Source organism: Cetorhinus maximus, chromosome 6 (genome assembly GCF_964194155.1).
Source record: "Cetorhinus maximus chromosome 6, sCetMax3.hap1.1, whole genome shotgun sequence".
Lineage (NCBI taxonomy): Eukaryota > Metazoa > Chordata > Chondrichthyes > Lamniformes > Cetorhinidae > Cetorhinus > Cetorhinus maximus.
The window spans coordinates 50,007,846-50,079,934 of record NC_135884.1 but is presented as its reverse complement, the minus strand read 5'-3'; positions in this window follow the sequence as shown (position 1 = coordinate 50,079,934).

Sequence of the window (72,089 nt, the reverse complement as noted above, 5' to 3'; positions counted from 1 at the left end):
TTTCAATTTGGTAGGCAGATTTACTTTTCTTCATTCTCAGAATAATATTCAAACTCTGCTGAATGCAGCGCCAGTTTTGGCAATTCTTGCATGTGCCTTGTCATCAGTATTGCTTGAGAGAGAGAGTGTGAGTTCTTTAGTACCTGGATGTCATGTGCCAAATGCTGTCTTGGCAAGGGCATTAGCACAGGTGTTAGGTATGTGCAGCAGAAGTATGTAAAGTAGACAGAGTGTGACATCAGTCAGCCTACTGTCTTGACCCCAGTGCTACCATTTTTGAGCTTGCCATTCAAGGTAAAGCTCTCTTAAACACACAGCTGGACATGTGTTCAGCAACAAGAATGACACCTCACCAGCATTATTTAAAAGGATGATCATCAACTTGCAGGTTAGTTGCTAATTGATTTCCACTGGCTGGTCCTGAGTTATCAGAAGTGTTTAGTGCAGCGCTTCCCAAACTATTTTCCAACATGATCCCATTTAACACTTGAAAATGAATGCAACCCAGATGCTAACAAAAACAAAACTGCAATAAAGCAGTATAGTAACATTCAGTATAAAGTTTGCATATTATAGATCAATATAATACCAGTCTGTTACTGCATCTGAGCCACTCCAGCTCATGGACCTTGGCCAGGAAGCAGCAGAAGTGCAGGTTGAGGGGCTTAAAATGACTGATGTTGGAGCTCAGGTTTTCCACAGCACCAGGATGATGGGGTTGGACAAGCTGCCGGAGGCAAAGCCATTGGGTTCATGCTTGGGGCCGGGCTTTGAGACATAGTGAAGCGGCCATGAGCAGGAGTCCATGGCCTGGAGAAAGAGGCTGAGAGACGAGCAGGGCAAGGCAGGGCTGGATGCATATGAGGCTCGGTGCTGGTGAGGGACGCAGAAATAGAAGAGAGGGTGCTCATGACCCGATTCACTGTTTCTGTGACTCCAATTGGGGCTGCAACCCACAGTTTTGGAAACCACTGCTTTAATGGTTTGTATTCGTATTAAAGTTGGCAAAGTCCACATGGTGTAGGCCTCGATTCTCAATTCAAAAGTTCTGTTCATACCACTTGCCCCCTGCCATTGGTGCTGTAGTATCAATCCCATGCAACATGACAGGAAGGTTAAGCATAGTTGACACAAAGGAGTACAAGCAGATCCCAGAGGGATGGAGGACGAAGGGAAGGACACCCAGCGGGAAGCCTTATCAACTCACCATCTTCCGGGAGCACTTCCCCTACCTCCATCTCAGTCAAGAGCAGTATGTGCATCATCAGTTCTTTATGAAGAATTCTGCTACTTCTTGCAACCAGAACTGTACCTCAGAGCAGAACAAGAACAATGCTGCCAAGGTGACCATGGCCCTGAATATCTTTGCATTGGGATCCTTCTGTTGGTGCATGTGACATATGTAACATCTCCCAGCTCGCCATCCACTGCTGCATCAGAGAAATGACATAAACTTCTTATGCCAGGAGACGGGAGTTCATTGTCTTTACTCTGGAGCACTGATTACTGGGTTGCTGTGATACCCTTAAAGCCCATTTGATCACTAGTATCCACACCAATGATGGCAGCAGCCTGATGGCACAAAACTGTGCTTGCATGGCAACAAACAGATTTCAGACCGTAGTCTGAGCTTCCACTATAGCACTCAGATGTTGGGTGGCTTCTGCTTGAGCTGCAGTGGAAGCGAAGACATCGGATGCTGCATCAATTTCAGGTCCACAACTGTTCTCCTGGGGTTGACCACCACTTCCACGTTGGAAAAGATGGATTCCAAGCTCTGCATGTTCCTTGACAGTGACAGTTGGCTTTCTGCTAGGTCTGTCAATGCACCAAGCATTTCTACGTGCTCTCCCATCAGCTTTTTTCTGTACACCACCCCATTGGTACCTCAAATGAGCCCTCTGCAGCAGAACATGTATACGATCTCATGTTCCAGAGGACAGGCACTGATGCTATCCTTTCCCATTACCCTGGCTGCAACTCACTCCAAAGGTCCAAAGTAAAGGACAGGAGTGTATAGCCTACAGAAAAGGTATTGGAACATCTGCACAAGAATAATTTTATATACCCACAATAAGGGATGAACAGTTGAGAGGGATGAAGCAGGCTATCTCTGTGATTAATATCTCTATTTATCTAACTTGTATAATGTGCTAGATCAATGGTTCAACATTGCTACCAAACCACAAAGCAGGCATTTCTCAAGGTCGTAGTAGTATACAACTAAATTGCCACTCCAACTTACAATGTGAGAGATGTTGATGGTAAAATAAAATGCATGTCATCACGGCAGGTCCAATGTACTAAACTTCATTTTTAAAATCTAATGTACTTATTCAAATTTTGAATGAAACCAAATTAAAGTCACACACTTGGATCAGATAACTGCAATAGTATGCATGTCAACATGTATTCCACTTTTGAAGGACAGTTGTAAGACTTGTGCCATTGTTGTTCCTGGGTCCTGTCTCTTCCACTTTTGGTATTCAACAAATTCATGAAAATAATCTTCCACTATTCAAACACTAGGGGCTGGAGAGAAAATTACAGGAGAATGTGAAAAAAAAAGAAATGTGTGTGGACAGGAATTCCTTGCTTAGGAATCACAATTGGCAATGTAGAAGTAATGATAAATGGAGTTGTTTTGGATGTGACTCATTTTGAATTTACTGGAGGGATGACCTTGAAGGAAGCTGTGACTGATTGCTATTATCAGGTTACCTTCTACTACTTTGGGTTAGGATGCAAACACAGTACTTCAAGCTCTATACAACAAAAATTAGAATTTGTGTCATTTGAGCATTAAATTCTGATTAAAAGCAAATGGGAATATGAGCAACATAGTCAGGGCAGTAGTATTCATGGTATTTTGAGATCTTACTGTTTTATTTTGGTTAAAGGGATAATACATTTATCTAACATTGTTGGCAAACATTTTTTCAATTTACAATTATCACAGTATGTTAGTGTAAGTTGTGCTGAAGTATATTACTCTGTCATTTGTTGTCATAAAAAGATATGGGAAGGCTCTCTCCACTCACCAAAGAAAATAAACAACTTTTGCCAAGCCTATTTTTTCCTCAAGATACCGATGCCCTGTTAATGCTGTATTGTTAAAAATGGGGCACAAAGGTTAATCTCCGTGAGTATTTTGTCCCACCATTGATGTCTTTAGAGGTTGATGTTTTTAGGCGTAAAATGTATTTATGTATCTTCTTGCATTGACAGCTGTATGCTTTATTAATTCTACATAGTTTACGAAGTATAACAAAACTCTAAAGCCCAGAAACACCTGCCCCTCCCAACTTTGAAGTAACCTACTTTGGCAACTCAAACACTGAGGAGGTCACATGGTACAGTACATTTTGTCCAGGCTGACAATCCTTCCAAGCTGCAGGCAACATTAGCTTGAGCTGTCCCTCCACATTAATGTCACATTAGCATGGTTTTCTGAACATAACAAATTGAATAATTTGAGCATAGCCAGATAACACTTTCATCAGATCACTGCGTATTTTAAACTGCACAGTTCTTACCTATTTTTGCAATTATCTTTTGATTTTTTACATGATAAGAAATATACTCAAAAGTAAAACTATATATTTAGAGAGAGACACACTAATATATCCATCAAGAAGCTTACAGAGGTATTTTCAGTAACTGCGTAGCAGCAAAGTGCATTATGGTGGATTATTTCCAACTGAAGACAGGGTGATTGACAGGAGTGCAATCTTTTTAAAATTATAACTAAACGGTACAGTAGATTATCCCAGCAAATTATCCAATGGGTAGTAAAAGAGGTTGATGTCTATTCCTAAATTCCTATTTGTGGAGCCCAGTCCCAGAAGAAGTAATGTAGTTATTGCTCAGTAATGTAGATCATTCGTTTACATTCCCGAGAGGTACATATTTCAATAATATATTAAGTTACTACAAGTAAATTGACAATTTGGGAGATTTCCGATTCATTAACATACAATTTTGGCTTCAATGAGGATAATGTCAACAAATTCAAATGCACAGCTCTGAAATAAGGGCATCATTATAGTTATCAAAAGGAAGTAGTGCTAGATTGAACAGAAATGTGTTGGATAACATAGCTGATGTTATACCATAAAACAATAATTTAGGAACAGCCTGCAAAGGCTGGAGGTAAATACATTTTTGAGTTAAGATTTAGTGCATAGTGCATTCACATTCAGTTTAAGATCTGGAATATTTTAAATCTGACCCATAAAACATAATTAAATTACAGATTCTTTGCTGCTACACTAATAGTGGGAATCTGCAGCAAATCATAATGGTGTGCCAACAGCTTCAGCGGTTTGAAGGCATAATGACGTTGTGCACTTGCAGAAAAGCAATTAATAGAATGGATTTCCAGACTGTATGTAGCCCACGAGTAACTAATGAATGTTGCATACTAATTGCAGTAATGCTTACATTTGTTATTTTAAATTACACTTAGACTTCTTTTGATATTTCAATGCCCTCGTGGTCTCTATCCTCTTGTGGAATAATTTGACATGAAGGCTTCAAATATATGACATTGTATCATTCCCATTTAGCAGAACTTTAAAAAATTTAAAAATAAGAGAAAAATGACAGGACATTAGGGAATACAATAGAGTTGAAACTATGATTTATTTTTTTAAAAAACCTCAACTTGGAAATCACTTGAACCATTTGACCGCTTCAGCACTCATTTGAAATTCCTTCTTATCCTCTGTTAACAGCAGCATTATCCCAATTTAACACATCTCTTAAAATGACAGAAACAGGAATTTGATAGAAGCATCTGAAGTATAGTATTAGAAATTATAGGCCTTCCTTAGATATTCTCTTAAATATAGCTGCGGCCCAAGTAGTTTATGTTCAAGATGTGTCAATGCTGCCCGATGTGTAATTATACGGTAGCCTCAGGCTGAGTGCAACCATATGGCTTCTTGTGATTTGAACAAAAGATGGGGTTACTTTGGCTTTGTGCAATGGTTTAAAATGCTTAGTAGTAAGTCAGCAGCTCGTTTTGCATCGAAATTATAAGCAGTTTGGAGAATGTGGATTTGAATAATGTTTTTGGTATTTAGATATTTCTAGAACAAAGTGACAACATTTCAAATTCAGGATGACATAGATAATAGGAAAGTCAAGCAATTTTTTGATAAAAATATGATAAGCATGAGGTACTGATTACCAACAAAGATGGTGGAACAAAACACTATGACTGGTTTCAAAAAGGCAATAGAAAAGCTCCTGTCCATAAATACAATTTAGGATTATCAGATTTAGCTATGTATAGTATGGTTGGATAAGTAGGCTAGATGTATCAATAGCTTTATTGAAATTGGTTATACATTACTATGACCATCATATGACCAACTGTATTGGGGGAGGAGTAAGGAGAATTTATTTTAAGCTTAAATCTTTACAGATTTGTACATGTGTAGTTCAGATTATTTTCATTGCGCAAGTTAAACAATCTGCTTGGATCAATATTACCCATGCCTGGCTCTTTACTCTCTTTGTAACTTTTCCAATGAAAATAGATTGAGTGGTGAACCTCATCTTTATAACTTAGAGCTTTAAGCCCTAGGTTCATGCCTGTTACTCCTTTCCAAGCCCCACAGTGTTTTGTCTGAAATGTCATATGATATTCTACAGTCAGAAAATTGAAGCAAGTTGCTTTACCCTGATATAAAACTTAGAATTAAGTCAAAATATTCTGCTTTAATTAGTAATGACACTTCAATGATGGAGTGTATCGCCCCTACCTTCAGTGTATGGACAGCAATTCATGCTTGTTGATTGCCGGTTATGTACTGTTGCCTCTGGTTGTGCACTACTTTGTCCTGCAAGAGAGATTGAAGTGTGTCAGTGAATGCGATGCAATCTGTTTCAGTGATGTTCCTGTCATAGTTGAATAGGTGCAGTTTGTACATGATAGGAGGTGTAAAGCTTGAGCAGTGCTAAGTGTGTGAGGGTGAGGTGAAGCTACAAATGTGAACTTTAAGTCATGGTTGGTAGGTGAGAGAAGAGACTATGGGAGAATAGAGCAGTGTGTGGCTAGTGGTTCATTTGTAAGGATCTGGTATTTGTGGCAGAATCTTCTGTTCCATGAGCGGGGGCAGGGCCCCCTAATTTAGATTCTCAGGTCGGCGGGCACACAGCTGAGTCAGCTGCGTGCCCACAGACCTGTCAATGGCCTTTAAAAGCCATTAAAAAACTAATTGAGACCATTAATGGACCTGCCCGTCCAACCTTAAACCTTCGCGGGCTTCTGAAAAAGCATGAAACCTCATCCACGGACGGGATAAGGTTTCATGAGTGATTAAAAAATCTCAGAATATTTCAAAACAAAAGTTATGGACATGTCCCAACTCATGTGTCACATGAGGGGACATGGCAGCAAAATTTTTCTCTCATCTTTATTTGAAGTTTTAAATCTGCCTCAGAGAGACCTGTGCGCTTTTTCACGCGCATGCGGGTAAGATCGCACTCCCGACTCAGGGAATCCTCCCACCCCGCCTGTACAGGGAGCGCATAGAGTTTCCTGGCGGACATCACACCAACGTAAAATGGGGGTGCCGATCGGGAACCCACCCAGGGAACCCACCCACCCATGCCCGTTCCCGCACATCTCCCCCAATGGGGGGAAAATGTTGGCCTTGAAGTCACGTTCACTGACCACTGGTGAATTCATTGAAGTTCTTCCAGCACTGCATCCAGGTCCTCGGGGCTCCACTGCTTGCATTGACAACAATGACCATCTGTTCCCATTCTGCTCTGTCTGTTTGGCAGGCCTTCTGATCCCCTGTGAATAAAGGACCACTCTCCTCCTCTCCAGGTTCTACACCAGAGCCTCCAGTGTTGCGTCAGAGAACCTGGGAGTACGTTCTCCATCCTTGCATCATGTTCACTCTTCTTGCAGGTCAGACACTCTTCCCCAGCCATAACGAGAACCGAGTGCAGACAAAATGCACCTCTCTTTCAAGAGGTGCAGGTTGGCTTTCGGTAGTGCAGACTAGCTTTAAGTGACACTAACATGACACAAACCTGGGTGCCCTGCTGAGCTGTGCAGCCACTCAGCAGCACATTTAGTGCTGGGATGCACATTATTATCATTTTAATTAGCATGTAGCATGAAGGTTATGCTCTCAAGCCATATTCAATTTTTCTCCCAAACAACTTCTTTATAAGAAAAATAGAGCTTTGAAAATTGAACCTTATGTAGAATAAAAGCAAGATTGAAGTAATATAAATAAGGGAGTGAAAAAAATGAAAAAACACTACAGCAAATAAACATTTTCAAAAAAGTAACTTCTTAAAATTATTTTTCAGTTTATAGTTTAGGTAATGTTACGGACAGGGGAGAAAAGGTAGGATGGGTCCCCCTTTTCGTATCTCTCGACTGACCAAAGCCAGGTGTGTTTTAAAAAAAGAAAGTTTTAACCCCGGGCGCTGTGATTGTTAAGAACAGACAATGACAAATTGTCTCTTAGATTTTAAAAATGGACAAATGCCACTGCACATCTGAAATATATTCATAACAATGCATGTAGATAGACGCACACACAATTTAAGAAAAGGTGATTACAAAACAAGTAGCATGCGCTTAGATCTGAAAAGTCTAAAAATTCACCGTCACCATTGCTTCTCTTGAGATGAAGGCTTGAAATGTTGCAGACCTATGATTCCTTTTTGGCCCACTGAAGAAATAAAGGTTGGAGATTTATGAAGACAGGTTTGCAGTAGCTTGCTTCTTGCAGTAGCAGGTTTCTCTGGCGTCATTTCAGCTCAGGTGCAGTCAAACCCCTGCAGCAAAAACCTGGTTTGCTTCCTCAAATAGGTAGGTAAAGGCCAGCCTGAATTCTCTGCCTTTTGATAGATCTCAAGCAGGGTTCTCTTCCTTTGCTGGTCTAAATCTGTTTTCTCTCCTTTCTGCTCCAAAAATGTGTGTTATGAAAAGTTTCTTATCATAAACCTGGTTTTGTCATGCGACCATAGTATCTATTTTTCAATTGTCCTCACAAATGGTTTCTGATGACTTGGCCATTGACACACAATGGTGCTTGAGTTTTATCCATTTACATATCCTTGTGATAGAATTTTTTTTCTCCACACCCATTCTTTGGAATTCCACACCAAAGCTGAGAAGTCTGCAAGTCCATTGTGAACTAGTTTCTGAAATTATTTGAATAAGGGCTGCCATTAATTCAACAGAAAAGATCTGTTGCCTTTTAATGCCTTCTCTTTGAAATGTCCTGAAAGGTCATTTGCATTTTACTGTCTTTTCCAGTCATACAGGCTAGCTTCCAGGGTGTAGTTCCATGTATATTAACAGAAAAGGAAAAAATGTCACCTGATCTTTCAACTCCATTTTGTTTCAAAAATAGAGGATCCATTCTCCATTTTGTTTTAAGGTAAAATGTTAATTTCAAATAAATCTGTGAGTCCATATTGTGTAAGCGTGACAGTAATAGAATAGGAAAAAAATGACTCCTGACTTTCTCCCTCTAAAATGTTAGTGTTTGTTTCAGTGTTACAAAAGCTAGAAAGGAACAGAGGGAAATGTCCCGACTCCAGAAAAACATGCAGAATCTGCTCCGGCTGCAGTCGATGGGGGTCGATGTCAAGGAGGAGCTCCAAGAGGTGAAGAGCCAGGAAGCCTCGCACTTTGCCTCGGAGGCCTCCAAGATCATCTTCCGTTCCAGAGTCCGCTCCGTGGAGCAGGATGAGACGTGCTCACGTTTCTTCTTCCAAAAGGTACACAGAGAGAGCTCTGTGATCAGCAGCCTGAAGGAAGAAGACGGCTCAGTAAAGTCATCACGGTCCGACATTTTGAGGATCAGCAAATCTTTTTATGCCGGATTGTATGACCTGAAGCCCACGGACAGCACGGCCTCCCAGTCCTTCCTGTCCTCCATCACGGAGGTCTTAGACGACAGTACGCGGGAGAGCCTGGACAAACCGCTAACTCCTGATGAACTGACTAAGGCCCTTGAGTCCTTCGAGAAGAGTAAAACTCCCGGAAGCGACGGCTTGCCGGCGGAGTTGTATTCGGCTCTGTGGGACTTGATCGGCCCTGACCTGCTAGAAGTGTACGAGAGTATGCTCCTGGCCGGTAGTATGTCAGAATCCATGAGGAAAGGCATCATCACCCTCATCTACAAGCACAAGGGGGAAAGGGAGGAAATTAGAAATTGGCGACCCATTTCACTGTTGAATGTGGACTATAAGATTCTGTCCAAGGTCATCGCCAATCGGGTCAAATCCGCTCTGGAATTGGTGATTCACCCTGACCAGACCTGCTCTGTGCCAGGCAGGAAGATCTCTGACAGCCTGGCGCTGCTCAGGGATACGATTGCCTATGTACAGGACAGGGGTGTGGATACCTGCCTCATCAGCTTGGATCAGGAGAAGGCCTTTGACAGAATATCGCACACCTACATGGGGGATGTGCTCTCCAAAATGGGGTTTGGGGAGGGAATTTGAAATTGGATCCAACTGCTCTACACTAACATCAGTAGCGCAGTCTCAATCAATGGGTGGGAAACAGATAGCTTTCCGATTAAATCTGGAGTCAGGCAGGGCTGTCCTCTCTCGCCTGTTCTTTTCGTGTGTTGCATAGAACCCTTTGCCGAGTCCATCAGGAAGGATCCGGGCATAAGAGGAGTGACGATCCCAGGCAGTGGAGGCACTCAGGTAAAAGCCTCCCTGTACATGGACGACGTCGCCGTCTTCTGCTCGGATCCGCTGTCGGTGTGCAGACTGATGCACATCTGCGACCAGTTCGAACTGGCCTCGGGAGCCAAGGTAAATCGTGGGAAGAGCGAGGCCATGTTCTTTGGGAACTGGGCTGACCGATCCTTTGTCCCCTTCACTGTCAGGGCTGACGGCCTGAAGGTGCTAGGGATATGGTTCGGAGGGACCAGGGCATGCGTTAGAAACTGGAAGGAGCGAGTGGCTATGGTGAAAAGGAAACTGGGCATGTGGGAGCGACGCTCCCTCTCCATTGCGGGTAAGAACCTGGTCATCAGGTGTGAGGCACTCTCGCTGTTGCTGTACGTGGCGCAGGTCTGGCCCATTCCAGACTCCTGCGCGATGGCGATCACTCGAGCCATCTTCCGCTTTATCTGGAGGTCAAAAATGGATCGTGTCCGCAGGGACGCGATGTACAAGCCTCTAGATAAAGGGGGAAAAAACGTGCCCAACATCGCCCTCATACTGATGGCCACCTTTGTGTGTGGCTGCATCAAGCGGTGCGTAGACCCTCAGTACGCAAACACCAAGTGTCACTACGTGCTGAGGTTCTACCTGTCCCCGGTGTTGCGAAGGATGGGTCTGGCCACGCTGCCGCGGAACGCTCCAAGTAGTTGGACCGTGCCGTACCACCTGTCCCTGGTGGAAAAATTTATGCAGAAAAACACCTTTGACCACAAGTCCATCAGGCAGTGGTCAGCACGTAACGTCCTAGAGGCCCTGAGGGAAAAGGAGAGGGTGGACCCTGTGGGATGGTTCCCCGAGCAGACTGTCAAAGTCATTTGGCAGAATGCCTCATCGCCAGAACTTTCCAACAAGCACCAAGACGTAGCTTGGCTGGTGGTGAGAAAGGCCCTCCCCGTCAGATCCTTCCTACACGCCAGGAGTCTCACCCCCTCTGCACGTTGCCCTCGAGGTGGCTGTGGTGGGGAAGAGACCGTTGTTCACCTCCTTGTGGATTGTGCCTTTGCAAAGAAAGTCTGGAGAGAGATGCAGTGGTTGCTATCAAGGTTCATCCCAAGCAGTTCTGTGACACAGGACTCTGTGCTCTACGGGCTGTTCCCAGGGACACACACAGAGACAAACATCAACTGCAGCTGGAGGATCATCAACTCGGTGAAAGACGCGCTTTGGTCTGCCCGAAACTTGTTGGTCTTCCAGCACAAAGAGTTGTCCCCGACCGATTGTTGCGGACTGGCACAATCCAAAGTCCAGGACTACGTGCTGAAGGACGCACTAAAGCTTGGGGCAGCTGCCGCAAAGGCGCAATGGGGAAGGGTCGCTGTCTAAGACCTTTCTGCCACAGCGCACCGAGAGACTGGGAACTGTTTAGAGCCCCTCGGGCTGTACAGCTCAAAATGAAAGGCTGTAAATGATTGTAATATTGTTTGTACTGATGCACCTGGTGATACATTTTGTAAAAGTTTAACCTGGATTGTACCCTTGTAATGGTGTTTTTGAAATGGTTTGGAATGTGATTGAAGATATTTTATGAATAAAGTATATTTTTGCAAAAAAAAAGTGGTTCACAGTCATCAACTCGGTGAAAGACGCGCTTTGGTCTGCCCGAAACTTGTTGGTCTTCCAGCACAAAGATTTGTCCCCGACCGAGTGTTGCGGACTGGCACAATCCAAAGTCCAGGACTACGTGCTGAGGGACACACTAAAGCTTGAGGCAGCTGCCGCAAAGGCGCAATGGGGAAGGGTCGCTGTCTAAGACCTTTCTGCCACAGTGCACCGAGGGACTGGGAACTGTTTAAACCCCCTCGGGCTGTACAGCTCAAAATGAAAGGCTGTAAATGATTGGTAACTTTGTTTGTACTGATGCACCTGGTGATACATTTTGTAAAAGTTTAACCGGTTTGTACCCTTGTTATGGTGTTTTTGAAATGGTTTGGAATGTGATTGAAGATATTTTATGAATAAAGTATATTTTTGCAAAAAAAAAAGTGGTTCACAGTATCACTAAATAAATTAATGAAACATTAGAGTGTCTGAAAATATTTAACACTTTGCAATTTTGTTAATAGTGACCATAAAATAAGTAGGGAGATGGCTGATGAATTAAACACGTATTTTGCTTCCTTCTTCACCACAGAGGACACAAATAACATTCTGGAAATTGCTGTAAATCAGGAAATGGAAAGAGGGAGGAACTCAGGAAAATTACAATCACCAGGGAAGTGGCATTGAGCAAATGGTTGGGGCTGTGGGCTGACAAATCCCCAGGTCCAGATGGATTTCACCCTAAGGCCTTGAAAGAAGTGGCTAGTGAGATAGTTGATGCACTGGTTCTAATTTTCCAAAACCCAAGCTTTGGGAAAGGTTCTATTATATTAGAAAATAGCAAATATAACTCCTTAATTCAAAAAGGGAGGGAGACAGAAAGCAGGAAACTATAGCTTAACATCTGTCATAGGGAAAATGTTAGAAGCTATTATTAAAGATGTTATAGCAGAGCAATTAGAAAAATTCAAGGCAATTCAGGCAGAGTCAACATGGTTTTGTAAAAGAGAAATCATGTTTAACCAATTCATTGGAGTTTTTTGAAGGCGTCATATGTGCTGAGGATAAAGGGGAACCAGTGGATATACTGTACTTAGATTTCCAGGAGGTATTTGATAAAGCGCCACATCAAAGGTTATTGCAGAAAATATAAGTTCATTGTAAAGGGGGTAACATATTGACATGGGTAGAAGATTGGCTAACTAACAGGAAGCAGAGAGTTGGCATAAATGGGTCTTTTTCTGGTTGACAGGATATGACGAGTGGTGTGCCACAGGTACCAGTGCTAGGGCCTCAACTTTATACAATTTATACAAATGACTTGGATGAAGGGACCAAAGGAATGGTTGCTAAATTTGCTGACGACACAAAGGTAGGTAGGAAAGTAAATTGTGAAGAGGACGTAAGGAGGCTACAAAGTGACAGATAGGTTAAGTGAGTGGGCAAAGATCTGGCAAATGGAGTATGATGTGGGCAAATGTGAAATCATTCATTCTGGCAGGAATTAGTAATTAGGAAAGCTAATAGAATGTTCTCACTTATTGTGAGGGGAATTGATCACAAAAGTAGGGAGGTTATGCTCCAGTTGTAAAGGGCATTGGTGAGACTACAACTGGAGTATTGTGTACAGTACTGGTCTCCTTATTTAAAGAAAGATGTAAATGCATTTGAAGCAGTTCAGAGAAGGATTACTAGATTAATACCAGGAATGGACAGGTTGTCTTATGAGGAAAGGTTGGACGGGTTAGGCTTGTAACCACTGGAATTAAGAAGAGTAAGAGGCAACTTAATTGAAACCTTTAAGACCCTGAAGGGTCTTGACAGGGTGGAGGTGGAGCGGATGTTTCCTCTTGTGGGAGGATCTAGAACTAGGGGTCACTATTTAAAAGTAAGGAGTTGTTCATTTGAGACAGAGACGAGGAGAAATTTTTTCCCTTGGAGCGTTGTGAGTATTTGGAACTCTCTTCTTCAAAAGGCAGTGGAAGCAGAGTCTTTGAATATTTTTAAGGCAGAGCTAGATAGATTCTTCATTAACAAGGGGGGTGAAAGGTTATCAAGGGTAGGCAGGAATGTGGGGTTGAGGTTACAATCAGATCAGATCGAGGGGCCAAGTGGCCTGCTCTTGCTCCTAATTCATATGTATGTATAATTGCAGCAATATATCATTATATGTTATTAGATTTATTATTGGTATATTTATAAAAGATCAAGAGGTAAATTTTCAAATTACAATCTGGGTATAAATCTGGTGTTGTAGGTACAATGACCAGAAACTTCCAGACTTGTAAAATTCTTAGATATTTGAACTACTTCTGAGTCACTACCCACCTGCAGGTGAGCAGTTAGCAGGCCATCTCCATGTTCACTGTCCAATTCAGGAGGGATGGGTGGGAGACTGGGTCAGCAACTCCACTGACAATGATATATTTAAAAGTATATATTATTCTTCATGAAAACATTACTTCTCCAAGAGCAGAGGGAAAGCCAACAAAGCAGATTTGTGAAACATTGATGGTCATTTTTGAGGGAGGGGGGGTCAATCATTTTTGAGGGCGGGGGCACACTGCACTAGGATATATTTGAAGCTCAATGCAAACTGGAGGAACAGCACCTCATCTTCCGATTAGGCACTTTACAGCCTTCCGGACTTAATATTGAGTTCAATAATTTCAGATCATGAACCCTCTCCTCCATCCCCACCCCTTTCCGATCCCCCTTTTTCCAATAATTTATAATTTTTTTTACAAATATATTTTTCTTTTCCCTCCTATTTTTAAATTTATTTCGATCTATTGTTTCATTTCCACCTTTCAGCCCATTTCAATCCCTTCCCCCCACCCCCACTAGGGCCATCTGCCACTTGCTCATCCTGCTTTCTACCCTTAATGTTCCCATTAGCACACCCTTTAGATAATATCACCACCGTCAACACCCCTTTGTCCTTTTGTCTATGACATCTCTGGCAGCCTCTTCTTGGCCTCCACCTATCACTGGCCCCTATCGAGCTCTACCTGTCCCACCCACCCCCTTCTACCAGCTTATATTTCATCTCATTTCTATATGTCTTAGTTCTGATGAAGAGTCATACGGACTCGAAACGTCAACTGTATCCCTCTCCGCAGATGCTGTCAGACCTGCTGAGTTTTTCCAGGTATTTTTGTTTTTGTTATATATTTAAAGGGCCTAGTACAGTGTGCCCCCACCCCCAAAAATGATTGACCCCCCCCCCTCAAAAATGACCATCAATGTTTCACAAATCTGCTTTGTTGGCTTTCTCACTGCTCTTGGAGAAGTAATGTTTTCATGAAGAATAATTTGTTTAGAGCCCTTGTGGCCTGTCTTGGACTTCCAGCTGATTTATGCTGAAGTTGGTTCAAGTTGGAATATCAGGACTGAGGGGAAAAGTGTGCATTATTTTCTCCTGGTATTCACAAGGAATGGAATCATTTATTACATTATCTTGGACTAATCCTTAGATTCTATTTTGTTTACACCTCTTCACCTATCTTTTTACTGTTGCACTATAATTTGCTGTTCTGTTTTTATCCCCAGTTATAGATTTTACACGTCCTTCTTTGATCCTTTCATCATGTTTCTAGGTATTCTGTATTCATCCCAGTGAACTCTGCCCCTTTCCTCACTACAAGATTACTTATATGTGTTATTCTTCCTTATTTTCTTTTTGGTTCTGATTAATTTGTTAATCCATGTAGCCCCGACCTGATTCTTGTCATTTTGCTCCTTATTAATCTTATTGATCCCGTCAACGATGACTGCCACTTGTGGTTTCGTCTCTTTGGAGCTCATGAGCTCCTAACACAGCATGGAACCTGTACGGCATTCGTAAAATGTCGTTATACTGGTGACAAAGGGACTAATTCAAAATACCCTAATTGGGTACCTGCTGTTGTTGCTCAGAGCCTGCTTCAGGGAAAAGTGCATGGAGGCGAGAACATGTCGGGGGCATTTCTTTCTGGTTTTCCCTGCTTCCGTGCCCCCAGAGCCGCCTCCAGGCAGCTGGAAGAATTCAGGCCAATGAATGCGAAAATCGAGTGGTTTCTATAATTGGCAAGCGATCCATAAAGCGAGTTTTACAGTTATATGGCAATTAGAAAATCTACCCCCCAGGTGTTCAAGAAGAAATGAAGGAGAGAATGACAAATATCAGTGTTCTCTCAAATGGTTGTACCAGGTATTATTGATTAAGACCCAACAACCTAATCTGATATTATCATTTGATTATTTCATCATCATTTTTTGAAAAAACAGAATTACTCAGGCATGGCTTTCTTTGATAGTTCATCAGTAAGAAGTAGTGTGGGGAATTAAATTGTGAAATTGCAATGTATACATCAAATTTATATACATCATGACAAAGCTGACAGTTTGTGACAGTGAAACTAATTTATAATTTAATTCTAAACTATGTTGGGGTTTTCTGAACCAGACTGTTGCTGTTCTATGATCTATAAGGTTTCTCTAGTATAACAAACAGTCCAATTTTGTGCAATTTAATTAGTCCATGTGCGAGAATGAGCTTATAAAGGCCAAGCAGATGAATGAACTTGTCAGTATTACTCTGTACTGCACCTCTATATTAAATATTTTATATGCTATCCTTAAATGATACATAATTTACTTGATGGGGGCCTTAACACTTAATTCTCTTTCTTTCCCCTTCAGAGGAATCATTTGGGATGTGAATATGGCTTTCTGTGCCCATGGCACTGTCATTGCCAAATAGAGCCTCCAGCTCTGATGCCACCCCAACCTGCCATTAGGAGGCCACCTCCACTGAGCTGCCTGACTCACCACTCAATGGGAGGCCACTCCAATGCTGGGAAGATGCTGCCAAAGTCCTTCCTTTCCCCATAGGTGTCACTTTCTGGAAAATCCTTAGAATTCCATAATTCAACAACGTATTGACCATTTAGGGATGCGTGGGTGGGTTATCTCTCCCTGGGCTGTTTAGAATAATAAGCATATATTTGTTAAAGATAAATACAATATATGAACAATTATTTGATGATGGGCTTACCTTATGAAGAAAGGCTGAACAGGTTGGGCCTATACCCATTGGAGTTTAGAAGAATGAGAGGTGATCTTATTGAAACATAAGATCCTGAGGGAATTTGATAGAGTAGATATCAGGAGGATGTTTCCACTTGTGAGAGAGACTAGAATGAGGGGACACAGTTTAAGAATAAGAGGTTTACTGTTTAAGACAGAGATGAGGAGAATTTTTTTCTCTCAAAGAGTCATTAGTATGTGGAATTCTATTAGGCAGAAAGCAGTGGAGGCTGGGTCATTGAATTTATTCAGGGCAGAGTTAGACAGATTTTTGATAGACAAGGGAGTCAAGAGTTATGAGGGACAGACAGCCAAGTGCAGTTGAGACACAACCAGATCAGCCATGATCTTATTGAATGGTGGAGGAAGCTCAAAGTGCTGAATGCGGCCGATTCTGCTCCTAAGTCTTATGTTCCTATGTTCCTATAATCTGGGTACTGTCACGACTCACTGGGGATAGTGGGATAGTATCAAGCCCCACGGTTCCCCGAGCCGTGACAAATGTGAGAAGTTTAATCAGACCACCAGATTGCCCCAATTCTAGTTAACTGTTTAATTTAGGTTAAAAGAATATGGGCACCAGGTTTGTAAAATTAATAAGTAAGTAACTGTTTATTGAACAAATAGTCTGTAACCAGTGGCAAAAGAAAGAAATAGGAACTGCTAACTTTTAACTCTATAACTTAAACTCTACCCCTTCTTAAACCCCTATACACAAACACACACACACACACAAACACACAGACATATTTATGACGTACAAATCGTGGATTTTAAGGGTGAGATAAAACAGTTCAATAGCACCAATCTGGAGTTCAGGATTAGATGGTTGACTTTGCTTTCTTCCAAATTCCTTGCAGGTTGTTGTGGCTGACACGAGGTGGTCTCCCAGCCCTTGCAGTCTGTGGTTCTCTGGTTGAATCTTGCTTTTAATGTCTCTACTGATGATTTTTCCCCCTTTCCTCCTGACAAGTGTCTCTCAAAGAAAGCAAGATACAGCGATGCGGGGAATAGTCAGCTAGCTAGTATGGCAGGATTACTGGAGTCTTACAAAATACAGAAGAGAGAGGTTTCAGGTCTTTCCTCTTTTCAGGCTAGGAGCTGATCCACTGCACTATCCACAAACAGAACCTGGCCACTTGGTCAGGAGCCAATCAAAACTCCGTCGTTAGGCAGTTCCCTCTTAAACCAGGGGCAGAATTTTCCCATTGGTATGCAGGGGCGGGATAAGAAGGCTCCCTGGGGTCACGAGTGTGCACAGTCAAGTATTGATTTTTCAAAGTTTTTGAAACTTGCCTGTGTGATCTGCAGTACTTCAAAACGCATACCAGCTGCTTTTTCTGGACTCTTAGCCTTCAGGTCAGCACTCTGCAGTGAGGACTCTTTTCTGGGCCTGCAGATTTCTGGAAGCCTTTCCTTAGCCTGGGAATGGGAGCTGAACTGTCCACTGGAGGCAGCTCCTCTGAGGAGGAAGGGAGGGCTAGAAGGGGAGGAGGCCAGGAGTCTACATTCAGCCTTCAGGGGAGCCACCTTTGAGAGGACAGGTGCAGGCACAAGGGGCGCAGGGCCAAGAGGTAGTCCCAAAGTGGAAGGGGCTGCAGAAGACACCACTATCCTGCTGCCAGGGTATACAGATGGCGAAGCAGCTACCTCAATATGTGAGGTGCAGTGCCGAAGGAGGCTCCGTCTCTCAAGGGAGACAGTCAACTATATCTGTCAGGTGATAGGGCCTGAGATCTCCGCTAACTGTGTGGGTGGACACCCCATGCTAGTGGCTCTGAAGGTCACTACTGCCCCCAACTTCTATGCATCTGGCTCCTTCCAGGGGTCGGTGGGTGATCTTTGCGGTGTCTCCTAATCAGCTGTCCACACTTGTGTCAAGCAGGTTACAGACGCTCTGTTTAGGCATGCATTGACCTTAATCTACTACTGTTGGGACCAGGCAAGCCAGACTCAGTGAGCCAGAGGCTTCTTGGCCATTGCTGGCTTCCCCCGCGTCCAGGGTGCTATAGACTGCACACATGTGGCCATCAAGGCGCCAGCAGGTGAGCCCGGTTCCTTCGTCAACGGGAAGGGCTTCCACTCCATGAACGTGCAGATAGTGTGTGATCACAGGGTGCTGATTCTACAAGTCTGTGCAACGTACCCAGGCAGCTCCCACGACGCCTACATCCTCAGACACTCCCAGGTGCTGGGGCTCTTCAGTGCTCCAGCTCGGCTGGATGGTTGGCTGGTGGGTGACAAGGGCTATCCCCTCAGAAGGTGGCTCATGACTCCTCTCCACCATCCAAGAACAGAAGCTAAGCAGTGGCACAATAGGAGCCATGGCACCACAAGAGCTGTGGTGGAGAGAACCATCGGCTTTCTCAAGATGCGCTTCCATTGCTTGCACCGTTCAGGGGGCACACTGCAATACCCCCCAGATCATGTGTTGCTGATAGTGGTTGCATGCTGCACTCTCCACAATCTTGCACTGGAAGGGGGGGACGCAGTGGACGATGAAAACATCAACTCGGTGGCTGTGGCTGCACAAGATGAGTCCAGCAGTGAGTCCGAGGATGAGCAGGCACAGGGAAATGCTGAGGGGTAGACGCTGACCCGCGCATACTGCAGGGAGGCAGGGACACCCAAGAGGCTTTAATCCAATGAACCTTCAGCTAGCACACCACAGATGGACCTCCAGGACAAGCCTGGGCTGTAGGCTCCATATTCGAGACCGAAGTGCAAAATCTGCCAGGTTAGGAACAGTAACTAAGGGCCTTGTTAATAAAGCTGAATTTCCAACAAAGCACTCATTACAGTTTTGGAAACCATACACATGCAGAAGAAAAGAGGCACCCTCAGCCATGGTGACATATCTGAATTTAATATGCCAAGCAAACAAATTTATGCAAAAAAAAAGACAATAATGTTGCAAATCAAAACAAATCATAACGACCTCATCTTGAACCAACACAAAAGCACCAGTGATAAACCCGTGGTGTGCCTAAGGTGCCTTATGTTTACATTTCCGGGTGCCATGTCTAGGTGCCGCCCCATCGCTCAGAGTGGCATCTGAGACAGCCTGCTGACTCTGCTGTCCTGTTGGGCTCGATGACTTTGGCAGTCGTCCTCTGGCGCGTGGAGCCAGTGCTGGACTTCCCAGCCTGCCTGTTTTCCTGATAAACGCTCCCCATTGTGCACTCACCTCAGTAATCCTGGTGAGTTGCTGATAGCTTGGGAAATAAATCTGCTGGGTGTTTAAGCCAGAATCCTTGGTTAAAACAGAACTTGCTTCTTGTAATTATTATAATATTTAAATGACTTACACAACAGCTGCATGAGGCTTTGCTGCATGCCTTTTTAAAAATTCTTTCATGGGATGTGGATGTTACTGGTCAAGTCAGTAATTGTTGCCCATTCCTAATTTCCCTGAACTGACTGGCTTGCTAGGCCATTTCAGAGGGCAGCTAAGAGTCAACTGCATTATTGTGGGTCTAGAGTCACATGTAGGCCAGATCAGCAGTTTTCCCTCCCTACAGGGTATTGGTGAACCAGATGGGTTTTTACAACAATTGTTTCATGGTCACCATTACTGAGATTAGCTTTATATTCCAGATCTATTAACTGAATTCAAATTCTACCAGCTGCTATGGTGGGATTTGAACCTATGCCCCCAGGACATTAGCCTGGGTTTCTAGATTACCAGTTCAGCAACATTACCACAACACCACCATCTCCCCTTCAAACCTTCCCGGGTGAAACCTGGAAGGGAGCAGATGATAACATCACATTTTGGGAATTTAATTCCCTGCATGCATCCAAACCTGCTTCCCCTTGCCTCGGGGCATTCTCCAGATGGAGCTTACGGCAGTGCTAAGGATGAGAACTTCAGTCTTCCCAATGTTTAATTGGAAGAAATTATCGCTTATCCAAGACTAGATGTTGGGAAAGCAGTCTGACCGCACAGGGGCAGTGGAGGGTTCAAGAGAGGTGGTGGAGAGTTGGAAGTCATCATGTAGAGACTGACCCCATACCTATGGATGAAATTCCCAAGGCATGGATGTAGGTCAGGGAGAGGAAAGAGTCAGGGAGAGACCCTGGAGTGAATCCAGAGGCAATGGAGTGAGAGAGAAAATTTGCTCGTGATGTACTGGTCACAATTGTAGAGCTAAGAGTGAAAGCATGTTTGGCAATCCAGCTGAAGTGGTTAATGGAAAGGCGTTGGAGGTGAGTAGTGTAGCTGACTGACTTGGAGATTGCAGAGAAAATGAGGGATCGTGGTCACAGTTACAAAGGATATAATTTGTGACTTTGGTTACATCCATTTCAGTGCTGTGGCAGGGACAGAATGATTCAACAATGGACTTGCAGGAAATAATCCGAATACAACTGGGAGGCAAGAATGGAGGAAGCAGAGATGGGGTGATATTTTGCGAGGACAACAGGGCTGAGTGTGTGTTTTTTTGAGGTGACAAATGACAGCAACAGTTTTGAAAATGAGAGGGACAGTTCCTGAAAAGAGGGAGTCACTTCAGAGTCAGTTCCCTGGGAGGAAGGTGGGGGTGGGGCAGGAAGGGATGTTGGATGGTTAGGAATACAAACGGAATGGGGGCAAGAAAGCAAGACGCGAATATAATGAATAAAATGAGACCCGAAAGGGCATGAAAGGAGATGGGACAGAAACTAGAGAACGACATGGGTTTAAGGTTCAGCAGAGTTTTGCGTTGGTGGATAAGATGAAGGGAGAAATGCTGAATTAATAGTTTCAATCTCTGTGATAAAGGACTCTGTCAGTTCTTCACAAAATGAGGATGGAAAATATAAGAGTGGAGGAAACAGAAATGGAGCAAAATAAGCCCAGGGTAGCCTTTATTCTCCAGGCTAATCCCGGAATATAGGGTAGTGGAACATAGGGCGGGATAGGCATCATGGTGGGTGTGAGTGGACAATATGGTGGAAAGGTCAAAAATCGCTTTCACACCATCGTGAAACATGTTTGCAATGGTCCGCTCCGCCCATCAATGGTGGGCCGCGTTTCAGGCCACCTGACATCGGGAAGTTCATTGTAATATATCTGCATATCATTATAAGCCCAGCTCTCAGGTATCATCCCCCATGCTGGATCATATTACACCAACGTGTTTCACAACAGCATTTATAAGGCATGCACCTGGCGAGCTGCATTTCGAGGGGTACTTGGAGGTGAGTGCACAATAATGCTGCACAGTGCTTACAAGGGTCGCCTGTTGGACCTCAAGGTGGAGGCGTTGTACATTCAGGCGAGGGCACAGGCGAGTAGCTTTTTCCCGGCTGGCTGACAGTATGGTGCCGGGAAAAGGGCTGCACTGTGGTTGAAGCGAGTTGGCGGGGGCAGGGGGTGGGGTGGGGGGGTTGCAAGGCAGAACCACTCCGGTTGAGGCGAGTTGAGAGGGGGGTGGAGGCAAGGGCAGCTTTCTGGTTGAGACAAGTTTAGGGGGGAGGGGGGGGTGGGGGGTGAGGGAAGCGGCCATGCATTAGGTAAACCTGTACAAAGTGACCACTCCTCTGTAGCTGAGACAGTTCAGGCGCAGCCACATTGACATGCGTGGAGTCGAGCTTCTAGCTTATCTGCCCACTCAAGCAATGCAGAGGCATGAAAGTGCCACCAATTGCTCCAGAGCTTTTCACCCCTTGGGCACAGACTGCAAACTAATGAGCGTTTTAATGGGCTGCAGAACAGCTGGATGACTGGACACATTGTACAATCTCCTTGTGAAATCTGGCCATGGAGCAGTCCCTGGTGGAGGCGCTCACAGCCCCTTGCAATGTCATCATCCCATTTGGACCAGTCTGCCCCATGGTCCAAGCTAACAGTGCAGCCTTGCAGTGCAGGTTAGGAGAATGCATGTGCCTGAGCTGAGAGCACAGCATGCAGTCCAATGGGCAAAGCTGCCGCCAATCGGTCAGGTGGAGTGGGGCGGAGGTGGGTGGGGTTTCGGGCAGCCATGCAGCGCACTAAACTCTGGCCATCCAAGTAGTGGCCAGTACTCTATGGGAAGTATTGAGGGACCTTAATGATGAGAGATTCCTAGAACACCCAAGCTAACCCACGATCTCTCTCTTTTATCCTGCAGGAGGAGTACATCAGGAGCATGGAGCCTGGTGATCTAGCTGTATGCCTCATGATTTACAGAGAGTGGAGATAAAGGAAAAGAGAGTGATGGAGGTGCCTGGCTGCGCAGAGGGAGCAGAGGGAGGAGCAGCACCCTCAGGGAGAAGGGGCAGCTGGGGCTCCCATTCACGCCGCTGAAGAGCCACAGCGAACCATCACTGGTCGGCACCTAGCTAGACCCAGGGTCTATAGGTGCCACCTTTCATTCCTGCAGATGCCTGAGAGCCAGTGTCGCCAAAGACTGGCATGTCTCGGGAACTGGTCAGTCATACCTGCTGCAGGATTGGGCACCACGGGGACATGGAGGGCATCCACTGCCAGTGGCCGCAAAAGTGACCATAATGCTCAATTTTTATACAAGTGGCTCATTTCAGGGCTACACAGGTGACCTCTGCAGATATCGCAAGCCTCCACCCACAAATGCATCCTTGAGGTCACAGATGCTACCCTGGCGAGGGAACACAACTTTGTGCATTTCACCCGGGACCAGGAAAGCCAAGGTGCAAGAGCACTGGGATTTACCCAGATCTCACGTTCTCCACAGATGCTGGGTGCCATCGACTGCACTCATGTGGCACTCAGATCTCCTTGGCAACAAGTGATCAACTATGTCAACCGCAAGGGCTTCCACTCGCTGAATGTGCAGCTGGTGACCACAAATACATCCTACAGGCCTGTGCATGGTTCCCAGGGAGTGTCCACGGCTCCTACATTCTCAGTAGGTCTCAAATCCTTGATATCTTCCAGGGTCCACAGAGGCTGCAGGTTGGCTCCTCGGTGACAAGGGCTAACTGCAAAGGACGTGGCTGATGACACCCGTGCAGCGGCCTCAGACTGAGGCAGAGCGAAGGTATAATGAGGCTCATGCTGAAACTCACAACTTGGTGGAGCAAACCATCGGGATGCTGAAAATGAGGTTCCGGTGCCTGGACCGGTCTGGTAGAGCCCTGCAATACAGTCCACAGAGGGTGGCACGTATCATCGTCGTCTGCTGTGCCCTTTACAACTTGGCGCTGCAATGGGGAGAGAAGCTGGCTGAGGCGGAGATGGAGGAGCTGGACGTCTCCTCCAATGAGGAGAACATCAAAGGGGATGAGGGTGAGGAGACACTCGAAGGTGAGGATGCTGTTAGTAAAGCAATCTCACTGGCCAAACAAGGCAAGCGCGCTTGGGAGGCCCTTATAGCTGCTAGATTTGTGGAGGATGATGACAACATGCAGTGAGGAGACACCATTGATCCTCACATTCTATCTGTGAATGTTTGACTCCAGTCTGCCTGATAGCATCGCACATACTGTCTGTGATAAGGTGCCTGTCATGGAGATGCAGTGGAGGCCTTAATATCTGTTAGATTCCAGGAGGATGATGATGACATGCAGTGAAGACACTCCATAGATCTTCACATAGGCTCTGTGAATGTCTGACTCCTGTCTGGCTGGGGGAAGTCGCTTTCACTCTTTGATAAACTTCATATCATGGAGACACAGCTATGAAACTTTAAATGCACCTGATCCTTTGTCAGCCTTCAGCACCTGACCCCTTCAGGAGCACAGCGTCATTGGTCACAGATGCTGATGAGATGGGAGCCAGCCCCACCTTAAAGGAGCTGAGGGCACACAGAGAGAATGATCGAACTCAGTGACACCTGCCCACTACATTCTGGCAGCAATGACCAGCACCATCGAGGTGCAGGCATCAGTAATGTGTCCAGTGAGTGTGAGGCCGGACCATCACTTTGATCTGAAAGTTACACACTGCACAGGGAAGAGGCCCTGGACTGAGACACCTGCCTTTATCTTGTGCAGGAACCAAGATTCACATCTGAGTGACACAAACACTGCTCATCATAACAAGGAGCCATAGGCAAGGAGACATTCTTGGGAGTTTATTTACAATAGTGAACATTATGTACAAGTGATTAACACCCACGTCCAGGCTGTGCAGCTAGATCTTCTTAAGCTTCCTAAGCCTGCTGCTACATCTTGGTGCTCCGCTGACATCCACAGCATAGGTGGAGGCAGCCTGCTGACTGCTACACCCTGTCTGTGATGACCTTGACAGGTGCCCTCTGGAGGGCTGAGACCTGGAAGACCTGGCCTGCTTTCGGGGTCCTGTTGTGTGGCAGAGGAACCCTCAGCCTGTGGAGCTGGAGCTGCCGGTGTCACAGGAAGAGGGGGTTTGGAGGGCTGGACACCCCTGCTGATCCTCCTCCTTATGGGTACATGAGGGCCTCTGGCTGACTCCTTGAGGAGAAGGGGAAGCTGGAGTGAGATCGAGCTACCCTGCACCCCTCTCACATTGACACTGCTGGAGGCCAACAATGGCATCAGCGATGAAGATCAGCCTGCACAGCAGTGCAGGAGTGACATCCTGGACCAAGGTCTCCATGGTGGCCACCATCCTACCAGTGTTGACCTTGGTGCATTGGCATGCCGGTGCTATCACCTCAGCCTGAAGGCAGACAGACTCCTCCATCGTGCCTTGCAATCTGAGGAGTGCAGCAGGCACTCCTTCCTGATGTTCCCGAGCTTGCCTTTGCAGCTCCAGCAACTGAGGTATGACCAAATCCAAAGGCTCATCATCTAAGTTGGACTAAGCCAATTTCTGGCCTCCAGCAGTCCTCTGAGTGCAGGGGACCTGGGAAGTCCCTGCCACTGCCTGCTGTGGATCAGACAGTGCGATGTGCTCACCAAATTGTGATCCCGGAGCTACTCTAAAGCTAGGTCCCACCGAGATGTGTGTCTCTGCGCTGGTGGAGGGTGTGGTTGAGTGATGTGATACATCTTCAATTGGGGTTTTCACAGATTCCTCTTCTAAGGTGGCTTTGGGGCTTGAGTCAAGGACTGTGTCGTTGACTCCCTCCGCTGTTTCCCAGATGTGCCTCCAAAAGCCAGGAGAGATAATTAGTGCATGGCAGGGGGCAGTGGAACAAGTCAGATCACTCACAGCATTGTTGTCTGATGGATCTTGCACTGCTGGATCCTCACTTGGTAGAGCACCACCAACCTCAGTCAGCCTGCTGTATGACTCTCTTTTCAAACTTGGTTAGAACCTTGATGTCGACCATTCCTCCAGTAGTCTGCGACTCTCCCTCTTGTGTGCCCGTTTGTCTTGCATGAATACAGATAGAGAGATTGTATGCAGGACATCTGCCAGGCCACATGATAAGTATGTCTGGCATGTGTGGGTGGTGAGTGGTCCCATAGACAGGATGAGGACAATGAAGGTGTGTGTGAGGGAGTGAATGGTGATGTCCCTTGAACTGGCAGCAAGTGAGATCCCTGTGGATGTGTGATGGGTTTGTGAGTGTGTGAGTTGAGAATATTGAGAAGAGTGACTTATCCTGGTGGAATGAGGGAGATCATTCATCCTCTTTTGGCACTTGGTGGCTGTCCTCTTTTGCAGGGCGTTGGCACTGATCATTGCTGCCACCGCCTCCCAAGCCAGATTGATGATGTTGCTGCCCCTCCTGCGGCTAGAGCTGGGGTAGAGGACATCACGGTGGACTTCCACTGTGCCCAAAAGGTGTTCCACAGATGCATAACTAAATCAGGGGGCTGCAGTCTACTTGCTTTTCAGGGCCATGTCTTCTGTGCAGCAGTCCTGGGCTGGAAGCACTGAGAGGTGTGCACGCGACTGCACTTTAAATATGGTGCCCTGCGTGAGGAAGTGGCGAGGTGACGGTGTGGCAGGCGAATGAGAGCCCACCCACCATCGAAAATGCGTGTTTCCCAAGAAAGCAAGATTAATGAGGCGGGATTGGGACAAATTGGCGTGAAACGCCACCATTGCGGCCGGTGGGTAAAGCGTTCCTTTTCGCGTCTGCTACTGCACCTAGTGCAAATCTGGGACCATTGTGTCCATAGGAATATATGAGCAGGAATAGGCCATTCAGCCCATGGAGCCTGCTCTGCCATTCAATATGACCATGGCTGATCATCCACTTCAATGCCACACTATCCCCATATCCCTTTACACCATTGCTATTTATCCCTGCTTCAAACATACTCAATGATTGAGGCTGGGGTAGAGAATTCCAAAGATTCACAACCCTCTGAGTAAAGAAATTTCTCCTCATCGCGGTCCTAAGTTGCTTCATCCTTATTTTGAAATTGTGCCCTCTGTCTCTCGACTCCCCAACCAGGGAAAACATTTTACCTGCATCTGCCCTGTCTATTCCTTTAAGTATTTTGTAGGTTTCAATGAGATCACCTCTCATTCTTCGAATCTCGAGAGAATACAGACCCAGTTTTCCCAGCCTCTCTTCATAAGACAGTCCCGTCATCCCCAGAACAAATCTGGTGAAGCCTTTGTTGCACTCCCTCTGTGGCAATAACATCCTTCCTAAGGTAAGGGGACCAAAACTGCACAATTTACTCCAGGTGCAGTCTAACCAAGGTTGTATATAATTGAAGTAAGACTTCACCACTCCTGTACTCAAACCCGCTTGCGATAAAGGTCAACATACCATTAGCCTTCCTAATTGCCTGCTGCACCTTCACGTTAGCTTTCAGTGACTTATTGACGAGGACACCCAGGTACTTTTGTACATTGCACTTTCTAATCTCTCACCATTTAGGAAATACTCTGTGCATCTGTTCCTCCTACCAAAGTGGATAACGTCATATTTTTCCACATTATATTCCATCTGCCATGTTCTTGAACACTCACTAAGTCTGTCCAAATCCCTTTGAAACCACTTTGCATCTTCCTCACAACACAAATTCCCACCTAACTTTGTGTCATCCAGGAACTTGGAAATATTACATTTGGACCCCACATCCAAATCATTGATATATATTGTGAACAGCTGGGGCCCAAGTACTGTTCCCTGAAGTATCCCACTAGTCAGAACCTGCCAACGTGACTGTGATTCATTTATTCCTACTCTCTGTTCTCTGCCTGTTTACCAACCCATGCCAGTATATTACCTCCTATCCCATGTGCTTTAATTTTGCTAACCAACCTCCTGTGGGGGACTTGATCGAAAGCCTTCTGAAAATCCAAGTACACTACAATCACTGACTGCCCTTTATTAATTCTGTTAGTAATATCCTCAAAAAGCCCCAACAGGATCATCAAACATGATTTCCGATTCATAAATCCATGTTGACTATATCCAGTCAGGTCATTATTATCTAAGTGTCTATTTATCACATCTATTATAACAGTTTTCAACATTTTCCCTACTACCAATATAAGGCTAACAGTCCTGTAATTCCCCATTTTCTCTCTCCCTCCTTCTTAAATAGTGGGGTGATATTTGCTACCTTCCAATCTGCAGGAACTATTCCAGAATATTTAGAATTTTGGAAGATGATCACTAATGCATTCACTATCTCCATAGCTACCTCTTTCAACACTCTGGGATGTAGAATATCAGGTCCCGAGGACTTATCAGTCTTCAGTCTCAGTAATTTCTCCAATACAACCTTCGGACTATTACTAATTTCCTTCAATTCCTCTTTCTCCCATGTCCTTTGGATCTCTAATCCTGGGAGATTTTTTGTATCTTTGTAAAGACAGACATAAATGAATCATTTAGCTTCTCTGCCATTTCTCTGTTCCCCATTATAAATTCTCCTGACTCTGCCTGTAATGGACTCACATTTGTCTTAGCTAGTGGTTTCCTTTTTACATACCTATAGAACCTTTTCAGACCAATTTTATGTTTTTCGCTAGTTTGCATTCAAATTCTATTCTCCCTTTCTTGGGAGCGGTGACCACTACTGGGACTGCAACAGGCCTGGACCAGGCAACTTGGAGGAGGCCCTAGAACAGAGGTGAATGGGTTGGCCTCACCAGGGTCATTCAGGCATGCCCTGGCGCAGTGTGGGGTAAGGGTGGGAAAGACGTGTGTGGAGAGCAGGGGAGGCTCTATCAGTGGGGTGGCCCTCCATGGGCCACAGGAGCCCAATCAGGAGGGCCCCATCCCGAGGACTTAGGGAAGTCAACAACTTTTATTTACTGGGTGATGTACAGCACCCCAATGCCAGCAGGATGAGGCCCTTAAGGCATGGGGAATGGAATATAAAAGTAGGGAAGTTTTGCTACAATTGTATAGGGCTTTGGTGAGACCACACCTAGAGTAATGTGTACAGTTTTGGATCTTTACTTGAGAGAAAGAATATAATTGCTTTAGATGCAGAGAAGGTTCACTCGACTGATTCCTGAATTAAGGGGCTTCCTTAAGCGAAAAGGTTGGACAGGTTGGGCCTGTATCCATTGGAGTTTAGAAGAATGAGATCTTATTGAAACAGATAAGATTCTGAGGGGAATTGACAGGGTGGCTCCTGAAAGGATGTTTTCCCTTGTGGGAGAGACTAGAACTAGGGGAACACAGTTTAAAAATAAGGACACTCCCATTTAAGATGGAGATGAGAATTTTTTCTCTCTCAGAGAGTCGTTTGCCTGTGGAATTCTCTTCCCTATAGAGCAATGGAGGCAGGGCCACTGAATATTTTTAAGGCTAAGTTAGATTCTTGATTAACAAGAAAGTCAAAGGGTATAGGGGTAGACAGGAAAGTGAAGTTGAGGCCATAATCAATTCCTCCATGATCTTATTAAATGGCAGAGCAGGCTCAAGGGCCTGAATGGCCTATCTCTGCTCCTAATTTGTATGTATGTATGTATGTATGTATGTTTGTAAATGGCGATTAATTAGCCACTCAAGGGCTGAAGGGTTCTCAAAATTCCCACATTTTTCATATCATCAACAAGGATATGACTTTTGGACTTTTATGGCAGAGGACCCAACTGCTGAGTTAAGTGTAGAACCCTGCAGCCCATGAAGGCCTGGGACTGGACATGCCCGGGCTTGTTGAGTGCAGTGTGGATTGTTGCCTGTAGCCAGACAATGAGAGGAGACAGAATACGCATTCTTCCCTTTAAAACAATCAACTCAGAAAGACTTCATCTTACACAAAACTAAAGCCCATCAAAATCTTGCACAAATAATCGCTACTAACTACTAAGGCAGGAAGGCAGCAATCAATGCAATTATGTGAAACCATCAATACTCCACATATACAATGGCTTTCAGTTCAAGACTAGCTAGGGGGTCCCGAAGACAACGATAAAAATCATGCGAGCCCATTAAAAACAACGCGACAACAATCACCTGAAGAAGCCCAAATCAGACAAAGAACTAACCTTGATTTGGTTTCAGGTAAGAAATTAAAAAAAAAACAGTATAGCTGGGCCACCAGTTACGAAAGGGAGCAGATCTGAAGGGTGAGCAGTTTTGGAGCGGTTGAAGCAGAGTTTAAGCAGGGAGTTTAGCTGAGCCAAGCAGGGGGAGGAGATCTGGAGGTTTACAGGCAACATCACGGCGAGGGGCACGGGGTGACAGGCTCAACCGAAGACAACAAGCCTGCAACCGCAGGCCTCCACGAAGATTGACCACCCACAACCGCGCCCTCCACCCAACTGAAGAACCTTTGCAGATTCTACAGACCAGGACCACGTGGGGATGGCAGGCCCCAGAGGACACAAAGAGCGTACCCCAAAACTACAACCGGCTTACCTGGCTGGATTTCGAACTGTCAAGGAACCCTGGTTGGTGAGCATGATCCCTGACCTCCTAGTTCAATTTAGTTAGGCTTTGGGGGTGGGACAATGGTAAGGAGATTAGTAGCGTGATTTTCCCTCATTATGCCGTGTGTTCCCCATTCTTAACTAAGTGTACTTTGTAGGTCTGTATAATCTCAGTGTAATCCTAATGTTATAAGTTCATTTGTGACTTCAATAAACCCAGTTTTTTTCTTGCACCAAAACCAGTTGTCTGCTGCATTTTGTCACAACCCCCAAATAAGTCCAAGGTCTAGAACCCAGGGAGTGGGAGCAATTCGGACCGCTCAGAAGTCAGAGGTGAAGCTGACACACACCACCACCTCAGTTGGCTTCCAGGTGTGAAGGCTGCACTTGACCTTCTTTACCCCGACTTTATCGGGGGCTGTCAGAACAGTGATGGCATGCCACCCCCAGGCCTTCCCTCCTGATTCTCTGGCCCTGTGCTCCCCAGACACCCCCTCAACCTCCTAATAGCAGGGGATTAAATCCCGCCCTCTATATACTCTGTTGACCAGAAATTTCATGAATTGTGATCTTTCAAATGACTGTCTCATGAATGGAGGTTAGCAGTGCGGCATTATTAAAATGATTTTTAAAAATTCTTAGAACTACCCAACATTTGATACTGCAATGATAATGACTATGTAAATGCTGCTGCTTCAACAAACAACTGCAGTACACTTACTGTGCCATCATGGACAATATAGTTACTGTTATCATCAGCTAACACTATTCTGAGCTGTTACTCTAATCTTTCTCCTCCTTATATTCCCAGCAGGACAATGTTGCCCTTTAATGTTGATGCATTAAGTGAAGATGCAGTAAGTGAAATTCTTCAGTACAGCTCCGTGCAAGCTCCCATTTAATATCGACTTATAGGCTAACCCAGAAGTCAAAGACTATTTGATGTATTCATTAACCCAGCCAGGGTTCAGACTACTATATAATCAGAATAATTCAGGGAAATGTTACTGTACACATCGGTACGAAGCTGGTTTCTTTTTGCTGCAATAGTAATGATGCACATCTAGTACAGCCCAAAGCCTTAAAGTGCAGAACAGAGTTCTACTTAGGATAATCACAATTGTTTTGCACACAAAATAATGTTGTGGAGTTATTTGAAAAAGATCTCTCCTTGATAGGTGATGATTTCAATGTGGCATACTTGAGCAGTTTGTAGGAAGTGACAGCGATCCTTTGTTGTATGTGTCAGAGTTCTTGCAGTGCCAAGTCATAGGGCAGGCTTACATATCAAACACATAAAAGCTGACAAATCTAGAATGGCCTTGACATGAGAAAACAAGTAATTAAATGAGCTTTGTGTCTTTACCTGTCAGGATGTATAACATCCCTTAAATTGCATTAGAGGAGAGGAAAAAAATACATCAAAGCTAAAGGAAAATCCAGATGTTTTGGTCACAAAATTGGTGGTGCAATTCGAAATGAGAGGTATTAAAATTTTTTAATAATTTTAGCTAATTTTAAGCAAATTAATAATTTGAACCCAAAAAAGGAAAGCTAGGTGGCATTTAGATTTTAAACAGAAAAACCCAGAAGGCAGCATTTATGTTGGGCCTTGATATTGCTGCTCAAGGACATTAAGAAAACCAGTACTCTCAGGGGCTCCTGACATTTTTAGAGATGACATCTGCACCACAATAACCTTCTCTGATGTCATTCTACAACCAATGGCAGCATCAGTGAGCTTTTCCAAATCTGTTGGCACGTCTCATTCTATGGGCAGAATTATGGGCAGGCGTGCGCCCGACACAATCAGAAGTGAAACTGCCCGAGATGATGTCAGGCGAGCGTCGGTGGGCTTGCGCAAAAGTCAGTAGTGCACCCGTCGACAAATTAAGCCCATTATCGGCGCAATTGTCTGTCATTTTACATAGCCTGCCCAACATTACAGTTGGCGGACGTGCAAATCACCCAGGCGGTCTCTGCATTTTTCAACAAACCTCACCCACTGGCGGGATGAGATTTCCATCATAAAATAAAATATGAATACATTTCTGTGAACAGCATTTACATAATCTAAATTTTCAGGTGACTGATTATGATGCATGGACACTTTTTTCAGCTTTTGAAACCTTTATTCTTGCTGTTTCAGGTCTTCAGCTCCCTGAGGCAGCTCTCTGCCTCCAGGGAGCTTTCTGTCAGCGCTGGCCCATGCCTACGTTAACGTCATCGCCCACCCTCTCCCCGCCCCCATCCGGCAGCGCTGAGCTTTTCAGCTGGTTGGCCGTTAGTTGGCCAGCCAGCGTGAAATCGCGGTCGGGGGCCAATCACGATTGGCAGTCCATTTCCCGGCCGATCCCAGGCAAGCCAATGCACCTGTTGAGCTGAAAGTTCAGGCCTATGTGTGCCTCTCATTTTGTGTGTGTTTCTATTTCTTTGTCCATATATATCCCTTAACTTCACTGCCTGTTGTTTTTCTCTCTTTTCCTTGTGGGTTGTGCTGACTATCCCACTGTCTGTTTGTGTATCTTGGTCTGTCTATCTACATCTATCTGTTGTGTGCATTTCCCTACCTGTCCATTCCAATTTAACTCACAGACTCAAGACAATTTTGATCTCATATCTGTAGCTTAGGAAAGAAATACTGGAAGATACCATACACTTACACGTGCTAAAGGCTACATATATTCACATACATGGCCCTGTCCTTTGCAAGCAGTAAGGACTTGTTCATGCATTGCGCCTTTTTCAACTAAACAAAATCTTTGGCGACAGTGCCTTGAACAATCAGATTCAACTTGCCTGGTTTGAAACTAAACAAAAGCTTGGCATTTAACTGTTGCCTGGTGCATTCTCCATGGCAACACATCTACCAATCAGAGTCCACTTGCCAACTAAACAGTACTTTCTTCTCATGAAGTATAAATTGTTGTTCACTTGATGATTTGATATTCTTGCGATTCTGTCCTGATGAGTTTAAGATGAAAAACATTGACATCATGCCTCATTTTTCATCAATACTCAAGTTCTGTATTTTATATGTATACATATCATATGTATTCCTTAATTTGGTATTTCTTACAGAGGATAGGAATCATATCCCATCATCTGCTGATTCTTCATAATGTGCCCTCATCACACAGACATTTGATGACAACAGTTGGTATTGCACTTTAACTGTCAGTAATGTGATTAGATGAATGATAAACTCAAGATGCATAACTAAAGCTCTCCAGCAGAGCAGAAATGTAACAATTTCAACAGTCCAAAACAATCCATTACATCAAATAACAAGCTAGGATGGGGAAAAATACTGTATTTCAATCTTCATGATCTGTTAACTTTTGTCAACTATTTAAGCTTTGGCTTTGTGTTATGATACAGCAGAATTCTTTGATTGAAAGGCAGTGTTATGACTGCCTTCAAGTTTTTATTGCTTCATGGATGTTGATGGCAGAATCCTGGAAAAAATGACAACAGTGAAAATATTTAACTCTTTGGAACAGTGTTGAAGGAAAAGCTTCCTAACTGCAGTTCATTAATCTAAATTTTAAAAAGTATTTCTGAGGTGGAAAATAAAATCAGATATTGGAGTCTTAGTTTGAAGAATCTGAAGGAGCTCTTCCAACTCATGCTCATAAATAAAGGAAAGTTTCATTTAAGGTTGAACAAAGATCTAAGAAGTAGTTCAGTCTCCATGTTAGGTTAAAGTTAATGATGGAAAACTTATGTTAGAGCCTTAGTTCAAAGAAGAACATTTCTGATACATAAAAGTAAGATACAGCAGTCTCATGTAGTCATAGCTTAGTAATCAAACAATAAAACAACATGCTTTCACATGTCGTCTTTTATATAATAAAACATCCCAAGGCGCTTTTCACAGGAGCATTATAAAGTAAAATTTGACACTAAGGCACGTAAAGTGATATTGAGTCAGGTAGCCCAAAGCTTGGCCAAAGATGGTAAAAGGAGCATCGAGGAAAGAGAAATAGAGATGCTGAGAGGTTTAAGAGAGAATTTCCAGAGTTTGGGGCTTAAGAAGCTGAAGGTACTGTAATGAATGATGAAGCATTTAAAATCAGGAATTCTCAAGAAGCCTGAATTGGATGAGCACAGATATCTTTGACATTTGTTGGGCTGGAGATAGGAGAGTTGAAGCCATGGAGGAATTTGAAAACAAGGTTGAGAATTTTAAAATTGAGGTGTTTCTTGACTAAGAGCCAATGTAGGTCAGTGAGCACGTGAGTGATTGGTGACTGGAACTTGCTGTGAGTAAGGACATGGGAAGAAGAGTTTTGGTTGACTCCAAGTTTGTTGGGGATAGAATGTGGGATGCTTGCTAAGAATACATTAAAATAGTCAATCCTAGAGGTGATAAAGATGTGGATGACTGTTTGAGCATCAGATGAGTTCAAATAGTGGCAGGGCTGTGCCATGTTACAGAGGGAGAAATAGGTGGTCTCAGTTATGTTCAGACATGTGTCAGAAGCGCATCTCAGAATCAAAAATGATACCAAGATTGTAAACAGTGCAGATCAGCCTCAGACAGTTACCAGGGACGGGGATGGAGTCAGTTGCAGGGGCTGAAGACAATAACTTCTGTCTTCCCATTATTTAACTGGAGGAAATTTCTGCTCATCCAGCACTGGACCTCAGACAAGCAGTCTGATAATTTAGAAACAAAGGAGGGGTCAAGAGAGGTGGAAGTGAGGCTTGAAGTCATCTGCGTATAAGTGAAAATTAATGCAGCAGCAGCATTTAGTTAAGCAATTGGAGGGAGCAAAGGATAGATCCTTGGGTGCCACCAGAGGTTATGGTCTAGGAATGACAAGAGAAGCCAAATGATACTCTAGATGCGATTTGATAGCTAAGAGATGGAACAAGGTGAGTGCAGCCCTACCTAGCTGGAAAGCAGTGGAGAGGCATTGAAGGAGATTGGTTATGGAATACAGGAACAATGAAATTTACAGTACAGAAAGAGGCCATTTGGCTCATTGTGTCTGCGCTGACAGACAAGTATCCATTCAATCTAATCCCACTTTACAGTTCTTGGCCTGCAGTCTTATAGATTATGGTGCTTAAGGTCCATATCCAGGTTCTTTTTGAAATGAAATAAGGGTTTCTGCCTTTACGACCCTTTCAGGCAGTACATTCCAGATCCCCACAGTATCCTCCGTAGCCTAGCATTTATTGCATATTCCCTTGCCTTGTTAGCCTTCCGGAAATGAATTACCTCACATTTCTCTGGATTGCACTCCATTTGGTGCTGTTCTGCCCTCCCACAAGTCCATTGATATTTCGCTGCAGTCTATAACTTTCTGTTTATTATCAACCACATTGCATTGTCTGCAAACTTCTTAAACATACCCCCTACATTCAAATCCAAATCATTGATATATGCCACAAAAAGTCAAGCGACCTAGTGCTGAACCCTGCAGAACACCACTAGAAATAACCTTCTAGTCACAAAAACACGCATTGACCATTACCCTTTGCTTCCTGCCTCTGAGCCAATTTTGGATCCAACCTGTTACTTTGCCTTCGATCCCGTGGGCATTTCCTTTGATCACCAGTCTGCCAGGTGGGGTCTTATCAAAAGCCTTGCTAAAATCCATAAAGACTACATCATTGCACTGCTCTCATTGACCCTCCTTGTTGCCTCCTCACAAATGCAACCATTTTAGTCAGACACAACCTTCCCTTACAAAGTGCTCCAGCCAATGGTGTCAAAGGCTATGGACAGGTGGAGAAGGATGAGGAGGGATAGTTTACTGATGTAAATACTAGGGAACCAAGCGACTTGTGAAAATGAGGATCTGAAAAAAATTAGTATTAATAAAGAGATAGTACTTGAAAAATTAATTGGATTGAAGGTTGATAAATCCCCTGTAACTACAGATGAACTACATTCCAGCGTGTTGAGGGAGGTGGCTATAGAGATAATGGATGAGTTGGTGCTTATCATTCAAAATTCTATAGATTCTGGAAAAGTTCCTGCAGACTGGGATGTAGAAGATGTCACCCCAATATTTAAGAAGGGAGGAAGAGAGAAAAACTACAGACTTGTTAGTTTGACTTCAGTAGTAGGGAAAATGCAAGAATCTATTATAAAGGATGTGATAGTTGAAGACTTAGAAAATAACGACATGGATTTATGAAAAGGAAATCATATTTGACAAATTTGTTGGAGTTTTTTGAGGATGTTACCTGTAGCATAAAGCAGAACCAGTGGATGTGGTGGAATTAGATTTTCAGAGGCTTTTGATAAGGTCCCACACAGGAGGTTAGTAAACAAAATTGTTTACTAAATTTTGGGGGTAATACACTGGCATGGATTGAGAATTGGTTCACAGACAGAAAATAGAGAGTAGGAGTAAACAGGTCATTCTCAGGATGGCAGACTGTTACTAGTGGGGTAGTGAAAGGATCAGTTTTGGTTCCACAGCTGTTCACAATCTATATAAACGATCTGGGTATGGGAACCAAATGTAATATTTCCAAATTTGCTGATGACACAAAACTAGGTGGAATGAAACTTGTGAGGAGGATGCTCGGAGGCTTCAAGGGGATTTGGACAGGCTAAGTGAGTGGGCAAGAACATTGCAGGTTGAGTATAATGTGAATAAGTGTGAAATTATCCATTTTGGTAGAAAAAAGGCAGAAAGGCAGTGTATTTCTTCAATGGTGAGAGATTGGGAAGTGTTGATGCCCAAAGGGACCTAGTCTTTGCTCATGAGTCACTAAGAGCTAGCACGCAGCTGCAGCAAGTAATTAGGACAGAAAATGGTATGTTGGCCTCATCACAAGGGGATTTGAGTACAGGAGTAAAGATTCTTGCTGCAATTGTATAGACCTTGGTGAGACCGCACCTGGAGTATTGTGTACAGTTTTGGTCTCTTTACCTAAGGAAGGAAACATTTGCCATAGCAGGAGTACAACAGAGGTTCACCAGACTAATTGTAGGGATGGCAGGATTGTCTTATGAGGAGAGATTGAGGAAACTGGGCCTTATTCTCTAGAGTTACAAAGAATAAGAGGTGATCTCATTGAAACTTATAAAATTCTTACAGGAAAGGATAGATGTGTATAGGATGTTTCCCCTGGCTGGTGAGTCTAGAACCAGGGATACAGTCTCAGAATATGGGGCAGGCCATTTAAGGAGGAATTTCTTCACTCAAGGGGGTGGTGAATCATTGTAATTCTCTACCTCAGAGGGGTGTGGAAGCTTAATCAATTGAGCATGTTCAAGACAGAAATCGATAGATTTCTGGATACTGATGACATTAAGGGTTATGGGGGTAGTTGGAAAAATGGTGTAGAGGTAGATGATCAGCCATAATCTATTTAAATGGCAGAGCAGGCTCCACAGGCTGAATGGCCTACTCCTGTTCCTATGTCACAGTCACATAGAATGTCATTTGTGGCTTTGACAAGAGCCATTTTCAATACTGTGACAGGGGAGGACACCTGATTGGAGGGAGTCAAACATGGAGTTCTAGCATGGATTTGGAAGACGAGAACATGTTCAACAACTTTGGAAAAAAAACGGAGTCTGGAGATGGGGCAGTAGCTTGCAAGGATGGTGGGCTCATGTGTTAGTCTTTTGAGGAGAGGAGTGATGATGGCTGATTTAAAGGAAAGAGGGACAGTACCTGAAGAGAGAGAACAGCTAACAATATCACCAGCATGGGAACCAGGAGGGGAAGTTATGCGGTCAACAGTTTATTGCAAATATTATCAAGGGAGTAGGTAGTGTATTTTGTCGACAAGATAAGCTTTGCGAGGAATGAGGGGGGAGAGGAAAGAAATTGCAGCTAGTGGCAGATTTCAGTGAGGATCTCCTTACTGGAGTACAGACATCTCACACATTGATCCTCATTGAGGTTCAGATGGGGACATTGATCCTTTAACACCCTAGGCAGATATGTCCTTCTATTGAGAACCCTTCTCAAGCAGCTTGTCCTGCTCTACATGACCTCTCTTCACTTTCCATTAAGCCAAGCAGCATTTCAAGGAGAATGTGTACAAAATTCTGGGAGCAAAGGTGCAGAAGCTTTTGAGTCAGGAAAAATTGCTCCGACACCTACCACAACACTTCCTATAGACTTTTGCATCAAATACTTTTGGAATTGAACCAAGAGCCAGCAGAAATCAACCAGAAACTAACCTGTAAGTAGTTGATGATCCCTTTAAATAGTTCTGGTGGGAGGTTCTTCCTGCTGCTTAAGGCATGTTCAACAGTACAATTTTAAGACAGGACATTGGCATATGGAACTCCAAAATAACACCATTGATGTCACAGAATCACAGAACCACACGGTGCAGAAGAGGCCCTTCGGCCCATCGAGTCTGCACCGACACGTGAGAAACATGTGACCTACCTAATCCCGTTTACCAGCACTTGGCCCATAGCCTTGAATGTTATGACGTGCCAAGTGCTCATCCAGGTAATTTTTAAAGGATGTGAGGCAACCCGCCTCCACCACCCTCCCAGGCAGCGCATTCTAAACCGTCACTACTATTTGGGTAAAAAAGGTTTTCCTCACATCCCCCCTAAACCTCCTGCCCCTCACCTTGAACTTGTGTCCCCTCGTGACTGATCCTTCAACTAAGGGGAACAGCTGCTCCCTATCCACCCTGTCTATGCCCCTCATAACCTTGCACAGCTCGATCAGGTCACCCCTCAGTCTTCTCTGCTCCAACAAAAACAACCCAAGTCTATCCAACATCTCTTCATAACTTAAATGTTTCATTCCAGGCAACATCCTGGTGAATCTCCTCTGCACCCCCTCCAGTGTAATCTTATCCTTCCTTTAATGTGGCGACCAGAGCTGCACACAGTACTCCAGCTGTGGCCTCACCAAGGTTCTATACAACTCCAACATGACCTCTCTACTTTTGTAATCTATGCCACGATTGACAAAGGCAATCCATATGCCTTTTTCACCACCCCACTAACATGCCCCTCTGCCTTCAGAGATCTATGGACACACACGCCAAGGTCCCTTTGTCCCTCAGAACTTCCTAGTGTATCAGCTCACACTTTTCAGGGTTAAATTCCATCTGCCACTTATCTGCCCATTTGACCATCCTGTCTATATCTTCCTGTAGCCCAAGACACTCAACCTCACTGTTAACCACCCGGCCAATCTTTGTGTCATCTGCGAACTTACTAATCCTACCCCCCACATAGTCATCTATGTCGTTTATATAAATGACAAATAATAGGGGGCCCAGCACAGATCCCTGTGGTACGCCACTGGACACTGGCTTCCAGTCACTAAAGCATCCTTCTGTCATCATCCTCTGTCTCCTACAACTAAGCCAATTTTGAATCCACCTTATCAAATTACCCTGTATCCCATGTGCATTTGCCTTTTTTATAAGTCTCCCATGTGGGACCTTGTCAAAGGTTTTGCTGAAGTCCATATAAACTACATCAAGTGCACTACCCTCATCTACATACCTGGTCACCTCCTCAAAAATGTCAAATTTGTTCGACATGACCTCCCTCTGACAAAGCCATGCTGACTATCTCTGATCTGACTTGCCTCTCCAAGTGGAGATAGATTCTCTCCTTCAGGATTTTCTCCAGTAGTTTCCCTACCACTGACGTGAGACTCACTGGTCTGTAGTTCCCTGGCTTATCTCTACAACCTTTCTTAAATAGCGGAACCACATTAGCTGTTCTCCAGCCCTCTGGCACCTCCCCCAGGGCCAGAGAGGAATTAAAAATTTGGGTCAAAGCCCCTGCGATCTCCTCCCTTGCCTCCGTCAGCAGTCTGGGACACAAATCATCCGGACCTGGAGATATGTCAACTTTTAAGGCTGCCAACACCTTCAATACCTTGTCACTCCCTATATCAATTTGCTCAAGAACTCCCAGTCTCTCTCCCCGAGTTCCATACCTTCATCCTCATTCTCTTGGGTAAAGACGGTTGTGAAGTATTCGTTCAACACTCTACCGATGTCCTCTGGCTCCATCCATAGATTGCTCCCTTGGTCCCTAATGGGCCCTACTCCCTGGTTATCCTCTTCCCATTGATATACTTATAGAATATCTTGGGATTTTCCCTACTTCTACCAAATCAGCATTGCTCGCTGATTCACACCATGATCTGCTTGCTCTGCATGCTTCCAACGGCTGTTCATTTCCAATGGCTGTGCTCTGCACTGATACTTTCACCAAAATGGCATCCAGTGTGATTTTCCCCAAAGGTGCGCATGTGCACGGCGAACCCATTTTGTTCTCCAAGCAGTGCCCGTATCACCTAAACAAGGAGTGCTGTTGATCTCAAATGCACACCACATATGTGGCGTTCTGAATGTTTTTGTTGTGGGTCACGAGTCACATTTTCTCACAGATTCCCAGAATCTTGATGTTCAGATGTGCTACTGCACCAGAAAACTTCATTGCATATTAATTATGCATTATGCAACGGTGCATTTTGCCTTCTAATGGTTAGATGCAAGATTAGATGCAAATGAGGCAGGCACTGTCATATGTTGTGGGAAATTATTGTATGCTTTGTCTCTGTGATTGCAATGTGAAATATTATCCAAAACCACATATTATGTGATTTTATGACAAGCGTGTGCATTTTTGACAAGAAATTAGCATTTGGCAGTCTCTGTACTATCTCCTAGGTCTCCATCTGTTGATATATTGTAAGCGATGTTGGTACCAGACAACATTTTAATTTCTGTCATCTCAATTTTTGAACCATTTCGCAATGTGGTTAAAAAATTAAATTCAAAAGAATGAGGTGACATGAGCTATTGTTGCCCAGGACATCTGGAGCTGTGAGCTGCTATGGCACAAGTGACCTCTCTGGAGCCAAGTCTTGGACGAATGGCAGCTGCCACCCTCCTAAAGCATCTTGAAGTGAGGAAGTGACAATCTGGAATGCGCGCTGAGTGCAGGGTAGAACTGACATACCAACAGCAGGAACTTGGCCTGGTGGGAACAATCATGACTACAACATCTGGCTTTGTCCAATTACTGCTTTTTTTATTTTGAGCATTTGAGCCTTGTCTGGTAGAAGACTAGCATTGAATAACTGGTAAAGCATATGGACTTCGGAGGCACCAATTGTGCCTGCATTACAGGTTATAAGTTTTTATGATATTGATTATACTATTTTTAGATTTTTTAATGACATTACTAATTTCCATTATCCCCTGCTAGCTACATTGTTAAACATTCAATTACCTGACTGTTCTGCTTTGTTACTTTCATTTTGCCTGAGGTGAGGGGTTGGAAAGAAAATTTTGAGAATATTTTTTCCCTTATTTGTGTTCCTGTGCTTTCCTTTTTTTATTGCTCCCAGGAGGTTACACGAAGGTAGTGTTGGCTAGGAAGTATCTAATCTTGATGCTCCCAGTTTTTTCCTCTCTTACTTCTCAGTGACATTTTTTCTCATTCAATTTTGCATCAATTTCTTATTTCCTATTTTCTTGATACTTGATTTGCCCAGGAACTTGGCCTAAGCAAGTGATAAATTTCGAGCGTATATTTATTTTCAATGTGTTACACTGATCTGAATTTCAAAAGTTTGATTGTTCGGTTGACAAGACGAAGATAACTTCAAGATGAACTCAAGGTAACAGAACACGGTAAGTAATAAGCAAAGACACCTGCTGGAATTGTGAGGGTGTTCTATCATAAAATGGAATCCACCATCAATAAGAAAATGGCAGCCACCATCACAAGGTGATGGATGAAACAAATGTAATCCTGAAAATAGGACTATTGCTGTGGCCTGGTAAGGAATCCTGGGAGCTGAGAGCACCAGGTTGTAAGATACATCTTTTTAAAAATTCATTCATGGGATGTGGGCTTCGCTGGCTGGGCCAGCATTTATTGCCCAACCCTAGTTGCCCTTGAGAAGGTGGTGGTAAGCTGCGTTCTTGAACCGCTGCAGTCCATGTGGTGTAGGTACACCCACAGTGCTGTTAGGGAGGGATTTTCAGGATTTTGACGCAGCGACAGTGAAGGAACGGCGATATATTTCCAAGTCAGGATGTTGAGTGACTTGGAGGGGAACTTCCAGGTGGTGGTGCTCCCATGTATTTGCTGCCCTTGAGCTTCTAGGTGGTAGCGGTTGTGAGTTTGGAAAGTGCTGTTGAAGGAGCCCTGATGAGTTTCTGCAGTGTATCTTGTAGATGGTACACACTGCTACCATTGTGTGTTGATGGTGGAGGGAGTGAATGTTTGTGGATGGGGTGCCAATCAAGTGGGCTGCTTTGTCCTGGATGGTGTCAAGCTTCTTCAGTGTTGTTGGAGCTGCACTCATCCAGGCAAGTGGAGAGTATTACATCACACTCCTGACTTGTGCCTTGTAGATGGTGAACAGGCTATGGGGAGTCAGGAGGTGAGTTACCGGTTGCACAATTCCTACCTCTGACCTGCTCTTGTAGCCACAGTATTTATATGGTGAGCCCAGTTCAGTTTCTGGTCAATGGTAACCCCCCCAGGGCATTGATAGTGACGGATTCAGTGATGGTAATGCCATTTAATGTCAAGGAGCAATGGTTAGATTCTCTCTTGTTGGAGATGGTCATTGCCTGACATTTGTTACTTGCGAATGTTACTTGCCACTTGTCAGCCCAAGCCTAGATATTGTTCAGATCTTGCTGCATTTGGACATGGACTGCTTCAGTATCTGAGGAGTCACAAACGGTGTTGAACATTGTGCAATTATCAGCAAACATCCCCACTTCTGACCTTATGATGGAGGAGAGGTCATTGATGAAGCAGCTGAACCATCGTCCTTTGTGCTAGGTATGACTCCAACCAGTAGAGTGTTTTCCCCCTGAATCCTATTGACTCCAGTTTAGGGCTCCTTGATGCCACACTTGGTCAAATGCTGCCTTGATGCCAAAGGCAGTCACTCTCACCTCATCTTTGGAATTCAGCTCTTTTGCCCATGTTTTAACCAAGGCTGTAATGAGGTCAGGAGCCGAGTGACCCTGGCAGAACCCAAACTGAGCGTCAACGAGCAGGTTATTGCTAAGCAAGTGCCTCTTGATAGCACTGTTGATGACACTTTCCATTACTTTACTGATGATCGAAAGTAAACTGATCGGGTGGTAATTGGCCGGATTGGATTTGTCCTGCTTTTTGTATACAGGACATACCTGGGCAATTTTCCACATTGCCGGGTAGATGCCAGTGTCGTAGCTGTACTGGAACAGCTTGGCTAGGGGCGCGGCAAGTTTTGGAGCAGAAGCCTTAAGTGCTATTGCCAAATAATTGTCAAGGCCCATAGCCTTTGCAATATACAGTGCGTTCAGCCGTTTCTTGATATCATGTGGAGTGATTCGAATTGGCTGAAGACTGACATCTGTGATGCTGGGGCCCTCTGGAGGAGGCCGAGATCATGCACTCGGCACCTCGGGCTGAAGATTGTTGTAAATGCTTCAGCCTTATCTTTTGCACTGAGCTGCTGGGCTCCCTCATCATTGAGGATAAGGTTATTCATGGAGCCTCCTCCTCCAGTGAGTTGTTTCATTGCCCACCACCATTTGCGACTGGATGTGGCAGGACTGCAGGGCTTAGATCTGATCCATTGGTTGTGAAATTGCTTAGCTCTGTATATCGCTTTCTACTTATGCTGTTTAGCATGCAATTAGCCCTGTGTTGTAGCTTCACAGAGTTAACACCTCATACTTAGGTATGCCTGGTGGTGCTCCTGGCATGTCCTCCTGCACTCTTCATTGAACCAGGGTTGATCCCCTGGCTTGGTGGTGATGGTAGAGTGGGGTAGATGCTGGGCCATGAAGTTACAGATCGTTTTTGAGTACAATTCTGCTGCAGCTGATGGCCCACAGCGCCTCATTTTTGCCCAGTCCTGAGTTGCTAGGTCTATTTGCAATCTATCCCATTTAGCACAATGGTAATGCTACACAACATAATGGTGGGTATCCTCAATGTGAAAATGGGACTTGGTCTCCAAAGGACTGTGTGGTGATCATTCTTACCAATACTATCATGGACAGATGCATCTGCAGGAAGCTGGTTGGTGAAGATGAGGTCAAGTATGTTTTTCCCTCTTGTTGGCTCCCTCACCACTTGCCGCAGACCTAGTCTAGCAGCTATGTCCTTTAGGACTCGGCAGCTTGGTCTGTAGTGCTACTACCAAGCCACTCATGGTGATGGATATTGAAGTCCCCCACCCAGAGTACATTCTTTGCCCTCGCCACCCTCAGTGCTTCCACCAAGTGGTGTTCAATATGGAGGAGTGCTGATGGGGGGGTTGTTCAGTGGCACATGCTAATCAACAGGTTTCCTTGCCCATGACTGATCTGATGCCATGAGATTTCATGGGGTCCACAGCTGATGTTGAAGACTCCCAGGGCAACTCCCTCTGGACTGTATACCACTCTGCTGCCACCTCTGCTGGGTCCATCCTGGCGGTGGGATAGGGATGATGATGGTGATGCTTGGGCATTATCTGTAAGGTATGATTCTGTGAGTATAAGTATGTCAGGTTGTTGCTTGATGAGTCTATGAGACAGCTCTCTCAATTTTGGCACATGCCTTCAGATGTTAGTAAAGAGGACTTTTCAGGGTTGATGATAGTTAAGAAATTCTCTGCTGGACTGCTTTGAATGACAGGTCAGCTGGTGCAACATATATTCGAGAAGTTTCAATAGAGTTCTTAGTTGACATCCCCCAAGAGTTATTCATTATGAATGCTTGGCTGAGTTCCAAAATCTACAATTACCTCAGCAGACATTTCTGAGATCACTGCTTTATTGGCATCTTAAAGAGGCTATTAAGGGATTAGGGTATGAACAGAGGTTTGTTTTTTTATCAGAGATTAACCACTTGAGGAGACTTACAAGCTTTGATGTTTTCCTGAATGGAAGTTGTTTTTCACTATCAAGACTGTATAGTGAGAGCTGTACTAGATTTGTAGAGTGTTTTTCACCTCCACATGGCTCCTGAGGTCTGATCAAGGTGGATACTGGGTGAGTTAGCATTGAGTTGGCATGGGAATATGAGGAGCATGATGGGTGGGTAGGGTGAGGGCTAGATGGCCTAAAATCTTCTAAAACAACTGGGACCAAGTTCCAGAGCACCAACAGGGCCTTGTAACCAGCCCATATCAGCACTCGCCCATCCTGTGTCTTCCTATCATCTGCTTCTGCGGTCAGCAGGTCCGATTTCATCCCACATCTGCCTGAAAGGAATGGGAGTGGATTCAGTTTGAGTGCCGATTTTCCCAGTGGTCTGTTTTTTGACATTCTGATTTAGATTAAAATCAGGGTTTATGCATTTGTTTGCATGTTTGTTTTGCCACGTATTTCTAGACTGTGCAATAGTGCTAAAAGCGACACAGGTTAAGATTTGTAGGTTACGTTTTCAAGACAAACTGTGTGATTGTCCCCCTGAATGAGCAACACAGGCAGATGTGGAATCTACCCAGCACATTTTGCATGTCTGTGAAATTAATCCATTTTAGTGGAGCCAGAACTTTTGCTGCAGGTGACTGAAATAAAGATAATATTAATTTCCTTTTTGGCTGCCTGTGGGATTAGGCACTTTTCATGAAACCAGGTAATAGGCCCAAATATTTACATTCTACATGACTTATGCTCCTTTGCATCATGAAGCACTATCAGAACAAAAGTTGAACTGTACTTTATCTAACAGTGAATGGGTACCTGATATTATACCTTGGCTTCTATAATCCTTTGAAGATTCAAAGCATTTTAAAGAAGGAGGAGTAAAAGAATGTTATGAAATCTACATGTGGTGTATTAATTTTAAATGAGGAATTTTAAAAGGAATTATGGAAAGCAGGTAGTTTTATTAAATGATGTATTTTCAATTATTGTACTAAATCTTTGCAGCCATTCATCTGCTTTGTTGAATAAAGTTTCCATTTTACTGATCTGAGAGGTAAACTTGATGAAAGGTAATCTTATTATAGACCTATTCTAATTTATATGCATTGATACAGTAAACAGTTGATCCTTTTTAGCTCTCCTAGTCATTAAATAGTCTTATGGCACAATGGGTAGCGCCCCTGCTTCTGAGCTAGAAGTTCCATGTTCAAGTCCCACTCCAGGACTTGATGGCCAAGGAAGGTGTGTTCATAACATGACTGAACAGGTTGAGTATCAATCTGAAAATCCTTCCAGCATATGCCAATGGCAGGTGGTAAGTGTGGGAGAGATTTCTGGCCAACCATTTAATGGAAAGAAAATTGGAGCCTTTACCATTACCATCCATGGTTCTGAACTACAACATGCATGTAAAAGTGCATGTTGCCACACAACTCAGGCTCACTGGTTGTCTCAGTTGGCTGGTCAGCTGGTGTGGATCAGATTGGTGGCAACAGCACAGGGTTCAATTTCCCCATTCTGGCTGGGGTGGATTCAGGACTTGTCCTACCCATGGTGGAGATTGCAGCTCTGTGGGTTGCACCTGCCTTCTGGCAGAGAACTGAAGAAGTCATTAAACCCTTAGATATGGGCATCGGAGATGTCCCAGTGTAACCTGCAGCAGGAACAGTGAGATGCTACATCTTATTTTATATTTCATGCCCTATGGGAAGATAAAAGTAATGGAAATTGTTGGCATGCTTATGATGGATTAAATGACCTCCTTCTGTGTCGTAAATCTTTCTATGTTTTTGTTTATGAGGCGGCATAGTAACATCGATAATAACAATGAAGAATGGGGACAGATGTGGATCGGACCATAAAGAAGTAGCTAGGTAAAGCAGCCATTTTGAAGCTTCCTATAAGAAATGATTATGAATAGATGCTCCACTACTATTATGTTAAAAGTATTATGTAGCTATGTTGTAGATGTCGGCATATAAGTCGACCTTTGAAGTTTCAAAAAATCCATACAGAAAAATGGGTCGACTTATACACTGAGTATAAAAGAGAACTGCTAGTGGTTCTTTGTCATTTGCCACACAGGGTTTGCTCTGTGTGAGTACGTTTTACACTCCCGCGCATCTTTGTAACACAGCCTGTATTGCCTGCTTGATCCCTTGCACCCAGTTATAAGGAACCAGTAAGCAAAACATCCATTTGTGAGGTTAAAAATTGAGGCTGACTACCATTGCAAGCATAGCATGTCATGGCTGAAAAGTGGGGGTCTACTTATTCTCTGAGTATTTGTAAAAGTCAAAAAAATAGGATTAACTCATACGCCAGCTCGACTTAAATGCCACAACCTGTGGTAGTTAGGATTTGAATTTATTTTAATGTCAGCAAATGTTATTGCTGCTGTAATTGTATGGGTTACCTACCCCTTGTTGGTGCAGGAGAAGGACAGGAAGAGAGACATCCTCTTCCCTGGGAGGCCCTCCAGGTAAATACTAAGAAGGTAGTGGGAGCAGGTATCCCACGTGGTCAATGTGAGCAGCCAAATCCCAAAGTCCTGGATGTCATTCAGGAAGAAGTTTAATAACTTCACGTGAGTGGTCAAGGTCAGCGAATGCATCTTCAAATGAAACATTCACCTGACCTTCAGTTACCTGACATTCACTTACCTACCAATAGTCTCTTTCAAGCACGGGTCAAACTCATGTTCTTAGCACTGCTACAAGCCTCACATCCACATCCCGTATGTTACACTCTGCCATTCAACCATGATAGGCATCTCACCAAAACACTCTTGCAGGACAGAGTGACACATAGCCAGAGGCAACAACACCTAAGTGGCAGGGGACAGGGACAGTTGCGTGCCCCCATCCCCATGGAGGAGACAGTACTGGCCATCACCGAAACTGAGCTTCCCAGTTACTATGGAAACTAAGACTGAAACAGAGCCATTAGAGTTCAGTAATTTGATGATGATTCCCACTGGTGCAGTACAGGCAGGCCAAAGAAGACAGAGACTAGATCCTGAAGCTGGGATTAAACACATACACAGTAGTTGCAGCTATTTCTGTTATTTGAAGATAACATTAGTGGATCTACGCCATCCAGATTGAGTTGAGGAGATTCTGCAGACGTGTGCCATTTTTGGTGAAGATTGTAGAACTCAGGTTGGTTGGGCACTGCTATTGCCTGGGGATCAGACTAGCTCCGAGAAGGAGAGGAGCTGAAATTCTTCACGAGGAAGACAGAGTTTTGAAGGACGTTTGTGACTGAGATTGATGACCTATATGCTGTATGGACTGCTGAGCCAATTTATAAGATCTGTCTTAGTTGTGTCTGCCCTTTAATGTGTAATTTATAGTTTATAATTAACCACAATTCAGGAGACAAAAAAAAAGTTGAGGAATAGTACTGACAGCCAGCATTAACAAATGACCTGAGCCTCCTGAAGGACTGCCATTCCAAATTGTTAAGGAAACCCAGCCTCAGCCTGTGGACCCTGTGTCATGGGTAGTGTCGCCCCTCTCTGCTGTCCAGCTACAGGAGTCTGAACGGCAGATTACAGCTGCTGATCATGTTGCTCCTTTGTCTTAGCCAAAGCATCACCCATCCTGTTGTGGTTCAGAAAACCTGAGAAGTGTGTAAAGTGCACTCTCAGCAAAAGTACAGTGAACAAATTGCTTCCCACTCATAAGTAAGAAAGCAGCTGTGACGTCTGAGTATTTATTGCAGTATTTGTATGAGTTTAATCAGCCACCTCAATTGACACTGCGTTCTCATCTTGATTTTGCTGGGGAGTTTCAGAAAACCCAGGAAGCCTGGATGTAACCTTAAGCTTAAAACTGTGTTGAAATATTGCTTCCATTGAAGGATTACCATATTTTAATGGGTAAACTGCCTCTCCCAGGGGGACAGCCAAACACGTTAGAAAAACATGGGTGTCGTTGGATTGGAGCCAGCCTCCTGACATGTTTGTATTTTTGCCAGATTTAACTCCTGAACTCAGACTGAAATGCACATGCTCCTCCAGGTTAAAATTCTTCCCATCATATTTGATTTAGAGCCTCCATTCATTGTTATTCAGTAGCCATCCACAGAATGCATCAACATGTTGTCAGTTCCCTGAAATTGTGTTGAAGATGGAAATTGAATGCCCAAAGATAAATGTATATAGTTTTAAATGCCTTGATAGCTAGTGAACAGAAATGATAAGTGAGTTTCACGAAAGAAGTAAAGTTCAAACAAAAGATTTATGACTTGAAGAGTTCCTGAGACATTGGCCTAGATTTTGTGCTACTGATGAGCATGAAACTGCCGGTGTTCACCGTCATTACTTCTCTGAAACTGAGCAATTTCTGGACTCTGCACATGCGCAATTAAATGCAGGAGTCTAGAAGTTGCTGTCAGTGATTCTATGCTTCTCTATGTGAGGTGTGTTGTTGAAGTCTCTGCAGACTGCAATCAATTAGAATTTACTGAACTGGTGAGAACTTGCCTTTTTATACTATAATATCACTGCTTAAAAAATGCTCATTGATATTGGAAAACTAAGTTTATGTCTGTGTACTGTTAATTTTTTTCCCATTTTTATGAAAATTCTGTGTTTTTAATTTTTAATAGCTTTTAAATGGTATTTCAGCTTCAAACGTGTATGTCCCAATCATTTATTTTTCTCCTTATAAAATGTATAAAAAGTGAAGGATATTCAGAGCATTTTACTTTCTGGCTTGCTGTCTGGGAGAATACTTTAATGTGACTGGCAGCTTTCCCTGCATGATGACATCACTGATGCTGGATGCCTGGAGATCCCCTTGACTTGGCATCAGACTCAAATTAACATTGGGAACAGTGAATTCCATGTGACAGAAATGGCTGGATCTTTTGTGGGCAGCTTTATTCAAGGCCAGTGGCAAATGCTGTTGTTTTGTCCCTGACTCCAAAATCCAGGCTAATGTTGACATGCATAGAAAGAGTTGAGTAATTCCTAACATTATAGTTTCCCATTACCAAAGAAAATTTTGAATGATAACAAGTCATTAACATTCCTGGTCAACTCCTTTCCATTGTGAGAATGGTCATAGATAAGCTAATGAGTTAGAAAATAAACAAATTGCAGAAAGAAAGGGTTTCTGCTGCTCCTTCAGCATCCTTGAGGTCAAATAAATTCAGGTTTATGAGTAAGCGTTAAATCTTGCCTTGCCAGTGTTTAATCAGAGTGCATTATGAAGTGAAGTGAATTAATATAGGAAGAAAAATTGCTTCTCCTTTAGTGAAAAGAAATTCTTGATAAACAAAAACAGAAAATGCTAGAAAAACTCAGCAGGTCTAACAGCATCTGTGGAGAGAAAGACAGAGTTAACATTTCGAGTCCGTATGACTCTTCATCAGCGCTGGGAAATATTGGCCCAAATTCTTGGGAAATATTGGCCTGCATCTTCTGATTAGTGTCAGAACCGTTGCATCTGACGTGATCAGAAAGAAAACTGTGCACTTACTTGGATATGTTTAAAATGCTCCCATTTCTGATGCAGCAGCCGGAAGAATTCCTTCAGCATATGAATCCATGCAGAGAGCAGCGAATAAGTTCAGAAGAAATACCCCCTTTTTACAGCACTAGCTGTCATAAGGTAAGTTTAAATGTCCAGTGTGAAAGTTAGTGAATGGGCGAGTGGATGAATGAGTGAATGGGTAGGGTGGTAGAGTGGGTAGGTGGGTGAAGTAATTGGGTAAGTGGGGAGGGTGGTAGTTGGGTAGGGTGGCAGAATGGCAGGTAGGTATGGTGGTAGGGTGGTAGGTGGGTAGTGTGGCAAGTGGGCAGGCTGGCAGGTGGATAGGGTGGCTGGTGGGTAGAGGAGTGGGGTAGAAGGTGAGTAGGGCAGTAGGGTGGCTGGTGGGTAGAGGAGTGGGGTAGAAGGTGAGTAGGGCAGTAGGGTGGCTGGTGGGTAGAGGAGTGGGGTAGAAGGTGAGTAGGGCAGTAGGATGGCAGGTGGGTAGGGTGGTAGGATGGCGGGTAGGTAGGCAGACTGGTGGGTACGGTGATAGGGTGGCAGGTTGGTGAGGTGCTAGGTGGGTAGGTTGGTAGGCGGATAGGATGATATGTGTGTGGGGTGGTAGGGTGGCAGGTGGGTGAGATGGGTGAATGGGTGTGTGGGTTGGGGGTAGTGGGTTTTGGTTGGGAAGGGTTGTCAGGTCAGGGGCTAGTCGGGTTGGGTCAGGGGATTAGTTGGGTCAGGTCATGGGTGGGGGAGTCAGGGGGTTGAGGAGGGCAATCAGTGTGAGTGATGGGGGAGTCAGTTTTATAGTTACCCAGCAGTTAGACTAGGATTTTTGTGTCTAATATTTCCTGGGTAACTATCCAGCTAAGTAAGTCAGTACTGTCCAAAGCCCCCTACTCAGATTCAAAGTTGGAGGGTCTTGGGGAGCAGGGGAATTGCCCATCAGAAGTTTAAACTTCCTGGGCAATTCCCACTGAGTCAGTGTGTTGGGACTTCTCGATACTCATCTTGGGTCGACAATCTGGAGACTGGAAGATCTGGGCCATTTACTTGCAGCCTTTATGAAAATATAAACATTATTATGAAAGGAAAAGTTAGTTTGAACTGCTGAAAGCTCTTTTCTTTTTGTGGTTTGCCAAGATATTAGAATGGACCCTTTGGTTACCACTTGGCCCTGAACTGAGCATTCTACCCCATATATTATCCATCACACAGACTACCTACCCCTACCTCCATATTAAACTTGACGGGCAGAATTTAGCCCTCGATGGGCGGGCGGGCAGCTGAACTCCACCGCCGAAACGGGCTCCACCGCCATTTTGAGTGGGCGGACCAATTAAGGCCCGCCCAGCGGGCTGCCCAACGGGAAGCACTATGCGCTTCCTGTGCGGAGGGGGAGGGATTCCGCAACTGCCAGAGTGCGCTCTTTCACGCATGAGCGCGAAAGAGCGCACTGCTCCCTGAGACTAAGTGCTGTCTCAGGGAGAGCACTGAAAGTTTAATAAACCTAAAAAATAGCAAAATAAAAAATTTATTAACATGTCCCCCTCATGTGACAAGGTGACACAAGATGGGACATGTTAATAAATATTACATAAAGTTTATTAAAGTTTTTAAAAACAGACATGAAACCTCATCCCGCCAGTGGATGAGGTTTCATGTTTTTTCAGAAGCCCGCTGGGGCTTAAGGTTGGACGGGCAGGGCCTTTAATTGGGTTAATGATCCTGTCAATGGCCTCAATTAGCCATTGACAGGTCGGCGGGCGGACAGCTGATTTCGCTGTCCGCCCACCTTCCTGAATATTTAAATGGGGCGGGATGACATCGGGGGTTCCTCCCGACATCATCCCGCATCATTTTCGTGTCGGCAAGTGGGCCCCACCCCCAACTCGCTGACGGAAAAATTCTGGCCGACCATTCCAATGCTGTAACAGACTCAACTCACCCAACGTTCTCTTTGCGGGGGCCCAATCTCCACCCTCAGTAAACTTGAGTTCATCCAAAATTCTGCTGCCTGTATCTAAACCCCCACTGAGTCCCATTCACCCATGACTCTTGTGTTTGCTGACATATATTAGCTCCCAGCCCACCAACACTTCAATTTTAAAATTCTCAGCCTCATATTCAAACACTTTCATGGCCCAGCCCTTCCTTATCCCTGACCTTGTCTCCAGCTCTGCAATCCTCCAAGAATTCTGCATTCCACCAACCCTGACCTCATTTATTAATCATAAAATACAAGTATAGATCCTGGACTTAACTGTAATTTTATAGAAGTATATTTGTAGAAAATACCTTCAGCTGCTTATTTAATTATAAGATAGAGTTCATGAAACAAACTGTACCCCAATTTTCAACGCTCTGTCATTGAGAACTGTGCCTTCAGCCTTCTAGGCCTTAGGCTCTGGAACTCCTTCCCTAAACATTTCTGGACCTACACTTCTTGACCCTCCTTTAAGATGCTCCTTAAAACCTACCTCTTTGACAAAGCTTTTAGTCACAAGTCCTCATATCTCCATTTTTAGCATGGTGTCAATTTTTGTCTGATAAAACTCTTATGAAGTGCTTTGTGGCATCTTACTACATTGAAGGGCGCAGTTCGAGTAGCTTTTGTAAACCTGTCCTTGACACCAGCAATAAACTCCTTTATGTGTTCTACAGATGCAACAATATAAATTGATACACAATGAATAAAATCATCAAACATATTCCTTCAATTTACCTCATGAATTCTACTTTATAATTAAGTTTGCAGCTGGGAGTATTTATTTCAATACACTTTTCCATTAGCATGATACACAGTTATGGACAGTATTTATACTTGTATATTTATGATTGATAAAATATCTTTGCAGATGGCATGCATTTAACAAAGACTAAAATTCAGGCTCAAGCCTCAAATACATTAACTGAAGATCTCCTTGTAATGCAGATACAATGTTAAGTAGCAGCGATTGATGCATAAATGTCGATAAGCACTATGTCATGTGCCAAGTTCAGCTCTAGATTGATAAAAACAAAAAACTACTGCGGATGCTGGAAATCCAAAACAAAAACAGAATTACCTGGAAAAAATCAGCAGGTCTGGCAGCATCGGCGGAGAAGAAAAGAGTTGACGTTTCGAGTCCTCATGACCCTTCAACAGAACTAAGTAGAAATAGGAGAGGGGTGAAATATAAGCTGGTTTAAGGTATTGGGGGGTGGGGGCTGGGGGGGTGGAATAGAAGTTGAGGGGGGGGATGGTTGTAGGGACAAGCAAGCAGTGATAGGAGTAGATAATCAAAAGATATCACAGATAAAGGAACAAAGAGGTGCTGAAGGTGGTGATATTATCTAAGAGAATGTACTAATTAAGAATGGATGGCAGGACACTCAAGGTACAACTCTAGTGGGGGTGGGGTGGAAAGATTGACAGGGCATTACAGGTATAGATTTAAAAATAATGGAAATAGGTGGGGGAAAAAAGATCTATATAAATTATTGGAAAAAAACAAAAGGGAGGGGGAAGAAACGGAAAGGGGGTGGGGATGGGGGAGGGAGTTCAAGATCTAAAGTAGTTGAATTCAATATTCAGTCCGGAAGGCTGTAAAGTGCCTAGTCGGAAGATGAGGTGCTGTTCCTCCAGCTTGCGTTGGGCTTCACTGGAACAATGCAGCAAGCCAAGGACAGACATGAGGGCAAGAGAGCAGGGTGGAGTGTTAAAATGGCAAACGACAGGGAGGTTTGGGTCTTTCTTGCGGACAGACCGCAGGTGTTCTGCAAAGCGGTCGCCCAGTTTATGTTTGCAGCATTTCACTTGCATTTCCCCTAGCTTAGTCTACTGCATTCGTTGTTCCCAATGCAGTCACCTCTACATTGGAGAGACCAAACGTAAACTGAGTATGTCTTTAACTGTTGCTTTGGGGACATGACCAAGATAATGTCCACTTCTTGCAGAATCATTTAATGTTTGTAGAGCAAACAAGTGAGATGTTATAAAGTGAACTTCTGCCAAGAGTGCTACTAGAACAGGAGGAATGATTGTTTCAGCTAAGTTTGTTCTCTCCACTGCACACTTGGCACAGTTCCTGACAATTTATTTAAGCCGCTTGCTCGAGCCTGACCATAGCATACATTGGTCAAGCTGATTCTCTACTTTTTCAGATCTTATAATGTCCTGTATGTATTTTACCCAACACCTTAAGGCCAGGAATCAATGACTGAGTGCTTTTTAAAAAGTATTTATCTTGAACTGACAATTTTCCTTTCATAGTCCAGCAGCTGAACTTTAAGGAAAGAATTTAAAGAGGCTCCAATTATTTACTCATGTTATGATATGGCAGATGGTAATTGCCAGGCTGACCAAATCCCAGAGGGAAACTTGGCTAAGCTATCACAACAATTTGCAATTTGTATTTTATTATGAGAAGGTATGTGTACTGAAGTTAGAAGTAAAGATTCCACTACCACTTTTGGAGATTTTAAATATTAAATTAAAACATTTATTAACAAAAGAAAAGGAAATGTAAACACACAAGATTACAGTTACACAGTTAAAGTTAGTCTTATAACATTTCCCCAAAAGATTTCTACTTAGCCAGACTCACAAATAAACACCCATTTCCAGCCAACAGTCCCAATAGATTCTTAATCTATAAAACACCCAGTAATATTACCATGAGGCACCCACTGATGCTATAAGGGAGGTATGTCACAAACTTCTCTCCCCCTCTCATTCAATAATGGAATTCCGAGGCTAGTAACAAAACCTTGCTTTCTGGAACAAGCAGACACTTCTCTGTGGTGGCTAGAAGCAGCTTCATTCACAAGACTATGGTCGCATAGTACTCTCTTCAAGATCGCATGGTCACCCCCCATATAGCTTTCAAACTTTCCTTAAATACATTTTTTCCCCTTTTATCTTTCAACCCATTGTCCTTGAAAGTTACCTTTCCCAGAATCCAAAAATCTTTCACATTGTCTTTATAGCCACCACTTTTGGAAAAAGTAAACTTAATAACTTTGCTTTATTTATTTATGATCTTTGCCAGTTGTAAAACTTCCTGTTGTGTCTCTTTGAAATTCAACAGCTAAAATTTCACTCGCCATTTACTTCCTAATTCAAATTCCTATTCATGCTGTATCTACTGGGATCCCATCTTAATCCATCAATCTCCATTTCAAAATGGATGCTTTTACACCTAATACCTTTGATGATTTAAACCTTGCCATCTGACTGTCTTCAGTTTAAATAAATTAGTCACAGACATACACACAACATGCACACAGCCCCCATAAGCCTGCTTCACAGTGTCCCAAAGTAATATTGAAAATGAAGATATTTTCTTTACACTCAGGAAAAGGGAAGGCACAGGAAGAATATTGTTAACATAATCAAGGTTCTTAAAAGAGTAGATAAATTGCAAATGACAGAAAACTCTTGAACCAGTGAACAATAATTTCTTATAAAAAGGAGGTTGTAAAGCTATTTTAGATTCAACTTTTGTATCTAGAAGTGGGGAGAATTTTCAGCTCGTCGGGTAGGTGCACAGCTGACCCAACCAAGCGTAAAATGACGCGCGATGACGTTGGGCGAGCATTCCGACATCATCATGCACTCGCACAATATTTCAGTCGGCGGGTGCGTGCTGGAGTCAGCAATGCACCCACCGACAATTAAAAGGTCCATTAAGGCCATTGAAAGGATAATTGAATGCAATTTTTTGCTGCCCACCCTAACTTGCGGTTGGCGGGCAAGCAAAACGGCAAGCGTCTTTTGCATTTTTTAGGAAACCTCATCCACGGGTGGTATGAGGTTGCCAACAGCAAATAAAAATTAAATAAATAATTTAAAATTAAATTAATAACATGTGCCTGCTCATGTGACTCTGTCACACGAGCAAGGACATGTTTTATAACATTTTAGAAATCTGTATTTTTAATGTTCTAAACAGTTCATCTCCCTGAGGCAGCTCTGTGCCATGCGCATGCAAGAAGTTCGCAGCTGCCCTCCTCGCCCCCACTGACACAGGCAGTGCTGCCGCTCATGTTTCACGCTGGGCGGGCCTTAATTGGCCCACCAATGTGAAATCACAGCCCGGCCCCGATCGCGGTCGGTGGTTGGCTTCCCGACCACCCCAGCCCACACCACCCCCCCGCAAGCCCGCCAAAGAGGGAAAAACCCTCCCCCTGAATATAAGGAACTACCTTCTTGAAGGGGTGGAGACTAATAGTATAAAAATTTAGATCGAATGATATTGACTTTTGAGGAATGGGTGATGAATGAATATTACTGTTGAAGCCAGCCAGACTATATGCATCTTTTCCATTCTTGCACTTCCCTCCGTTTCTCTCGCATCAGCCTGCTATCCAGATTCGACTTTCTTGTCTGTCCATCCACACGAGGTTCCATGATCAGTTTACAGGTCTCGTCATCTTGAAGTATAGCCGTGAATTTTCTCCAGGATCAATTCTCCTAATCCCTATAACTTTGGTGGAAGATTAGCAGAACCCCTGTTTATCTGCTTTATCCAGGATTTCTGCCCATCTCCCATTAAAGGCCAATTGGAAGAACTCCTGAGGAAATTCGCCCCTATAATTTTTTTTATCTCCTGTAAGTAATTTGCTGCTGGAATTCTTTGCAAAATTCGTTCCACCTAGGCTTTCATCGCTGCCTGGAAGTTCATCATTTTTACAGGTCCTAGCAATGATAACCTTTACAGTTCTATTAATAGAAACCTGAATTTCTCAAGTTTCTCTTCACAACTGTGACCCCTCCCCTGATAGTTTCCCAATGAAACTACTCTGCACTTTTTCGGTTGCTTTTCCATTCTTCCTATTCTTATAATAATATAAATAATATAATATAAAACTGTGTGCAGTTCTCCAACTGTGATTTATCTAAAGTCTTGTACAAATTCAACATCTTACTTCACCCCTTTTTTACTTAGAAGATATGAATTTACATACATCTAAAGCATTATTCCTACACCACCTAAGATTTTATTTCACCTCTGTAAAAGTTCCAATTCTATTTCTTTATACTGGGGAACAGCTATCGCCAAAATATCTGCTCTTATGTCAATTTTCATCTTTCATCCCAAGGAACTGTTTAATAATCTGCGGGTTGCTCTCTCTAGAACAGAAAAGACGAGTGGGAAATTTTATAAAGGTGTTCAAAATCATGAAGGGTTTTGTTAGGGTAAAGAAGGAGAAACTGTTTTCAGTGGCAGAAGGGTCAGTAATCAGAGGACGCAGATTTAAGGTAATTTGCAAAGAAACCAATTTTGAAATGAGGGGATTTTTTTTTCCCTTAACACAGTAAATTGTTAGAATCTGAAATGCGCTACCTGAAAAATGGTGGAAATAGGTTCAGTAATAACTTTCAAAAAGGAATTGGATACATTCTTGAAGGGAAAGTATTTACAGTGTCAAGGGAAAAGAACAGAGAAGTAGGATTAGAAGCAAAATGCTGCGGATGCTGGAAATCTGAAACAAAAACAGGAAATGCTGGAAAACTCAGCAGGTCTGGCAGCATCTGTGGAGAGAAAAACAGAGTTAATGTTTCGAGACCCTTCTTCAGAGAAATGTTCCCATTTGCCTAGAGAAGCTAGCTTTACCAAAGATCAACATATGCATGGCGGACCAAATTGTGATATTCTTATAATGATATAAAGTCACCAATCAGTCATAGGGATTGGGTAAACACATTGTCGGTTCACTTATTAAGACTAGGCACATGGGAACATTTATGCAGAGGCATAAAGCCTGGAGACATTAGAACTGCAGAGCTGTATGTGTATGCTCTACTGAAAAGCAAAAGTAAAACTAAAATGGGACACACTTCCTTTCTAGTGAATGGCATGCTGCTATCCCTTAAAGGCATATTATAACACAAATGGGCTCCATTCGAGCTGTATCATTCCAATGATTTTCTATTATGCATAGAAAAGCCGATTAGATTCCTTCATTTTAAATCCTCTGAAATAATACCAATTGCTCCTTTGTATGGCAAACCCTCTGTATTTATCCCTGTCAGTGACATTTGTAGCACTTTGCTCATGATACAAATATCTGTGCTGTAGGAAGAAATGTCCCAAATACTTTACAGTTTCCTTATCCTTTGGGACCTTCATTCCATTAGTTCTGGCCTCAAGAATTCTGGTCAGTCCACTTGTTCCCAGCGCTAACTGCGGTAGTAGTTACCATCATATTTGGCTTGCAGAATGTCTGGGAGATATAGCAGAGGCAACACAGGGGAGGACATGCTATTTGCAGATGAAGGAGGAGGAGGCAGAGAAAGGCTCACTTTTAGGGTGACCTTATCCAACCAAGGTCTTCAGGGGCAATTCTCTTACCTCAAACTCAACGAGAAACAGTGTTTGGGATGTTTCAGTGAAGTGCTGACTGAAATCAGCCACCTCTTGCAGGCAAGCCTCCAGTCTCAGAGCAGAGTGAGGGCTGACTGCCTATGGCTATAAAGGTGACCATGGCCATGGATTTCTTTGCTTCTGGATTCTTTCAGGCTGAAACGGGCAACAACTGTAATATGTCCCAGTTTACTCTGTCCATTGCTGCATAAGGGAGGTGACAGACGCTCTTTATGCCAAGACAGGGAACTGCATTGTGCTCTCTCTGACTAGAGTGAAGTAGGCAGAATGTGTACATAGCTTTTCCAAGATAGCTTTTGACTGCATACACATGGATTTCCAGGTGTTGCATCTAAATGCAGAGTAGCACCGCAACCACAAAGGCTTCCACTCCCTGAACGTACAGTTGGTATGCGACCATGCTCGGCACATAATGCAGTTGAATATCCGGTTTCCTGGCAGTAGTTATGAAAAAAACAAGCCTTTAACTAAACATCTGGAAAACTAAGTCCTCATCCAATCAGCTCCCACATTAAAACACCTCACCCTGTCATTAAGATCAATGGTGAGCTCCTGGAAAATGTGGATCATCTTCTGTATCTTGGGAACCTTTTCTCGTGAAGGCAGACATCAACAAGAAAATTCACCATCACCTCCTATCGCCAGCTCAGCCTTCAGCCAACTGAGGAAAAGAGTATTTGAGGACTAGAATGTCAAACCAGAGACTAAGGTCATGGTTTACCAGGCAGCAATGATCCCCGCACTCCCACATGCTTTGGAGACTTCAACAACTTGCAGTAGGCACCTCAAAACACTGGAGTAGTACCACCAGTGGTGCCTTGTAAGATCCCCAAATCCAGTGGTGAGAAAGATTGTCCAGCAGCAGTGTTCTCTGCAAGCCAACACGCCCAGCATTGAGGCATTAATCATTGAAAACCAGCTCCACTGGCCAGGACATTTGTATTCCTATTCCGGCAATAATACTGAAGACTTGCGCTCCAGAACTTGCTGCACCCCTAGCCAAGCTGTTCCAGTACAGCTACAACACTACCTGGCTATATGAAAAATTGCCCAGCTGTGTCCTGTACACAAAGGGCAGGACCAATCCAACCTGGCCAATTACCGCCCCATCAGCCTGCTCTCAATCATCTGTTAAGTAATGGAAGGTATCATCAACAGTGCTATCAAATGACACTTGCTTAGCAATAACCTGCTCACTGATGCCCAGTTTGGGTTCTGCCAGGGCCACACAGCTCCTGGCCTCATTACAGCCTTGGTTCAAACATGGACAAAAGAGCTGAACTCCCGAGGTGAGGTGAGAGTGACTGCCCTTGACATCAAGTCAGCATTTGACCAAGTGTAGCATCAAGGAGCCTTAGCAAAACTGGAGTCAATGGGAATCAGGGGGAAACCTTTCCGCTGGTTGGAGTCATACCTAGCACAAAGGAAGATGGCTGTGGTTGTTGGAGGTCAGTCATCTCAGTTCCAGGACATCACTGCATCCTCAGGGTAATGTCCTTGGCCCAACCATCTTCAGCTGCTTCATCAATGGCCTTCCTTCCATCATAAGGTCAGGAGTGGGGATGGTCGCTGGTGATTGCACAATGTTCAGGACTATTCGCGACTCCTCAGATACTGAAGCGGTCCATGTCCAGTCTTGGGCTGACAAGTAGCAAGTAACATTTATGCCACATAAGTGACAGGCAATGACCATCTCCAACAAGGGAAAATCCAACCATCGCCCCTTGATGTTCAATGGCATTACCATCACTGAATCTCCCACTATCAACACCCTGGGGGTTACCATTGACCAGAAACTGAACTGGACTAGCCATATAAATACTATGGCTACAAGAACAGGTCAGAGGCTAGGAACCCTGTGATGAGTAACTCACCTCCTGACTCCCCAGAGCCTGTCCACCATCTACAAAGCACAAGTTAGGAGTGTGATGGAATATTCCCCACTTGCCTAGATGAGTGCAGCTCCCACAACACTTACGAAGCTTGACACCATCCAGAACAAAGCAGCCCACTCACAGAATCACAGAATCACAGTGCAGAAGAGGCACTTCGGCACATCGAGTCTGCACCGACATGTGAGAAACACCTGACCTACCTACCTAATCCCATTTACCAGCACTAGGCCCATAGCCTTGAATGTTATGACTTGCCAAGTGCTCATCCAGGTACTTTTTAAAGGATGTGAGGCAACCCGCCTCCACCAACCTTCCAGGCAGTACATTCCAGACAATCACCACCCTCTGGGTAAAAAAGATTTTCCTCACATCTCCCCTAAACCTCCTGCCCCTCACCTTGAACTTATGCCCCCTTGTGACTGACCCTTCAACTAAGGGTAACAGCTGCTTCCTATCCACCCTGTCCATGCCCCTCATAACCTTATACATCTCGATCAGGTCACCCCTCAGTCTTCTCTGCTCCAATGAAAATTGATTGATTGACACCACATCCACAAACATTTACTCCCTCCACCATCGATGCACAGTAGCAGCAGTGTGTACCATCTACAAGATGCACTGCAGGAATTCAACAAGACTCCTTCGACAGCACCTTCCAAACCCACAACCACTGCCATCTAGATGGTCAAGGGTAGCAGATAGATGGGAACGCCACCACCTGGAAGTTCTCTTCTAAGCCCTCATCATCCTGACTTGGAAATATATCGCCGTTCCTTCACTGTCGCTGGGTCAAAATCCTGGAATTCCCTCCCTAACAGCACTGTGGGTGTACCTACACCACATGCATTGCAATGGTTCAAGAAGGCAGCTCACCACCACCTTCTCAAAGGCAACTAGGGATGGGCAATAAATGCTGGCCCAGCCAGCGAAGCCCACATCCTGTGAATAAATTTAAAAAACCCCCAAAGCAACCGTTCTACTCGGAACTCAGTCATGGCAGGATATTCCCAGGAAGACAGCGGAAACACTTCAGGAATCCCTGAAAAGTTCAAACATCCCTGCTGACTCAAAAGTGCCCCTGGCTTGTGACCAGCCAAAGGAGAAGGTTTATTGAGCAAGGTACTGGACCCTTGAGAGATTTTGTTTAGAGCATGCTGAGACAAAGTCAGGGCATCTATGAGAGTGCGCAAACATTTAAACATCTTACTTGCCAAACCTTTCAAGTACCACCTACCCCACATGTGCCAGAGTCTACAGCTCAGGCATTGGAGTTATCAGCCATCTTAGGATTCACCGAACCGGGTGGAAGCAAGTCATCCTCAATCCCAAGGGACTGTCTAGGATAGAAGATTATTTCCACCTTGTTTCTACTTTCAGGAATCTAAGTACTTCCTCCTGCAACATGTCTCTAGTCGCACATTAACCTGCCATATCTTCACCAGTCTGTGGCACTGGGAATAATCCAAACATTACTACCTTTGAGGTCTTATTTCTCAACTTCTTCCTTAGCTCCTTAAACTTGGACTATAGATTCTCAACTCTGTTACTCCTTCTGTGTTGGTTCTGACCTGGATCCATAACATCTGGATCTTCCCCCTCCCTCCACAGAATATTTTGTACCTTCTCCATGATGCCGCTTATGCTGGAACCAGGATGGCAATGTACCATATGGATCTCATATCCGTGTCTCCCCCGATTATTGAATCCCCAATTACTACAGCGTGCCTACACATTGCTGTGCCACCTGGTGTAGTCATTTGCCTCACAGTGCCAGGTTTGGAAGAATTGCACTCTTTTGAAGTATCATCACCCTCACTGTTTTTCAATTCTGAATACCAGCTTGAAAGTGTCACACCCCTGTTGTATTCCTGCATGGCCTACCTCTTCCTACCCTTCCAGGTGGCTTCCCACATGCTAGTCTGAACTCTATCTGACAATTGCACGATCACTTCTTGAAACCTGTGATTCAGGAAACATTCAGCCACCCATATACCCTGCAATGAATCCAGCTGCCCTTCAAGCGTGAGTTCGAGCAGCTGGTGGCACTCCTGCACACACAGGCCACTGGCATCCTGAAGTTTCCACATGGCTCTAGAATTGGATCATTGCTGTCCCTCCATCCTAATTAGAAACTTAAAATAGATTCCTTAGATATAAAGTGATAATTTACATTATTGCTATTAATTAGGTCTAAACTACATTGCTATTTTTCTATCCACTCTTCAAAGCAAACCAAAGGCTATATTATTTACTGAAGATTAACAAGAGCTACTGAGAGAATAAACACAAAGGACCCAAATATTAGTTATTGAGATACTTAATCTAGATTCCTCAAGTCCTGCAGCTCCTCTCCTTTTAAATTGAGCATGAGATTTGTCTTCTTTCCTGCTATCACCAAATTCTCAGTTTCCACTCCCTTTGTGCTGCAGTTTATTTGTGAGTCACCCGGCCCTGTCTCAAAGCTCTGGATGAAAGTTCCCTGCATTTTTTGACAGAAAAGATCTGAGATGAAATGAGCCTGAGCAGCTCAATCGAGTTCCTAGTAGCCTACAACATCAACAACATACCTCAAAAAATAGTCATGAGATTAATGATTAGATTAAATGGTCTGTTTCTGATGCTGAAGCTTGGAGGTGGTAGTTTGGGCAAATTTCCTCTTCAGTTAATAACTTATATCTTATGTTTTAGTTGCCTTCTTAATTTGTCTCCATCCTCCATATCTTTCAGTTTGTGTTTGCTTCCTCAGGAGTCAGTAGGTTTTTTGACGTTGGTTTTGTGCCGAGAGAGATTTTTGCATTGAGGATGGTTTTGTGCATTATGTCAGATTTGAACATTTTGGCTGAGATTTAGTTAATTCTATGGAGAGCCAAGGGTTGCAGTGACTGCATAGCAAGGTCAGGGAAGGATAATTTTGCATGAGTGATTATCAATTTCACTCTTACTGCTGTTGACTATCACTGTTTCTGTCTATAAATAAAGTTAAAAGGACATGTTCTTTAACATTAAAAGTTAAATGATTGCTATCAAAATACAATTTACAATCTAGAAAAATATTTTTCACAAACAAGTTCTTAAAAGCTCGGATGCATCTTCAAGTCATGGAAAATTCATTGCCTATTAAAAACGGTAGGTTGTAAAAGCTCTGAGGAATAAACTATAGTAAGTCTGCTCTTTGTAACAGTGGTGAAATTGGAGTAAAAGTAATGCTGGAGCTAATCATTTTGAAATGTATTGCTTGAAGCAAGTAATAAACTGACTCCTAAAATGCCATGTCCTCTTGGCTGTATGTCAATGCAATAAATAATGCAAATTCAATGCATTTTATATAATGTTATGAACACCTACTTTACTCATACCACAGTGGCTGGAAAATGTGACTTCTATCTGATTTACCACAAGCCTTGTCATCAAATGATTCACAGCATGGAGGGGAATGTCAAGAGAAAAAACAACACAGTAAATAACTTGGTTTTATTATAGGCACTACCAATACTTGTAATGGCTACTCAAAAAATGGAACAAAATGTTCCAGAAAACTAATTTTGTGAAATGAATATGATTTTACCATTTTCCCTCTAAAGATGAATGAAGCAAATGATTTAATCCCCTGCAGCATATTGAATAATTAATACCTAAAGCAAAAATGGTTTTGGACATAATAATATCTAATTTTGCGCTCCCAAATTGCTTCCAGCTTTGTGCAATTTGTCACGAGAGAATCAGTTTGATGTGAGTGACAAGGGCTCTAATTCCAGTAGTATAAAACGTGAAGGAAGGTTAAAATGCAAAGCACAACAAGTTCAAAACAAATTACTCTGAATGTATGGCATTTGGGCAAGATCAAATGAACAAAAATTAAGACCTTGACCAGGGAATCTTTTGGCACCATGGTAACACAACAGAGAATCTAATAGAAAGTCAAACAATAGACAGCCATTGCAGTGTCCTAGAACATCACTACCCAACCAGTGAAGATGAAAATTGCCCCCATTATATCTAAATTGAATTAAATTCAGTAACTCTACTTTCAAATGGAGCCTGTAGCAGGAGTAGTAGTTCTTGGACAATCACTTCAAATTGAACTCATTCACCTTAGATGATGCACTTTAATTCGAGCTCAGCTTTCTGAACCTTTCCAGATAACTTTGATTCTTGAGAACCTAGGCTAATCATGTGCCCTACACTACGGGCTTTCATGGGTTATAATATGTGTAATAATTAATACCGCACAATACAATCACAGAAAAGTGCCTGGTAACCTTCTAGTGATAATTTTCTTTAATCATTGCAAATCCAAAGTGATATGTTGGCTGTATAGCACCATGTATGTAATATATTATTTAGCTCAGGCATGCTTATAAAGTCACTGAAAATCACAAATGTTCAGTAAAGTAGTATCAGTTTTTATATCACTAACTTATTTCAAAATATGAAGGAAAACCAAGCGGTAAACATTGCAATTGCTAATTAAATAACATAGGGATAAACTTTTTTAACTACTGCCTGGGTTCAAAACCAGTCATTGGAGATCAGCTGCTCATAGACAAACATACTTCAATTTCAAAGGCGATGAAATTGGAAATTTTGCAGGTTGCATGATGGGCATCAGGCCCACAGTGCTAGTTTTACAAACAGTCAGGGAGTTGATACCTCCCTGTATCTGAATGAAAGGCGTAACCTTCAAAGGCTATTACATTACTACAGATATGAAAAGACATTTTCCAAGGGCGTTCTTTAAATTGTTGCAGCACAATGTCTATGTATGAGTGGTGAGCAGTGTTTAACATACAGCAAAGGCTACCAATCAAATACCTTACCTGTGTTGACCTATTAAGCCACCAAGGAGTTCACTATGACAATAATTAGGACTCCCTTTTGAAAATGAATTTGGATCTATCCTTTGGTTCTTCAACAGGTCTGATCACATTTCAAAATAAATACATTTTTAAAGCAAAGATTACTCTGTGTACATTAAATACCTTCAATAGCTGAACTGAGCATGTGGTAATAAATCTATATATCTAAGAAGCAACCACAGTACATTGGAAATGAAACTGAATGACTATAAATCTGTGCAATTAATCTGTGGAAATGAAACTTCAGGCACTAAAAGGGTAATGAACAAGCCCTCAGACCATTCTGAAATGAATATAAGGCTTTTACCTTTACAAAGCTCCAACCTAAATATGAAACTTAAACCTTTTAAATAATGTGCTTCTACTTCAAAATCAAAATTAGAGCTAGTTTGCAATTTAAAATTGATGAATAAAATTATTTTCTTTTGAAAGTCTGTGCATTCTTCCCCATCAATAGTAAAAGCATATAGCCTGCGCTTAAACCGTTTGATATTAGAAAACAATAATTCCATTGACCTGTGCAGATTGTTTCCCTTTCTATCTCTTTCCACTTTTCGCTCCATTTCATTCACTCAATTCCCACCACTTCACTTGGTAGGTTTAGACCACAGAATCTAGTAGAGTGTATTGTATTAAATAGTAGTCTCTCTCTCTCTCCCTTTCTCAATTCCATCAGATTTTACTATAACACTGTTTCATTGGTTTTGTAACTTGCATATAACCATTTTTGTTACATTATGTAAGTTCTTGAGATTTTTGAGGTACAAAACGCTTTCACTTAAAATGTCTAAATTCCAAATTCTTAATTCATAAAAATGCTGTCCTCAGTTATGCCTGATCCAACAAGGTATGAACAATCAGCATTATGAACCAAGAAGAATTTATTAAGCAAGATGTTATATATACTTAATAAAAGCAATAAAGACAGCGTGGAAGTTACTAATCCCTCAAGGCCTGAGGGTTCCTTGAATGATGCCAATACAGATGATACCTTTCTCCTTCTGTTTCTGATGTGGTGTTATGTTGAATGATGCATCAGGAGAACTATACCACAGGAGCAATTGTAAACAGTGCCAACAAAGACTCTGTGCGGAATCACCCCAGGTTTGCAGTAGTGGACAGGAAAAAGAACATTGTGCCAGCTTGCTGCAATGGCAGCTTTTTGCGCCCTATCATCCCATTCCCGGCGTGTGTCGCCTCATTGATAATGCATTCCTGGGAAACACCCCAGGTCACTGGCAGGGCAGCCTCTGATTCGCCTGCCCTGCTGTCACCTCAGGCCTTCAGTAATCCAGGAGCCACATTTAAAGGGAGCCCCTGCACAGAGCCAGCTCTCACTGAGCCATCGGAAGCTGCTGCAAAGTCATGGCTGCTAAAGGGAGGAAACATGATGCCCCCAAATTTAGCGACGCTTCCCTCTGACACCTATTGGACACTGTGGAAACCCGCTGTCCCCTGACATGCACTAATTTTCTCTACTTGCTTTCGCAGGCACATCTGGGAAGCAGCTGAGGGGGTCCATGAGCTAGTCCTAAGAGTCCTAAAGACACCTCGGAAGAAGAATCTGAAGACACCCTAACTGAAGACCCGTCACAGTGCTCACCCACACCCTCCATTGCAGAGGCACACACCTCGGTGGGACCCAGTTCTAGAGTAGTCTCGAGGTCACAATCTGGTGAGCACATCACACTGTCTGATCCACAGCAGGCAGCGGCAGGGAATTCCCAGATTTCCAGCACTCAGAGGACTGCTGGAGGCCAGAATCTGCTGAGTCCAAGTCAGATGAGGAGCCTCTGGACTCAGGCAAACCTCAGTTGCTGGAGCAGCAGCAGCTTTTCCCATTGGACTGCATGCTGTGCTCTCAGCTCAGGCACAGGCATTATCCTAACCCACACTGCAAGACTGCATCGTTAGCTTGAACAATAATGGATACTGGTCCAAACCTTAATGAAGATATTATAAGCGTCTCCACCATTGGCTCTCAGTGCGGTGCCAGGGCAAGGGCTCCAGTACGGGTCAGACTGCGGGTGGGGAGCATGGTAGCACAGACAGATTGAAGGAAATACTCAAGCACATGTCGGGGGCCTGGGGAGCAAGGCAGCACAAACTGAAGTAAATACTAAAGCACATATCGGGGAGTAGAGGGAAGGGGGTGAGGGGAGGTGCCACGCACTTGAAAAAGCACAGTGGCCACCTTTCACAAGGGGATTGTAAAACTTGCCCAGTCGGCCAATTGTTTTCTGTTCCCAAAACGCACATTAATTTGCAGTCTGCGCCCAAGGGGTGAAAAGTTCTGGGGCATTTAGTGGCACATTCATGTTTCTGCGTTGCTTGAGTGGGCAGAAAAGCTTCAGAGGCCCAACTCCATGCACGTCAATGGAGCTGCAGCTGAATGGTCTCAGCTGTGGAAAAGTGCTCACTTTTGACAAGCTTTTTCAAGTGCGTGGCATCTCCCCTCACCCCCCTCACCCTACCCCCCGACATGTGCTTGAGTATTTCCTTCAGTCTGTGCTGCCTTGCTCCCCACCCTCAGTCTGACCCAAACTGGAGCCCTTGCCCTGGCACCGCACTGAGAGCCAGCTGGGAAAAAGTGACTTGCCTGTGCCCCCCTCAAATGCGCAGCCCCTCTTCCTTGATGTCCTACAGGCGATGCTCGCAAGTGCTGCACAAAGTCGTGTGCACTCACCTGCGAGTTTCCTTCAAAGTTCAGGTCACCAGGTGCATGCCTTTTAAAAGCAGTCGTGAAGCAAGCTGTTCTGAAGTCATGCTGACGTAGGTGGTATATTTGAAGTGGGGAGATGATTCTGGTGAGAAAGGCTTATAATAAGAAGCAGATGTATTAAAATGACATTCCCAATGTGCAGCAGTGGGACACGTGACCCGCCATTGATGGGTGGAGCGGACAATTGCAAACTGGTTTCATGACGGTGTAAACCAATTTTTGGTCTTCGTGCCATATTGTGCCCCACCACCTGCCTTATTGTAGTGCTCCTCAGCCCTATTGGTTGCCATGGAGATGAGAAAAGTTTACTAAGTGCTCATAAGCTGGTATCACATGGTGTAATTTTAGGGCTTTAGTGTTGGATTTTTTTAGAATTATGAGAGAGCAGAGACTATTCCCCATGTTCTAACTTTAAACTTATGCCAGGTATATAACTCACTTGTGTGGAGCTCTTTTTGGGTTGGCAGTGAGTAAATTACAGCCTGCAGTATAACTCTGGTCTTGCTTAGCAAGCTTTATCCTCTCCAGATATTTTTTTAAAATTCATTTACGGGATGTGGGCTTCGCTGGCTGGGCCAGCATCAGGGCCCATCCCTAGTTGCCCTTGAGAATGTGGTGGTGAGCTGCCTTCTTGAACCACTGCAGTCCATGTGGTGTAGGTACACCCACAGTGCTGTTAGGAAGGGAGTTCCAGGATTTTGACCCAGCGACAGTGAAGGAACGGCGATATATTTCCAAGTCAGGATGGTGAGTTACTTGGAGGGGAACCTCCAGGTGGTGGTGTTCCCATCTATCTGCTGCCCTTGTCCTTCTAGGTGGTAGTGGTCGTGGGTTTGGAAGGTGCTGTCGAAGGACCCTTGGTGAATTCTTATATTGCATCTTATAGATGGTACACATTGCTGGTACTGTGCGTCGGTGGTGGAAGGAGTGAATGTTTGTGGATGTGGTGCCAATCTTACTTTGTCCTGGATGGTGTCAAACCTCTTGAATGTTGTGGAAGCTGCACTCATCCAGGCAAGTGGGGAGTATTCCACTGCTGCCTTCTACTGGGAGTCTACTGCATTTGCTGCCCCCAATGCAGCCTCCTCTACATTGGAGAGACCAAACGCAAACTGGGTTTCTGCTTTGTGGAACACCTTTGGTCTGTCTGCAAGCATGACCCAGACCTCCCTGTCACTTGCCATTTCAACACACCACCCTGTTCTCATGCCCACATGTCCATCCTTGTCCTGCTGAAATTTTCCAGTGAAGCTCAACGCAAACTGGAGGAACAGCACCTCATCTTCCGCCTAGGCACTTTACAGCCTTCCAGACTTAACATTGAGTTCAATAACTTTAGACCATGAACTCTCTCCTCCACCCTTATCCCCTCTTTATCCACTTTTACCAATATTCATTTTAATTTTAAAATTTTTACTTTCTCATTTTTTAATTTTTATTTTTTATTCACATTTTTATTTTTACTTATTTTCATTTTTATTCATTGGTAATCCCCACCTTTTATTCTATTTTCAATCTTTTTTCCTACCACCATCCCCTCCTCCATCCCACCCCCTCAAGAACCTTCTGTCACTTGTTCATGTTGTTCTTTCCAGAGTGCTTACCCTTGTCCTCCTATTATCACATTCTGCTCTCTGACCTTGATACCACCATCAGCACCTCCTTTAGCCATTACCACTATCATTAACACCCCTTTGTCCTTTTGTCCATGACATCTCTGGCAATCTATCCTTTGCCTCCATCTATTGCTGACCTTCTATCCAGCTTCACCTGTTCCACTCACCCGCCCCCCTCCCCCTTAAACAGTATAAATTTCATCACATTTTTACTTCTCTTTAGCTCTGAAGAAGAGTCATACGGACTCAAAATGTTAACTCTGTCTTTCTCTCCACAGATGCTGTTAGGCCTGCTGAGTTTTTCCAGAATTTTCTGTTTCTGTTTCAGTATTCCATCACATTCCTGACTTGTGCCTGTCTGTCTCAGACTAGCGATGAACTGCACTCCTAGATTCTAAATTATCCTGTGATAACTGTAAGATTTTGATGATACTACTAATTTATAGGGTTAATATTTTAGGATTTTGCCTTAGCCATTAAATATCCGGCTTGAATTTCTGTCTGTTGAGTAAGAAATTAAATAGTTAAAAGCAGGCTAAGAGCTGTTACAACAGCTGCCGAGGTGTTAGTTTGTCTGGTTAAAACAGCCACCACATTTATTTTAATTACACTATGTGCAATTCAAGGCTTCTTTGTCGGCTTTAAAGAAATAAGCAAAGGGTTTGAACTTGGCAGCTTGACACCTTATCTTTAAACAAGAACTATGTGTTTTAAAGGTTTTAACTTACTAATAGCCTTGATCTATTGACCATATCTGTAGGACAAAACACCTGCATTTTAAAAATACATTCTTTCCTGACATCCTGCTAGGAAATTACTGCTGATATTTGTTCTTAATTTTCTTAGTGTCCGTGGGAATAGGTTAACATATTTTATTTGAATTGTTTACAATAGGTTGTATTATTTATGAGAGGATGTAACATTGGTTGTACAACTGCTCTATCTACAAGGATATTTGTTCACAATGGAATGTAATTTCTGGGGCCTAAAGGAAATAAGAGGTGGGCATTTGTTTCAATCTATGTGACTCTAGTTACAGAGGTGGGGTAGCACCAAATGATCCTCACCCTAAACCAATGAAAATAATTAATTCAGACTATTTCCTAATAATGAAAGAGGAAATGCCAGAATTAGGGATAAAGGTTGAAAATTCAAAGGCTGGAATTTTCCAGCCCCATTGGCTGAGGAGCACTACAATAAGGCCTATGTCAAAACTTGTGTGCTCTTGAGTGTTGTTTTGGAACTTTCCAACTTTTTCTGGGCCCATATTTCAGTATGCACTAGATAAGGTATGCGAGATGGTTTAACGGCTTATTGCATGTTTCATAATATCATTGAGAGACATCAATAAGGCACATCATCACAAGGAGGAAGAAGCAAGTGCCCTGGGATGTGACTGTTGAGGAGTCATCAGTGTTAGGTAGCCAGGAGTAGCATTTCATTGTCATCTTCTTCAGATCAACTTCAATATGATTACAGTTGGTGGTTGGAATGATGATGACTTGATGATCATTTGACATTTATGATCTTCTGTATTGCCATTTATAAAAGCAAATTCTTCTGGAGTTGATGATTGGATAGTGTTTTACAAAAAGCCAAAACACCATTTGTTTAAAGTGGCCTGTAACATCCTGCTATTTGGAAAGGATTATACATCTGCCAACTTGTTATTCTAAGGAATGTTACAAGGATGTGCTTATTTTTAAAGATACAATTTCTAATTTCTCTTTTTCTGGCTGGATTTAAAAAAAACTGGAACTCTCTGAAGACAATGGAAACTGCTCAGACTGCTGCAACACAGTCGCATTCCACCAAGTGGGGTGACAAAAAACAAACACTCAACCCCCGGGGGTGCATGAAAGACCCCATCTCCTGCTGATTTCACACTATCCTGAGACTTTTCAAAAGTTTCTGAAGCAAGACATCAAAATGCAATTACCTGTTCTAAAACAATAACTACAGCAGACATGGAGTAATAGAATTGCTCTGGAATATACAGCCAGCGAAGTACTTTAAGGGATGGCTTACCAGGCAGGAGAGGGAAATCAAAAAGACAATGCTGTACTGAAACAAGCTCTCTCCGTCTCTCTCTCAGAAGTATTATGCCCAGATTTACAAAGTAACCATCCTGAGAAGAGAAATCTATTGTAAATTGAGATCTTTTGGGAATGAAACATGGAAATCTGCTCCATACAACTACACCTAGGAATGCAACCAAACAAAACGGCCACAATGTGGAATCACCGCAGCGAGAATAGCCAAGGAACAGCTAACCGTGTACTCCT